At 35.6% G+C, this 72,089-nt stretch overlaps 5 protein-coding genes across 8 annotated transcripts in view; 3 read left to right on the top strand and 2 right to left on the bottom strand.

The window, feature by feature from the left end:
• LOC114277897 (heat shock 70 kDa protein 15) overlaps positions 1-7,600 on the bottom strand; it is a 9,419-nt gene extending 1,819 nt beyond the window's left edge. Inside the window, exons 1-9 of the mRNA XM_028219852.2 lie at positions 7,231-7,600; positions 5,488-6,721; positions 3,589-3,819; positions 3,394-3,489; positions 3,086-3,298; positions 590-784; positions 362-508; positions 127-276; positions 1-14 (exon numbers count right to left, since the gene is read on the bottom strand). The exon at positions 1-14 is cut by the window's left edge and continues 117 nt beyond it. Coding sequence (XP_028075653.2) covers positions 1-14; positions 127-276; positions 362-508; positions 590-784; positions 3,086-3,298; positions 3,394-3,489; positions 3,589-3,819; positions 5,488-6,657 — 2,216 coding nt within the window. The 5' untranslated portion in view covers positions 6,658-6,721; positions 7,231-7,600. The remainder of the gene's footprint in view (positions 15-126; positions 277-361; positions 509-589; positions 785-3,085; positions 3,299-3,393; positions 3,490-3,588; positions 3,820-5,487; positions 6,722-7,230) is intronic.
• Positions 7,601-24,761: 17,161 nt separating this feature from the next.
• Positions 24,762-46,840, top strand: LOC114277896 (regulator of telomere elongation helicase 1 homolog). Of its 4 annotated transcripts, none has more exons than XM_082910211.1 (24): positions 24,762-25,046; positions 26,359-26,618; positions 27,612-27,760; positions 28,102-28,183; positions 28,279-28,426; positions 29,357-29,513; positions 29,827-30,003; positions 30,280-30,407; positions 30,553-30,598; positions 31,137-31,278; positions 31,384-31,538; positions 31,870-31,961; positions 32,042-32,149; positions 32,249-32,317; positions 34,165-34,251; positions 39,800-39,859; positions 39,997-40,112; positions 40,534-40,591; positions 40,664-40,769; positions 41,981-42,051; positions 42,166-42,765; positions 43,968-44,113; positions 45,482-45,581; positions 46,344-46,840. In XM_082910211.1, the coding sequence occupies exons 1-23, from the start codon at positions 24,945-24,947 to the stop codon at positions 45,561-45,563; spliced, it is 3,141 nt and encodes a 1,046-aa protein (XP_082766337.1). In that variant the 5' UTR covers positions 24,762-24,944; the 3' UTR covers positions 45,564-45,581; positions 46,344-46,840. The 4 variants fall into 4 exon arrangements, with proteins under 4 accessions (XP_082766337.1, XP_082766340.1, XP_082766338.1 ...); XM_082910214.1 differs by having other exon boundaries at positions 27,601-27,760; XM_082910212.1 differs by having other exon boundaries at positions 45,482-45,564; positions 46,344-46,462.
• On the top strand, positions 34,880-36,518 carry LOC145813907 (uncharacterized). The gene is made up of 2 exons (XM_082910215.1): positions 34,880-36,029; positions 36,344-36,518. The coding sequence occupies exons 1-2, from the start codon at positions 35,012-35,014 to the stop codon at positions 36,376-36,378; spliced, it is 1,053 nt and encodes a 350-aa protein (XP_082766341.1). The 5' UTR covers positions 34,880-35,011; the 3' UTR covers positions 36,379-36,518.
• A 3,986-nt stretch (positions 46,841-50,826) lies between the features above and the next one.
• Positions 50,827-51,648, bottom strand: LOC114277884 (transcription repressor OFP14). The gene has a single exon (XM_028219836.2). It carries the CDS (start codon positions 51,646-51,648, stop codon positions 50,827-50,829), a length of 822 nt encoding a protein of 273 aa, XP_028075637.2.
• Positions 51,649-62,252: 10,604 nt separating this feature from the next.
• On the top strand, positions 62,253-63,155 carry LOC145812851 (uncharacterized). Its single transcript, XM_082908079.1, has 2 exons — positions 62,253-63,011; positions 63,090-63,155. The coding sequence occupies exons 1-2, from the start codon at positions 62,253-62,255 to the stop codon at positions 63,153-63,155; spliced, it is 825 nt and encodes a 274-aa protein (XP_082764205.1).
• Positions 63,156-72,089: the final 8,934 nt, after the last annotated feature.

Raw genomic sequence — 72,089 nt, 5'->3', positions numbered from 1 at the left:
CATTCATTCAAAACCTAACCAAAAATGAAATTAAAATTAGTAGCAATCAATTTGTGAATGCATCCACACGCGCGCGCGCGCGCGTGAGAGTGAGTGAGAGAGAGAGAGAGAGAGCCTGTCTCACACCTTCTGCTTATCTGCTAGGTCGATGTGATCAAATTTAGGATCACTTGACACTGCAGCTTCTCTGTAACTGTTGATACAATAGATAAGATGATCAATCACCGGTGCCCTCTCAGAGTACTCCTTGTACCGCTCCTCAATTGGATCACCTTGCTGCAGATTTTAAATTTCAAGTCAGGTATAAAAATCTAGTAATTGAAGCGAACCACCTGTGCAAATACAACAACAAAAGGCCAACCTTCTTGAGCTCCTCGAGCTTAGCAATGTAAACACCTTTGGTCTCGTCCTCACCATCTTCATACAACCAATCTTCCACCTCCTGGAGTCTGCCAATTATCTCTTCCCTCTCTGAATCGGTAACAAATTCTTCATATTTGTCATTAAGCTGGATTACACAAAGAAACTGCTTAGTTCAAAATATTAAAACTCTTCACAGAATATGATTTATTATGGACCATTATGGTACCTTGTTTCTCATGTCATACACATAGGCCTCAACGGCATTCTTCTTGTCTTTGGTTTCTTCCATAACTCGATCCTGCAAAGCCATTTCGAACTCCTTCTCCACAGCTTTTTGCACATCTGCAGGAGCCATTCCTCCATAAACAAACTCAGATACAGGAATGTTTGTTTTCTTCACCTTTTTCTTTGGAGCCTCAACCTACACAACAAAAAAAACAATGATTTCAAATAAAAGACTAATTATAGTTTACTAACACATCTTGTATCTTGTTCCAACAAGAACTACATCCTCAAAACACAATATAATCAGTCAAGTTTGCATTAAGCCAGTTTAGAGGAGACCATAGACATACTAGCATATTTTGCCAAATAAATGTATCAAGGCGTGCATCATATCAATTTTCTACTTGCATAACACTGATGATTACAAGAACAGCACTCACACAAGTCAACAAAAAAAATAAAAATCATTATTTTCATGCAGAGGGGAGTATATGATTCACTTTCATCCTCCATCCTAGTGTTATCATGGCACCAGCTCGACAAATTTAGCCTAGAAAGGATGGAGATCTTTACATCCAACCTAGGAAGCAAGGATATGGATACGGAAACGGATACGACACGATACGGATACGGCAATACGAAAAAACTTATAAAAGTAGGATACAAGTATGTGTAGGATACGTTTGTAAAAAAAATAATTTAAAATTATTAGTAGTGAAAACATAAGCTCAAAATGGTAGAGAAACTAAACTGTAATTTTATAATGCAAAATACTAATATTCAAGAATTAGGAATTAATTTAAGCCATCCATCTAATTCAAGCCATTACTAGTTTATTTCTTAAATTTCAATAGGTTTTACAAATATTTTGTTTCAATATCAAGTTCAATATGTTTATATCACAACAGTAGTACAATCCACATGAATTTGTCCATGTGCTTTTTCCTTTTATACTAGTAAAAAATGTTGTAAGTTTACTTTACTTATTTATTTATTGATATTTAATTCTACTATTGTCATATTCACTTGTTAATCTTTACTTTCTATTTAGTTATACGGGACATGCATGATACAATAAGAATACACCAATTTGACAAATTCTATTCAAATGTATTGGAAAAATATTATTGCATTTATCCTCATAATTAAGGTATATTATAATACTATGCAGGAAATGCTACAATTCTAATTTTGTAAAACAAGTAATTCGTGACTTGGAGTATCCGATACTTCAAAAATAAGTATTCGATACATCAAAATTAAAGAAAAATTAATTAATAAGTATCCAATACTTTTAATAAGTATCCGATACGATACGAATACATCCCCCTTTTAGAAGTATCCGTGCTTCATAGCATTCGACTAGGGATAAAATCTCTAAATATCATCTTCAGAACAAATTTTATATATAATTAGGCCTCGTTTGGAAACAAGCTATTCTAGTAACTTTTTTTGGCTTTTTTACGAAAAGATGTACAGAAAAGTAAAGAGAGTGATAGTGACAATTTATAGTGACTTTTTAGTTAAAACAGTTACTTCCCAAACGAGGCCTTATAAACCTCACTAATTTATATCTAATCATGTTACTTTTAAGTATTTTATTTCTTTATTCATAAGATAAAGAGTAATTAGCCAACATCTATTTAGAATGCTACAGTAGTATAGAATCACAGCTTCAAGTGCCTTGCAAAAAATTATCTGCAACTTTTTCCAATGACTTGCTAATGAATCACCGATCTGATTCCAAAGCTAATAGTATAACCACAGTTTTGCAATCAAATGTCACTGCATAGATGGACACTGACAGTTATAACAACTTAAAACAATAAATCAGAGCTAACAGTAGGTGACATGTCTAGGTTGTGAATCAAGATATGTATGTGAAGAATAGTTAAGTCTACTTCTAGGAGTGTAGTGATGGATAGGCCAGGTGACACCATACCCCATCCCTCAAGAAGAGGATTTGCAATCAAGGAGTCTTTTAGCAGCTCCAGCATCTATACAAATTTTCTGAGCCCAAATTTGAAAGCAAAGCAACCCAACCCAACCCCAAGTTGGTTACAGAAGGTCAAACTTAAGGCCGGGCAAGTTCAAGATTCTGGCAATAAAAGTATTAATACACAGCTTCCCACTCGATCTCACTACTTACTACCTTTATCCCCAAGTAAAAAGAACCTCATCCAGAGTTATTTTCTCCCATAAGCCAAACTATTTCTCAGTTAATACATAGCATTGCTATGTTCCAACAAAAAACGGGCGGGAACTGGGGGGGAGGTGGTCGAGAAAGAAAGAAAGAAAGAAAAAAGAAAAGAATAGGGAAATAAAAAACTCAAACTGCTACTGGACACCGAAGAACTATGTATGGCCACAAAAAAAAGGTTGGGGAAAATTGGCCATAAGGTGTCACAATAATTTCCAATCAACACAATCAAACTATTAAATGAATAAAAGCTTAAGCAAGAAACAACAAAAACATGCACATCTGCTTACTACTGACCTTGGCATCTGTTTCCATTTGAACAGGATTGTCTCCAGACTCTGGGACACCATTTTCAGCCCCAGGAGCATCAGCTTTAGCATCTTGCATATTCACATCGGTTTCAGAAGCTGAGGGAGCAGCATCACTTGGAGCTTCATCTGTATCCATCTTAGTAGCTTCTTTTGTTGGCTCTTTAACAAGTGGAACGTCGACTTCCTCCTCTTCCAAAAGCTTATGCAAACAAACATCAAAGAAAATCATGAATAGTATAACAATGCTCCATTAAACCGCATAAGCAAATAAATGAAACCATTTGCAGGACTTACTGTCGCTGACTCGACTGATACAATGCCATGCAGATTTAGTCGAGCTTTTAGCTTCAGTTTTGCCCTATCACTCTTCGTGGATTGAAAAGGACCAATCTGTCCACAAACATGCATATCCATGTCAAGAATAATGTCTGAATAGAGCATAAAGTCCTAAACTTAGCCCACTCAAAGAACACTAGTCTAATCAATTACCGTATACGTGCTAATCTTAGCTGGTGCCTGCAGTTCACTGACATCAGCATATTGAACGTCTGTTGTGAAGGTTCCCGATCTATAGAATGTCAATGTCAAAGCCTTGACGCTAGGTATTGGATTCCCTTTTGGGAAAACAGTGCTTTGTTGATTATCTGCGCCTCCATTCTGAGTATCTGGAGCAGCACCTTTCCATGACAAAGCAATTGGAAATGGAAAACTTTCGTTGACCTTAAACAAAGAGACAAATAGTTGTTCATCAAACAATGCCATAGAACATACAGTTCAATTCAATCTAAATAGATAATCAATGTAAAATGAAAAGAAAGCCAATTATAAGTAAAACTTTCTGTACCATCCTCTTTAAAAGAACCAAAATGCCAAAATGTAATGCAAGAACAATAAGGAACAAATTATACACGACAAAAACCAGATATACATAATAGGTAAGAGCTCCTCTTATAGCTAGATATGTATGCATAGTATGAATGAGTTCCATCCATAAGCTTAAAAATAGATAATATTTTTCTGTTATGAAAAAGGTATAAAAGAAAAGAAATCAAAACTTTCATTAGATAAACAATTAAGCACCATGGGCCTCATGCTTGTTGACAAAACAGTGCAGCATAACGTGTTCTGAAACCAAATGTCATGTAACCATGTCCTCCTTTCGGCTCAATCCAAATCCAAACATACTATATGATTTCATCATGATTCTAAACCACATAAAAAGGTACATATAAACGAATTATAAAATGTGGTTTAATTGATCATGCACGTCCACTACAGATTTTCAGGTTCTACAGAGAAACTAAGATAAAAGGGCAGAAGCTTAGTTGCACGAAACGGGAACGGGAGCGGGAGCGGGAGTGGGGCCACTTAGAAGAGTGGTAGGTTGGAAGCGCTTATATATTATTTTTATTTTTAATATTTTTAATTTATTTATATGAACTTTTTTTTATAAAAAAATAAAAAAAATAAAAATAAAAAATAAAAAATTAATTGACATATATATGTCATAAATGAGTTTTAAATTTTTTTACATAATATTTAATTAATTAAATACAACATTAAAAAAAATATTTTTTTAAAAATGAATAGCAAATAAACATTCATTTTAAACATAAAAAATAAATAAACAAATAATTAGTCAGGTGGAATTTAAAAGTAATGGAAATATAATATAATATGTAAGTATATATGTTTTTTTGAGCTAGTCAACACAAGATAATAAATTAATTAGGTGGAATTTATATGTATCTGCGCAATACACAACCAGCAAAACAGATTTCATTATTCAGTATAAATATGGTATTAAAGCACAACTTAAATGAAAAGCTATTAATTTATAATATATATTATATAAAGGAAAATTAATAAATTAAAGTAGACTTTTCAGTCTCTTATTATGAATGAAGAAAAAGATAAGAGAGAGAGAGAGAGAGGAGAGAGAGAGAGAGAGAGAGAGAGAGAGGTCTGGCAGCGATTGAGAAAGAGAGAGAAGGAGGCGAGTTTGCTTTCAACAATCAAAGAAGATGAAGATAAAAGCGCCTGCGAAGCAAATACGTGGAAGAAGCTCCACTTTCGTAGCCCTAATCGCAAGACCAGATCAGGTTTTTCTTTTCCTCATTTCTCTCTCAACAAAAACGCAATTCTTACATGTTTCTCTCTAAGAAGCACAGAATCACATTTCTTAGAAAGAAACGTCACTTGTTTGGGCAATTCATGCTACTGAGGGTAGAAGCGAACTAAACTATTAATTAATTCGCAAGAGACATCTTTTAGAACAATACAAATTTCAGTGCACTAACATGAAAGCATGCCCTCCTTCAGCAAACACGCAGATACCAATATAAATAACTGAATAATGAAAGCCAATATAATATTTGTATCTTTTACCTGGAATTCCCTCACTTTAAATGTGGGGCTGAGGATTGCACACTGCAGGGCGCATCCCTTGGCAACACACTCACTCGCATTCATCGTACGCCTAGGATCCTTGCCAAAGAACTCTGTCAATATCCTGATCAAGGCAGGAACACGAGAGCCAGAACCAACAATCTCAACTGCATGAATGCTCTCAACTGTCAGACCAGATTCTGTAAGAGCTTTCTCCAATGGCTTCTTCACGCGTTCCAAGATTGGAATGCTAATTTGTTCGAACTCTTCTCTCTTGATGAGACCCCTAACATCCTTCTCGTCCATCAAGCACTCTATATTCAAATGTGCCAATGGGTTTGCACTAAGAATTTTTTTCTGCTTTTCACAAGCAGCACGCAGCCGGAGGGAGGCCTTAGCATTTTGGTAAACATCAATCTTATACTCTTCCTTGAACTTAGCAGCAAAATGCTGGAATAGAACTTCATCAAAATCTCTGCCACCTAAAGATCGATCAAATGAATGAGCCAATATCTTGAGTTGGCCTTTCTTGAAGCCAGCAATGCAAACTTGCATACTAGCGTGGCCAATGTCAACAAATGCAACATTTAGTTGATCATTCTCCGGTAGATCTGTCTTATAAATTCCAAATGCCAAAGCAGTTGCAGTGGTTTCATGAAACAATCGGAGAGGATGCAAACCCGCAATTGCAGCTGCATCCAAAACAGCTCTTCTTTGAAGGTCAGTGAAATAAACAGGTATCCCAATACAGCAATCCACAACTGCCGCGTTCAAATTCTTCTCTGCTATGCTCTTCAAATTCGAGAGCACCATTCCCAATACTTGGGTCGGCGTAAATGTCCTCATTTCCCCCAAATACCGAGCGTGAATCAATGGGTATCCATCAGGACCTTCGGTGACTGCAAAAGGCAACATCTTTATATCCCGTTGCAGCTCAGGATCTGAAAACTGACGGCCAATCAGCCGCTTTACCTGAGAAATTGTATTTTTCGGATTCATCATACTTGATGCAGCCCCAGCTGTTCCGAGGAACCGCTGTTTGTCACCAAAGCATACAATAGCCGGAGTCTCACGCTTTGACTCATCGTTGAGTACAACGTCAATTCCCCTTTGCCTTGCAACGGCAACAACACCACTCTCGTTCCCAAAATCAAAACCAACCACACTCATTTTCGAATAAAAGTTCTGTTTTTACGCACACAATTACTCTATCCTCAACAGAATAGGTAACAACCTGAACATAAACAAATTAAAACCCATTAATCATCATATCAGCCCGGTTACAAAAAGATCTCAGTTACCAAATTTAACAGAGTTACATAACTACGTTATTTTTTAAGAATAATGACTAATCAGGCTTGATTCCCATAAAATAAATCACATCTAAACCTTAATTAATCGAAATCACGCTCAATGTACTAATAAATTGTCTAGGAAAAAAGTTAAAAGTTGCGTTTCAATCACGTAGCTTTTTCATTGCTATCAACACAATGTTAACAAATCCAACGAACCAAAATGGCTTCAACATCAACAATCAAACCAACAAAACACAGATAAACATCAAAAACTCATACATTACAACCCTAAATTGTTGAATCTAAATGAATAAAACTAAGATTGTCGAACCAATTGAACAGTGAACCTCGCGGCAATCATCGATGAGAGCATGCGAATCTAGAGAGATAAATCTACAGATCTGGAAGTTGAAGAGAGAGAATGAGTTTAGGGTTTGAGAGATCGTACCTGTGGAGATTGCGGCGGTGGATCGGGTACGCCGCGGCGTAGGAGATGATGTGGTGGAATGCCGAAGCAGGTATTCTCCTCTCGCTGGGAACGGAACAGGTGATATGAAGAGAGAGACAGAGAGAGAGGTGTTTAAAATTGGTGAGATGTGAGAAATGGGGTTTGTGCGGAAATTTTGATAATTTATAGTATTTATTATTTATTTTAATTGGGAAGTGGTGGTCTGGTCGGTCAAGGTGAGTCTGGAGATATTGCTGCTTCTAGAAAGATCTAAAGGCGGAATCGTGTAGTTGTGTAATGTGGACCGTTGAATATATTTTGGGCCGGGCCTTTTAGTTTAATTCATAGTGTGGACTTATGGCCTCTATTTGGCCCATCACCTGATAGAGAGCATCTTTATGTTTGTTATTTTTAGGAGAAATGACTGGAAAATTCTATTAGAATTAGAAAGAGGGATATATCGATGAGTCTTCTTGGTTTTTTGATGCACTAAATATTTTTATTTGTTTTCATAATGGAAGAAATTATAAATATATTTCTTGAAATTTGTTTAAAGTATTATTGATTTTTTTGACTTTTGAAGGTTAGTTACGTAATTTAAAGCATGTCAGCAAGGATCAATAAATCTTTACAGAATTTTAATAGTTAACCAATTATCAAGCAATTGTGTTGTAGTTCTCTTCAACCTCAATGAAGAGGACTTTTACTGGTGGCTTTTTAGGAGAAACTTATAAATAATCACATATACAAAATAGTTCAAGAAATTAAACAAGAACTTAAACAAGAACTTACAATGTAGTGACCCAACCTTGAAAAAGGTCTACAGCAACGACTATTGGAAACTACTCCCAGGAAATAAAGTACAGTACAGGAATTGAAATGCTGGAAAGGAAAAACAAAGTAAATAAACTGATTTTTGGATTTTAGTCCAGATCATTTACAATGTAGCCATGAATGGCTATTTATAAGCAAATATTTGTAAGAAAAAAACTTCCAGCAATAACCACTTAGAACTACCCACTCTTCTATCTTTATTCCTACTATGCCACATATCCCTCCATGTCTTCATAACTTCCTTTAACCTCCAATTCATGCTTCATGTTTTTCACTTTGTCCTCCATGTGTTTTCCACATTATGCTCTATAATCCTCCACATTCTTCATTATCTTTTTACATATGTTTAATGATTCATAACTTCTCGTAACTTCCAAATGAGTATGAGAGTGCCATATGTCCTGCAATTTATCAATAATAATAATAATAATTATAGATTTATGGTGTCAACATTACCCCTCGCAACTCTTTCAGAATAAGGAACCTCGAATTTATGAAGAGTTATACATCAATCTAGACCATACTTGGCAATTAATTAATGTATTCGAAGAGAGACACACATTGGAAGGTTTTTTTATCATACAACATGATTCAATTTTGTTAAAAAAAGAACCAAAACATTGCTCTGAAGGTGCTCACGGCATATTTTAAGAGTATTAAAAGCGTCGAACGCATAATAACTAACTGCTTAGAGAGTTTATAAGGCTTCAAAACATAATTAAAATAAGTTCAAATGCTTCAAATTTTAATGTGTGTGTTTGAAATTGGATAACTTTGCATGTGTTTGAAATGGTAAATTCTAAAATGCCACTAATTTGATTTAGTCACAATGCATGCTACTGTTATTTTCTTCGAACCATTAGTAACAGTTGGCCATTCTATGCTTTACTTCGAGACTATGCATCATGGGACTATGGAAATTTCAAGACCTTCAAAGTATGATTCTTCAGACCTTAACCATATATTTTCACTTCCGATTGTACTACTTCGAATTGCTTCAAAGTGACAAATTTAAAATGTTTTGCAGAGTTTTGAATTAACTTCTAACTAAATATATGGACCTTCGAAGTGTTTTTGATGAAGCTTCAAGCCACCTTCGAACTACATATATGGAACTTTGATATGTTTTCGAGTTTTGAATTACATTCGAACCAAATATATGAACCTTCGAAGTGCTTTTGAGGAAGTTTTGACATACCCTCGAACTAAATATATGGCACTTTGAAGTGTTTTTGAGTTTCGAATTACCTTTGAACCAAATATATGGACCTTCAAAGTGCTATTGAAGGAGCTTCGACCTACCTTCGAACTAAATATATGGCACTTTGAAGTGTTTTCGAGTTTCGAATTACCTTCAAACCAAATATATAGACCTTCGAAGTGCTTTGACATACCTTCGAAGTGCTTTGGCCACTCTTAACTTAGTTTTACCTTTCAAAAGGTTAATTTGTTCTTTAGTGCATCAAACTCATTAGAACAATGCTTAAAGATGATTGTTTTATTAGCCATTTCATAAAAATTAAATTTTGATGCGGCCCACAAATCCAAAATAGATTTTGAACACCGAAAGTCATGGCATAATATAGCCTTGAAAGTTCAAATATTTTGACATTTTCAACAATGTCAAATATTTAAAATCCGTCAATAGTGGGTTGATCATCATCTTTAATCACTTTTGGTCTAAGAACATGTTCTTTGGCCAAACAACTTTCATCATTCATTGACAAATGGGGCTTCTTTTTTATTTTATTTTAGCCATTAATGGCTTATGAAAGTTCTCTATATGAGTTTCATCATTTCTTGGCCTAATTGGTTGTGCCATTTTAGCCATTAATGTCTTGAGAAATTCCTTCATAGGCAAATTATTTTCATGATTTGACTTTATAAGAATGGGTTTTTCAACCCCCCAAGTCTTATATGGAACATTGTTTTTAACCATGTTTGACTCAACAACATACTTTTTAGCCATGTTATTTTCATAACTTGGCTCTTTAAAAATGGGTTTTTGAACCCCCCCCAAGCCATTGATGAAATTATTTCTTCCCTAGTTTTAGTCATAAAAGACTTAAAAAACATTTTGTAAAACCTCACAAAATTTAGTCATTAAAGACTTGACATTGAGCGTTGATATCTCATATCTCTATTGGTAAATTTCCACGCCAAGTTGATGAATTACTCCAATTAAATGGTGTATATTTTTTTTTCTACCAAATAATATGGTAATGAAAAAACAACTTGGAAATTTTATTCATCAAGAAAACATATCTCTTCTTGAAGATCCAAAATTTTTCTTTCACACCAATATATTTAATTTTGACAAGTTTGAATAACAAAATTCAATTCATTTGTCATTTCTTCTTTTATGCCTTCTTTAAGGCGCTCATTTTCTCCTTGTCATCTATGTCTAGCCATTATAATAGTCCCACCGGGCATGCCAAAAAATATATGTTGTTTTTTTTTGCTTTCGAAGGTTAATTGCGTAATTTAAAGCATGTCATCAAATATCAATAAGTCCTTACAAAATTTTAATTGTCAACCAATTATCAGACGATTATGTTGTAGTTATTTCAACCTCAATGAATAGCACTTTTACTGGTGGCTTTTTAGGAGAAACTTATAAATTATCACAAATACAAAATAGTTCAAAAAACTGAATCTAATTGAGTAAATAATAACTTACAATGAAGTGACCTAGCCTTGAAAAAGGTTTACAGCAGCAACTATTGGAAACTACTCCTAGGAAATAAAGTGCAGTACAAGAATTGAAGTGCTGGAAATGTAAAGAACTGGAAAGGAAAAACGAAGTAAATAAACTGGTTTCTGAACCTAAGTCTGGGTCCTTTACAATATAGCATGAATGGCTATTTATAAGCAAATATTTATAGGAAAAAAATTCCAATAATAACTACCCAATAATCACCTAAAACTACCCACTCTTCTATCTTTATTCCCACAATGTCACATATCCCTCCATGTCTTTATAACTTCCTTTAACCTCAAATTCATGCTTCATATTCTTCACTTTGTCTTCCATATTCTTCCACATTATGCTTCATGATCCTCCACATTCTCCGTAATCTTTTCACATATGTTTAATGATTCGTAACTTCTCATAACTTCCAAATGAATAGGAAAGTGCCATGTGTCTTGCAATTTATCAATAATAATAATAATTACAGATTTATGATGCCAACAACTATAGATTATCTTATGTGATTTGAAAAATTATAAATACTCTTTTGTTCGAATTTTTTATCTAACAAAATTAATTAAAAAAATAAAATTCATAATTATTCTCTTATACAATAATAAAAGAAAAAATATTGAGAGCTCTAATATCTCTAATTAGTGTGCGGGTCCCTTATAATGTGATATTTTGGCCTTGATTTTTTTTTATTTTTTATTTTCCACATCATTAGTATTTTTTTAGGGCTTCCAAATTAGAGGGATGTATCATTTCTAATAATAAAATTACTTAAATTATTAATTGAAACATATTTCTAATATCCTTAAAAACTGTTTATTAACTTGACGATTTATTAATAAAATGGGTAATTTGTTATGAAATAGGTGAAATATAATTTTCAGAATCATAGGGAGCGATTTGTATTTTAATCAAATCTCATAAGGTGTATTTATAGTATACCCTTCATAATATTTTTATTTTATTTTTTTAATAGTATTTTTATTAAAAAAAAACTGTCATTAATTTTTATTTTTTAGTAACAGTTAAAAAATTCATAACTGAAAAATTTCATCACTTTTTAGAGACAAATTTTAAAAAAATTATATTAATATTTTTTGCTAACAATTTACAATTTTAAAAAATCATTAAAAAAAAAGTTATTAATTATCAATTTTTAACGATAAATTCATAAAATCATCAATATATTTTTTTTAGTGACACTTTTGACAAAATCAAATTTCAACAACGAATTAATAAAACTATTTAATTTATTTAAACACTTGTGAGACCTAATGATACACATATCTTATACTAGTACATAGGCCTATTTTGAAAAATAGGTTAAAAGTTTTTTTTTTTTTTTTTACTTTTTTTTGAAAAATATGCAAAAAAATGAGAGAAATATCAGGATTCACATTTTAGAAAATTGAAAATTTTTGTTTTTTTTTTATTTTTACTGAATTTTTTAATATTTAATCAATTTTTAAAATTTTTAGATATACTTAGGCTTCGTTTGAGAATATGATATTTTAATAACTTTTTGACTTTTTGACTAAAATATGAGGAAAAAATTAGTATGTTTTGAATAATTTTTTAATTTTTTACCAAAAGATGTGCAAAAAGTAGGGAGAAAATGGAATCTTTGATTTTTTGGTATAGCTTACAGACTTTTTGATCTTTTTAATAATTTTTTTACTTTTAAGTTAAAACTATAACATGCCAAACGAGGCCTTAATATAAATATACTTAAAAAGTAGGGGTTTTTTTTAAGGTCACTGGTATTAAGATTTTATAACATAAAGGACACTCAATATTTTCATAATATCTAAGATCCCTTAACATCGATCCAAAGAAAATTCGATTCAGAGAATTTCTCTGAACAAATCATAGAGAAAATTCCAAATTTCTCTGGACAACAATGAGGGCTAGTGCTCTACTTTAGAGAAATTTGGGTTGGTTCAGAGAAATTCTCTGAGTTGAACTCAATTTTCTCTGGGTTGGTCTAGAGAAATTATCTGGTTTTGACTGAATTTTCTCTGGGTTGGTTCAGAGAAATTCTTTGGTTTGGACTGAATTTTCTCTAGGTTGGTCCAGAGAAATTCTCTGGTTTGGTCCAAAGAAATTCTCTAGTTTGGATTGAAATTTCTTTGGATTGATTTGAGGGACCTTAGACATTCTTTCATTGACATTTCATCAAACACCTTATTTGCTAAATTCATGTCTCCAGCTCTGTGCATATTTTGCATATTTTAAAAACAAGCTTGTGCAGAATCAGAATCAACTATTTTCTTTGATGAAATATGATCATTTGTTCAAATTTGGAAAAGAATAGAGCAAAATCATTTTGAGGGTAAGAAATCCATGAATTGAAAGCAACATTCACAATCTGGAAAGATGTGAATTGTGTGTAACTCATTCATAGCATATTTATTACATTGAAGACATATGGAATTTAATTGAAGACACTTGATCATTTTTCCTTCTGAAACTCTAAAGACTATAATTGTCCTTAATGTAGTTAGGGAAGCTTACAAAACTACTACGTGTGTGACACCCTAATTGTTTAATTAAATACCCCACACACACACACACACACATATATATATATATATATATATATATATGATTATGGTTATATGTAAAGAAATAACTAAATAAATAAATAGGTTAAATAAACAAATATAATAAACGTAGTAAGAAATAAATATAAAAGTAATATCAGACTAATAATAATAATGATAAGATATAGCAAATCTGTGAGTTAATAATAATATCAGATTGTATCTGATTTCCTAATCCAAATAATAATGAACGTGTACTGCTGGACAAATAAACCTTAGTCACTTGGGCTCTTGGGGGAGTGAGTCACCCAATTAGGATCATTATGTCATTACTAGGTTTTGTGTATATATAAAAGGGGTGGGTCTGTGAAGCCATTAGGACAGAGGGAAAAGAAAACGAAAAATAGAAAAGCAAGGGAGCAGCCGTGAGAAATTAGCAAAAATAAAAAGAAAAGGCTAAGGGTCAATATTAATGTGACTTACATTATACCTTAAGTAGCCATAATATATTTTATGTATGTTTTGAATTACCATAATTTATTTTATACAAGTTATATTTTATAACTTATATTTATATTTTCTGAATTCCATTACTTATAAAGAAATTCATGGATATGTTTGTTTAAATTTTAGAAATTATTTAATAATGATTTTGTAAATAATTATTTTTGTAAGTACCACCACGGGAGTCCCATGCATTGGGGGATTTAAATAACCATTGGCTTTTATTTGACCACTTTGTGGTCCTCTATTTGGCCACCTTGTGGTTCTCTGTTTGTCATGGATCCACTGACCTCTGTTCTAACTGTCATTCCAGTGACCTCTGTTCTGATCTATTCTGTACTATGGTTATGGTTATTTATTTACATAATTTATGTATTTCAGTTTCTGTCACTTTAAATCATTCGTTTATTCAAATTAAATTATGTTACTATTTTAGCTTAAATAACTATCCATGGTTATTTTGCATTCCCTATACTATTGGCATTACATTTCTTATTCTGCTGTGTGCTTATAGTTGTTACCCTTTCAGGTGACGAGATGTAAGGAAGACCCATAACCTCACGTAGTGGAACCCGCACAAGAATTTGATACTGAACCATTATAATGCAAGCTGTTTTTTTTTTTTGGCTCCATTTTGTTTTTACTCAGGGTCAGTTATTGAATAATAAAATAATAAAAGCCTTGCAGATGTTTTTTTTTTCTCTTATTAAAATAGTAGAATGAAGTAAATTTCCTGTTTAATTACTTTTTATTTCCATTTGCCTCCGTCTGCACCATTTAATTTGTTAAGCTTATAATTATTTAGTAAGTTACGATTCCAGTCCTAAGCCCTGGGTTTGGGTCGTGACAAAAGTGGTATCAAAGTAATGATTTTAAAAAGATAAATATTTACCTGCGACATTAGTCATTTCTGTAAAATCTCATGTTTATTCTGGTGATGTAGGAATTCTCAAGATTAACCTTGATGAGGCATTTTGGGAGGAGCTTAGGGCTATTAATTTGGAAGATATTTTAGCAGAGCACCCAGCCCCCGCCTCACCGGAAGGATGGGAAAGATTCGGATGATATCGTTAGGAGACTACACCCAGGCATTGCCCAATTGATGGGTCGACCAATATATATACAGACCGATCCTACTGATGTCTCATACTTACTATGGAGGCAGAGCCGTGCCTATACGCGCGGACGCTTTCTCGGATCTACTCGTGTCCTTAGCATTGCTCTAGGATATGATCGTCCGCACTAAATCGTTGGTCCTTTGCCCCTATATTTTGTGGCAAAAAAGGGAAATGCGTACCCCGAGAACTATATTTTTACCACTGTCCCAAACCCGCTGGAGATTATTAATGTTCAAAATGTTGACTTTAGTAATGACTTGTCATGTATCGAGACACCCGGCTAGATTGTTGATCGAGCGTTTTTGGGATACATACAGTTCGTCTCCATTTTTACAGTCCAGGTAGTGTGGATGTGTTTTGGTGTGGTCCAGTTAGGATAGAAATTTGAGCTTTTCATGCAACACTACTTTCCGTGGTTGTTTGACCCATTTGATCCACCATTCTAGATTTGGTAGAAGATTTTTTTTTTGTAAGCTAACCATGATCAGTTCTGATCATTTTTTTTGTTTTTTGTTTTTTTGTTATACCATAGGAATGAGACACTAACATATTTTGACTTTTGAACAAGGATATAATATTAATTATAAAAATAGTAAAGTCGGTATTTTATATATATTGCGCTATATATGTTTATATATATGCTGCGTTATGAATGTAATGCATCGTTTATTACTTTGTAGAGTGGCCAATAATGGTAACGGAAGCGAGTCATTAGTCAGTGACACTGAATAGATGGAAAGAATCATGGAAAGAACGATTACTAGCTTTTTGTAAGCCTTGCAGACTAACATCAACAATGGGATACTGGAACGGCGAGAAGAGCCGGTTATTATAAAATAGTTATAGGATCTGAAACCCATTACATTTACCGACGGTCCAGACTTGATGGTAGCGGATGCTTGGGTTAAAGACATGGAAAAGATTTTTCGCGCCTTACCCTGCACCAAAAGATAAAAGGTAACTTTAGCCACTTTCACTTTCAAGGATAATGCACAGGAATGGTGGCTTCTCGCCCTAGAGAAAGAAGAAATCGTGACTTGGACAAGATTTTTGGAATTATTTTATGAAAAATACTTCCCAAATTCACTGCGGGAACAAAAGGTATCGAAATTCATACATCTAAAGCAAGGAACCATGACGGTGGCCGAATACGAGAGCAAGTTCACACAACTTGCTAGGTTTGCGACATATGTCATCCCCGCCGAAGCTCAAAAAACAAGAAGGTTCGAAGCAGGATTGGATGTTGAAATCAAAGATAGGCTTAAGGTTTTGAAATTGCCAACTTATGCAGGAGTGGTAGGCTGAGTGTACATTGCAGAAAATGGGATTAAAGCCTCGCGTTCCAGGGAACCAAGCCAAAAGAAGCGATTCTGGGAAAGAAACAACAGCAGATCCGGTGTTGCGCTTCCAAAGAGGGTGAATACGGGCACAACCAGTTCAGGTAATCAAGGTCCTACTAACCTTCAATGTGGCACTATTCCAACTTGTCCTACGTGTGGAATGGCTCATTGGGGACAACGTCATCGAGACACGGGAGCATGCTTTAAATACGGTCAAGTTGGCCACTTGTTGAGGGATTGTCTAAAGCTTACTAATCCTACAACCAGCCCTTCTGGCCCAGTCAGAAAACCCATAGGACCTGGAGGAGAGAGGAAGGACCAAAACGCTGAAGAAGGGTTTTTGCCTTGGTACCTGGAAAACTAGAAGTCACCGAAAATGTTGTGTCAGGTACATTTTCTGTCGATGGTCATTTAGCTCATGTTCTCATTAACTCTGGTTCAACTCATTCTTTTGTTGCACCACACTTTGCTGCCAAGTTAGCATCAACACCTGAACCCTTAGGATATATATTGTCTGTGTCTTTTCCTTCTGGTAATTCTGCTTGTAGTACTGATGTGTACAAATCTTGTGATGCATCCCTAAAAAGCAAAACCTTATACGTAGACCTGATTCCCCTTTGCATTGGGAACTTTGATGTAATTTAAAAGATGGATTGGCTGACTACCAACCACACCTTTATTGATTGTAAAACCAAAAAGGTCTCCCTTAGGTTACCGAACCAATCCAAGTTTGTCTTTGATGGGACTGGAGTTTCCAACCCTCCCTATATTGTATCCTCCATGACAGCCTAACGACTTCTAAGAAAGGGTTGTTGTAGTTATATTTTTTATGTGATTGATACACAAAAGGAGGCCCCCACCATTGACGCAATCCCCGTAGTTAGAGAATTCTCCGATGTCTTTCCCAAAGACCTATCTGGTACCCTGGTTGACCGGGAAATTAAATTCACCATTGAAACTTAACCTGGTACCCAACCAGTGTCAAAATCCCCTTACCGCGTGTCAATGACAAAATTGAAAGACCTGAAGACTCAACTCCAAGAACTACTGGACAAAAGGCTTCATTCGACCTAGTACCTCACCCTGAGGAGCTCCAGTGTTGTTCGTGAAGAAAAAGGATGGCACGATGAGGTTATGCATCGATTACCGGGAGCTGAACAAGGTCACCATCAAGAATCGGTACCCTCTACCACGAATAGATGACTTGTTCGATCAACTTCAAGGCGCTCTAGTATTCTCCAAAATTGACTTGCGTTCTGGCTATCATCAACTAAAAGTCAAAACAGAAAGCATCAGAAAGACTGTTTTCAGAACCCGTTACAGGCACTACGAGTTTCTCGTCATACCATTTGGCGTCACAAATGCCCCAACGACCTTTATGGACCTCATGAACTGAATGTTCAAACCATATCTTGATGAGTTCGTCATCGTCTTCATTGACGACATTCTCATATACTCCAAGTCATTGGAAAACCATGAGCAGCACTTGCGAACGGTTCTATAAACACTACGTGATCACAAACTTTATGCCAAGTTGAAGAAATGCGAATTCTGGATCACTAGTGTACACTTCCTCGGTCACATCATTTGCAAAGATGACATCTCGGTTGACCCCTAAAAAGTTGCAGCAATCGTGGATTGGTCGCGGCCTACTTATGTGTAAGAAATTCGAAGTTTCTTGGGTCTAGTTGGCCATTATCGACGTTTCGTGCAAGATTTCTCAAAGTTAGCATCACCCTTGACATAGCTAACTTAAAAAAACACACCCTTTGAATGGACAGGCAAACAATAACGTTGCTTTCAAGAGTTAAAAAGCAGACTTGTGTCAGCTCTTATACTAGCACTCCCCGCGAGAACGGATGGGTTCATAATTTATAGTGATACCTCATATAATGGTTTGAGTTGCGTTCTTATGCAAAACGGAAAGGTCATTGCTTATGCCTCGCGACAACTAAAGACTCACGAGAAGAACTACCCAACTCATGATCTGGAATTGGCTGCGGTGATCTTTGCCCTCGAGATCTGGCGTCATTATCTCTACGGTGCAACTTGCGAAATTTACACTAATCACAAGAGTCTTAAATATCTGTTCACACAGAAGGAACTGAATATGAGGCAACGACGGTGGCCAGAATTTATAAAGGACAACGATGTAGAGATTCATCACCATCCAGGCAAAGCTAACGTTGTGGCAGACGCTATAACAACCCCAACCTCTGATTAACGTTAATCCATGATTAGTTATGCCTAATTAGCAATTGAAGTGAATTCTGCATTGAACTACATGTGTGTGATGCATTGTTTGTGTCTATATCTGTTAAGCGTAGAAATATCTGTTCACATTTTAGTTTCGGTTTGCGAATTGAAAGTCTTATCGGCGTCCGAATCATAAATTGACTTGATTTATGTGCTAGTTAGGATTTATAGAATTTTATGATAGGTTTAATTTAAATTTGATTTTGAATGATTAAATTAGAATAAATGAGGTTAAATTACATTAGTTTGAGTTTATTTCATTATTGTCATTAGTGGGCCACTTTCAAAAATATTGTTTGAGGCTTAATTCATATACTTTGATTCACCACTATTCTCCATCCACAAGACAAAACTGAGAGAGAGGGAGAGGGAGAGTAGGAGAAAAGTTTTGATTCAACAAAAGTTGACTTTGGAAGTTAGAAGAATTTAAGGGAACTTGCAAAATTGAGTTAGCATACTTGGAATTCAAGACTTAAGGTAGGAAATTCATTCTTTTAATTGTGGATTTAAGTTGTTTATGCATGGATTCATGTAAATTGAGCTATAAGATGTGAGAATCAAGCTTAAGGAGTAGGGAAGTAGGTTAATCCATGCATGCATACATGTTTCATAGCATTTTGAAGATTGATTTTCAAGAATTCCTTCATGCATGTGTTGAGTTCACTCTAATTTTGGAAACACAATGAGTTTCATGTTATTTAATAACATTTGATCATGATTTTGAGGCTTGAAGTTTAAATCATTTCATGCATGTCATGTTTTGGGCCACCTACAAAATTTAAGTTGAGTTTTGTGCATAATTGGTTTGTTCTTGGGCCATGATTTCTTGAAATGATTCTTTAAACATGTTGTGTTATGAGTTTTCATGTATTTCCTCAAATTATAGGCCCAAAAAATTAAGTTTGATGCTCTAAAGGTCGAATTTGAGCTTGGTGATCAAATCTGGAAATTTCAGAAATTTGATCCACACTCGAGCGTGGAACTTTACACTCGTGCGTACACTTTGAGTACATGCACTTCCACTCGAGCGTAGAATGCATATACCCAGAAGTTCTTGTGTTTTGCAGTCCGCTCGAGAGGGGAAATCTACGCTCGAGCGATGGTCTGAGTCTCACGCTCGAGTGGGGGTCGAGCGTCCATCGAGCGTGAAAATCATGCATCTAGTACTTTTTCAAAAGTTTACAGTCTACTCGAGCGGGGAAAGTCATGCTCGAGCGGAACTTCATTGTCTGCATGTCCGCTCGAGCGGGGAAAGCCACGCTCGAGCGTAGACCTTATTTTCAGCAAGTTTCAAGAAATGTTTTCCAATGCATTCTTGCATCCTTATTCCATCTTAGGCATTCTTAGGCCACATTTAAGGCTCCATAATGAGGATTAAAGGTTAGAAACACACTAAGAGCCAACGACATAAGTTATATACAATTCGAACGTGTGTTTCAAGTATGTATCTATTATGTGTTATGTAGGTCATGCACAGCGTACCGTTTGACCAATCTACACCGTCTGTCTGTCTCAAGGTCAACTGTGAGTAATAACTTAGTAAAGTTATGTTCAACTATATTTATTTTCTGTGTGATAAGATAAGATCTGTTTTCTGATGTGCTATATTCTGTACAATGACTGATTGTCCAATTTCTGGTATGTAATCGTGACATCCTTAGCATCATGTGATATCTATTGGCTGTTACCCGGTATCGGAGGTTCCATCATGGAACTTAATTTGTCTACACTCTATTACTCGTACCGGAGGCTCCATTATCGGGCTCAGCGTATTTGTTCTCTATTACCCAGATCCGGAGGTTCCTTTATGGAACTGGTTATTCGTAACCTTCACGTGTCTGCATCTGTTCTGTATCTGCTCTGTTAATGCTAATGGATGTATCACGTATACTTAAGCATACCTCATGATTTCTGTATATGATCTGGACAAATTATGAATTTGATACGAAACTGAATTATGATTTTTGAATCTGTACGGACTCATTCATTGAAACCCCTTTACTCTGTTATTGTTTACTGAGCTTTTGCTCACAGTTTATGTTATGTATGTAGGTGAGTCGGCGTGTGATCAGGGCCAGAGTTGACGCCCTTCATTTCTGCTTTTGTCAGCCAACTGTTGTGTCTCCGGGGGAGGTTCCGATCAAAGTCTAGTTACATGGCTGTTTTTGTACTTATGCTAGTCTCTGGCTGTTTTGTGAAGTCGGGTTCTAGGAATTACACTTTTGTAAATGTTTTGTAAATATTGATGTCCTTCGACCGACACGCTTATGTATATATATAAGTTTTGAAATCTTCTGTCCCATGTACGTTATCACAGCTCATTGGACCTTGTCTATTTTGTATAATTGCTTCGACAACCCCTTATTATGTGCTAATTTGTTAAGAGGCCTTTGGTAATCCACGAATTACTGGTCGGTTACGATGATAAACCTACAGAGACGAGTTTGGGTCGTGACAGACGCACTGAGCCAAAAGACAACCAGGAATTTGACATGTACTCTCGTTTCTCGTAAGATCAATGAACTGCTCGCCAATATAACTGTGGAACCTACATTAATTGAAGAAATTAAAGAGCGCCAATTTGAAGATAAACTTTTGAAGAAAAAGTACGAGGAGCAAAGGAGTACGTCTAATCCTGATTTCACTATAAGCAATGGGATACTAGAATTTTGGAATCGAATTTGCTACCCGACATTCCGGAACACAAGAAAAAAATATTGGTAGAAGCTCATAGCTCGAGGTTTGCAGTCTACCCTGGCAACACAAAGATATACCATGATCTGAATGAACATTACTGGTGGACAGGAATGAAAAGAGACATAGCAAACCATGTCTCAAAATGTCTGCATTGTCAATGTGTTAAAGCAGAACATCCGAGACCTGTAGAAATGCTGCAACCACTCCCTATTCCTGAATGGAAATGAGAGCACATTACTATGGACTTCGTGGTTGGGCTACCACAGTCATTTTCAAAGAATGATGCAATATGAGTTATAGTAGACCGATTGATGAAGTCAGCGCATTTTCTTCTAATCAAAATCATGTACTCCCTTAATAAGTTTGCCACCTTATACATCAAGGACATTATTCATTTGTATGGCACCCAATTTCAATCGTGTCTGACCGAGACCCTCACTTCGTGTTTCACTTCTGGAACAAATTGCAAAAGGCTTTGGCGACTACACTAAAGTTTAGCACTGCTTATCACCCGCAAACTGATGGACAATCTGAGAGAACAATCCAGACTTTGGAAGATATGTTACATGTCTGAGTGCTAGATCTCAAAGGTAACTGAGATGAACACCTACCTACATTTGGTGGAATTTACCTACAACAACAGCTACCAAGCAAGTGTTGGAATGGCCCTGTACGAAGCATTGTATGGAATGAGATGTCGATTACCTTTGTGTTGGGCGGAAGTCAGAGACAGGAAATTATTAGGCCCCGAGATCCTGCAAATCACAAGCGATAAAATCCAACTCATCAAACAGCAAATTTGCACTGCTTAGAGTCGCCAGAAAAACTATGCAGATACACGAATACGGGAATTGGAATTTCAAGTAAGAGATCGTGTTTTTCTAAAGATCTCACAAACAAGAGGGGTTATCCAATTCGAAAAGCGAGGAAAGTTAAACCCACGATACATTAAGCCATTCAAGATACTAGAAAAGATTGGTCCTATAGTATATCGCCTTGCACTATCACTTGAAATGTCCAATGTCCACAATGTGTTCCACGTTTCGAGTTTCGACAGTACATCTAAGATCCAGAACATGTCGTCGACTATGAGAACTTGGATGTCCAAGAAGACCTCTTTTATGAAGAACAACCAGTACAGATTCTTGATCCTCGTGATCAAGTTCTCCGAAACAAGACCATACCGTTAGTAAAAGTCTTATGGCGAAGAAGCTACGTGGGAAACGAAAAGTTAAATGCGAGCCAAATACCCACACCTCTTCGCAAATTAAGGTACGTCAAGTTTGGGGACAAACTCTATTTAAGATGAGAGAAATGTGACACCCTAATTGTTTAATTAAATACCACATATACATATATATATATATAATTATGGTTATATGTAAAAAAATAACTAAATAAATAAATTGGTTAAATAAACAAATATAATAAACATAATAAGAAATAAATATAAAAGTAATATCAGACTTATAATATTAATGATAAGATATAGCAAATCTGTGAGTCAATAATAATATCTGATTGTATCTGATTTCCTAATCCAAATAATAATGAACGTGTACTGCTGGACAAATGAACCTCAGCCATTTGGGCTCTCAAGGCTTGGGGGGTGAGTTATCCAATTAGGATCATTATGTCATCACCAGGTTCTGTGTGTATATAATATATAAAGGGGATGGGTCTGTGAAGCCATTAGGACGAAGGGAAAAGAAAACGAAAAAAAGAGAAGCAATGGAGTAGCTGTGAGAAGTTAGAAAAAATAAAAATAAAAGGCTAAGGGTCAATATTAATGTGAGTTATATTATACCTTAAGTTACCATAATATATTTTACGTATGTTTTGAATTATTATAATTTATTTTATATAAGTTATGTTTTATAATTTATATTTATATTTTATGAACTACATTACTTAAAATGAAATTCATGGATATGTTTGTTTAAATTTTAGAAATTGTTTGATAATGATTTTGTAAATAATTATTTTCTGTAAGTATCACCATGGGAGTCCCATACCTTGGGGGATTTAAATAACCATTGACTTTTGTTTAACTACTTTGTGGTTATCTATTTGGCCACCTTGTAGTTCTCTGTTTGTCATGGATCCATTGACCTCTGTTCTAATTGTCATTCTAGTGACCTCTGTTCTAATCTGTTCTGTACCGTGGTTATGGTTATTTATTTACATAATTTATGTATTTCATTTTCTGTCACTTTAAATCATTCGTTTATTCAAATTATGTTACTATTTTAACTTAAATAACTATCCATGGTTATTTTGCATTCCCTATATTCTTGGCATAATATTTCTTATTCTGCTGTGTGCTTATAGCTATTACCCTTTTGATGTTGAATCATTAAGGAAAACCCATAACCTCACGTAGTGGAACCCCCACAAGAATTTGATGTTGAACCACTATAATGCAATCTTTTTTTTTTTGCTCCATTTTGTTTTTACTTAGAGTCGGTCACTGAATAATAAAATAATAAAAACCTTATAGATGTATTTTTTTTTCTCTTATTAAAATAGTATAATGAAGTAAATTTTCTCTTTAATTATTTTTTATTTCCATTTGCCTTCGCCTGTGACATTTTATTTGTTAAGCTTAGAATTATTTAGTAAGTTGCGATTGCAGTCCTAAGCCCTGGGGTTGGGTCGTGACAGCATGGAAGCCACACACCATATAACAATGGTGTATGTTTTGATGATGTCATTTCGTGTTTGCATCTTTGGCCACCATGGCTCGTCTTTCTTGTCACCATGGCCCTCGTGCCAGAGCTTTGTTCACCACGATTGGAGTTCGGAGTCACCTCAAACTGATCCATCGGTGGAGTAGTAAAAAGTGCAATATTCACGAACCCTCGCAGCTCAGATCGCAGTGGTTCAGCTTATATCGCAGCATTCCGGTGACTGCATGGTAAAGAGAGAAGCGAAGGTGAAGATCAGAATGCATGGTAAAGAGAGAAGCGAAGGTGAAGATCAGAACGTGCACAAAGAGAGAGGGTTTGGTTTGGATAGAATGAAGATTAGAGAGAGAGAGAGTCAAATTTCTCTGATCTGATATATGAGTGTGAGTTTAGGGACCTTATACATCAAAAAATAATATTGTGAATTTCTTCCATTACTAAAAATAAGAGAAGGACTTTAGACTAATTTTTCCTAAAAAGTATAATATTTGTGAAAAAAATATTTAGAAAATTCACTAAACACAAAAAATACAAAAAAATACGAGAATTTAGTATATTTTTCATATTTTTGTGTATTTATTGATTTTTAAAAATATTTTACTTTTCAGATACATTTAAATAGCTGTATCTAAAAAAAAGTAAAAAAAAAAAACTTAATTTTTTAAAAATATTTACTAAAAAATAAAAAATAAATAAAACTAAACACACGGAATGTAACCCAAAAAAATTTAAAAGCCAAAAAAACTGATCCCTACCCTACCCATGGACTCTGGTCCAGGCTTGACCCGACTTCATGATGGGCAACCCGACAAAAACAGGCTTATATTTGTTCGACCCTCGGTTGAACCGGATCAAAATGGCGGGAAACAACTCACTCTCTGCAAGACGACTTCCATTTTTCTAGGGTTTGCGAAGAACCAACGTTCATGTCGATCCCTCTTCAATCAAATCCTCTCACTCACACCGCCTGAGTACTTTTAGAGAGAGAGAGAGAGAGAGAGAGAGAGAGAGAGAGAACTCTACTGAGACAGATGCCGATCTACAAGATCAGGGGAGTCGATGTCGATTTCCCATTCGAGGCTTACGATTGCCAGATAGTGTACATGGAAAAAGTGATCCAATCTCTTCAAGATGTATGTAATTTTGCCAAGAGCAGCTTTTTCATTTCTAGTATCTCGCATTTTAACACTACTGATCTCATTTCGTTTGCAATGAATATATGGAACAATTATATGTACATTTACAAGGTTTTATTTGTGTTTACCAATCAATTAATTACGCTGGTATGTAATAGAGAACCTATGTAGTATGTTTTTAGGGTAATTCTATTTTCACGCTCAGTGCATACACTTAATGAACACTTCCTCAATACATACATAAAAAAAAATTAAAAAAAACTCAGTACACATCTCTTGATTTCAACAATAATACTCTCATCTTTGATTTCAAAACCCTAACCCACCCCTTCTTCGCCGCCACTCTCAACCCTGCATTGCCACTCTCAGCTCCCTTCCATCCTAGACCTCCAAAGTGGGTGGTTCGGGGCAGGAAGCTTGTGGGAGTTTATGGTTCATAATGGAAGGTGGTTGTAGGTGGAGGGGGAAACAGGCGATGGGAGGGGATGATGGAGGAGAGAGGTGGCAATGGTGATGGGGGATGGTTGCGGTGTTTTAGAATTAGGGTTTTGGTGTAAGAAGATAAGGCTATTATGGTATTTCTATATAAAATTGTATTAAGGAAAATTTCATTCAAGTGTGTGAAACGAGGTGAATTGGTGTGTGGAAATAAAATTACTTGTTTTTAATCATCAATCAGAGAGCCTATTGTTTATACCATTACACGGATCAATATCGAGCTGCATTTCATGTTGGGGACATGATTGTGAAACTTGTCGGTGCTTTGGATTATATTGTTCTCAACCAAATGGATTTGGTTTCTGGGTAATTTAAGTCTGAGCATCTCTACACACACAGAAAGGTACAATTATCAATGGTTCAACCAGCTTGGGTAAGCTTGTTCTAAGTATGAGTAGTAGTTGGCTGTAAAACCCAACTGGGTGTTACTGGGCAACTTCAGGTTACTGTTTTTCATATTGGTTTGGATGGGATTCGAACAAACTTTATTTTTTTTAACATGATAACATCATCCCCAATGAAATTGCTCTGAAGATACTTTGCTGTGCTGTAATTGGGAGTCTCATCTCCATTTTGGTATATACCAATAAATATACCAATCTTTTAACCCTATTGTTATATTCGGAACATTTAAAAAACATTTATCTGTTTGTGATCTTATGGGTACAGCATTATTATTTTTGTAAAGGTTATGGATGTCTGAGATTTATACCAGGAACTATTTTTGGTGATAAATTTCATATATAATCATAATTATCACCGATATTATTCTCTGATTACTTCATGTATGCATGTGATACAACATTTTCAGAGATGTAATGCGTTGTTGGAGAGCCCTACTGGAACTGGGAAAACCTTGTGTCTTCTTTGTGCTACATTGGCTTGGAGGAAGAGTTTGGGAGAATTCTCAACCTGTAGGAGTGAGAAAATAAGTCATAATGTGGGAAAAGAACTTTCTGATGAACCATTGTCGCAGTCTGAATCATTGAATCTACCCACAATACTATACACTTCGCGCACTCACAGCCAACTTCGACAAGTTATTCAAGAGTTGAAGAGAACCAATTACAGGTCAAAGTTGATCATGATATATAGCAAATCATAATTGTATTCTGGATTGACGTATGTTTATATATAAACGTTAGTACTGAGGTTGTTGTATCTTATTTATTAACGTATTAGTTACTCTGTTAATCAATCATAACTGTACTTTGGTTACCCATTATGTTATCAAATTTGAAGCTGGACAGTTGGAGGAGTCTGTGTTTAAGTTCTACTATTTTTTTCTCTGTTATAATTCTTCCTATTGTGCTTTTTATGGGTTGCCTTTTTTTATTCTTTGTGTGTTTCCCCCAAATTTGGAACAATTACAAGAGTTTCCAGGATACCTAGATTTCAAATCTACCTTTCCTGGTGCATTTGCCATCAGATTGCATCCCTGCAAATGGACATGAAGTTAAAATATATTTTTTTAAACATTATTTACACATAAAAATGTATGTTTTTCTTTTGAACTTCAACAATGTGGTACATGATTACCTGATTCCATTGCTGGTTTGTGAAGATATTGTGTGCATGATGATATAGAATCTGTATGATCTTGTAAAACAGTGTTTCAACATTTCGTCAGCTTGAACTTTGAACAAATCTTCCTTAACAGTCGATTTTTCCATCAGGTATCATCCAGTACCAATAAGGCACCTTGGACATTTTTAGCAGAAAATTTAGTGTGCTTGATACAAACATTGACAAATGTTTGTTCAAGAATTAACTGCATGCATATCAATATTGCTGCACATGAATGCATTATATACTTGGCCTAGTTGTTAATTGAATTGGAAGGTGATTGCAGAAACTTCAGATGCCATACCTTTTTGTGATGAACTTGTAATTATTCTGACCAAGAGTTATGGTATTTCTTTAACTGAGTACATAGAGAATTTTCCATGCAAGTAATACCTTTTCTCTTGAAGTTGTTGGTTTGTCACTAACAGTGCTTTGGATAATTATATATAAAAATAAAAAACTGAAATTTGAAATTGCTCAATGTTAGATAACATGCAGGCCCAAAATGGTAGTATTAGGATCTCGTGAGCAATTATGCATTCATGAAGAAGTGAGTTTGCTCCGTGGAAGAACCCAGACAAATGCCTGCCATTCCCTTTGCAAAAAGCGCAAAAAGCGATACTGCCGCCATTTTCCTCGTGTTGCAGGTAATTTTATATGAGTAACACATGGTTGTTTTTTATGATGTATATTCTGTTTGGTTTCTCTCTTTAGCTTCAATGCACAACTTATGAGCTTTTAAAGTAAATATATGTAAGAGGATAGATTGGAGCAGGTAATGAGTTTGTTTAGCTGAATCAAATAACATGATTTCCTGACGCTCACAATAGTGATGGCTTAATATTCTTGAATGCTCTTATGGACTCTTTCTTGTCAATCAGAAGGCTCTTTATGATATGTACTAATCCAATGAAACTTCTGCTTCCTTTTGATATTCAGTGGATCAATTTTTCTGAAAACAGCAAACCTTTCCATTTTTCTTTTGTAGAATTTATGAAGGAAAATCCCGGTCTTGGAGATGAACCTATTGACATAGAGGAGTTGGTCAATATTGGAAAAAGCTGTGGACCGTAAGTTTTTTACATATTGTTCTCTTTTAATATCAAAAAGTTAAATAATAAGTTCATGTTTACTCGTGATTGTCAATGTTCACACTTTTTTGTAGGTGTCCTTATTATGTGTCACGAGAGCTCCACAAGGTTGCTGATATAGTGTTTGCGCCATATAACTACCTTATTGATACTGGGAATAGAAAATCTCTTTCGATTAAGTGGAATAATAGCATATTGATATTTGATGAAGCTCACAACTTGGTAAGTAGAGACGCTAACTTTTGATGTCTCCTGGCCTTGTGAGCTACTTTTTTCCAATAAACACAAATATGATACTATTCGAATATGGAGATACAACAAAATCTAAAAAAGACATGTATGGCCAAGATCATTTGAAAAATTAAATATTTTAAAATGTTTACAAATTCTATATTAAGCTAAGATCCTCAAATCCAATCATTGAACCTAAACTTCCTGAACTCATTTTCCTAAAATTATGGATTTTGTAAACGAAGGCAATGATGCAATGTTAATTTTCTAGAAACCAGCATTAACAGAGCCTCAGTTCCTCTGCCTCGGTTCCTGAAGCAGAGGAGGAAGGCAAGTGTTTTTTACATTCAATTGTTAAGGATTCAAGTGCTTGCTTTGGTATGGAGGAATTCGCTAGGGGCTCAACCAACAAAGAAATGTATCAGAGGAGAAGAGAAGCCCTAAAATTGATGTTGTTTTCTTCTTTGGTTAAGCTTAAATTGGGCTTCAATTTTCAATTTTGCCAATAAGGCCCTTCTGATTTGTAATTTAAATAGAAACCATTACTTTATTTGTTCTGAACCATATCCTCTATATTTGAGCCATATCCTACTTATTTTAAGCCGTATCATCTTGTGTCTGAGCCGTATCTAAAAGTGAAAAAAAAAAGAAAAAAAAGTTGTGTTGGGTTCTTCTTGGACGTATCTGACATGTATTGGGCACATATCCTTATCTCTCACGCATATCCAATACATACGTTGTCTTTTTGGAGTATCTATGCTTATAGTTTTTTTTTTCCCCTGCTCATCTCCTCTCATAATTTCTATGATGTATGTGACAAAAAATTAATTATTCAGTGTAAATCATGCAGGTTTTTAACTTGTATTTAATATATTTTGACTTTAGCTATTGGCAAAAACTAAAATTTCCTTTAAAATCCAGGAAAGCTTATGTGCAGATGCTGCGTCTTTTGACTTGCCTTCATGGATTCTTACAGCGTGCATTTCCGAAGCAAAAAACTGTGTAGACCTTTCTATTGCAAGGAGGGATAATTCAAATGACAAATCATGTAATCCAGATAATTTTGCAATTCTCAGAGGTAAATTAAATTGGTTGACCGAATCAATTATATAGATGTTTCCATTCCTTATCACTACTTTCATAATGTATGTTTTACTGTTCTAATAGTATTACTTTCATGATGTATATTTTACTGTTCTAATAGCATTTATACTAGTTCCTTGGCTGATTCAGAAACCAGCTTGTTTATTTTAGAGCAATAAATCTTGTTTTACTGGAAACTTTATCATATATTTAGTTATATTTTGAGTCATATTTGCTTTATCTATTTCTTTTTTTCATTATATTCATGGGTGATCAATTTTCTGAGTTAAATCATGCATTTCTGGCAGCACTTCTTTTAAAACTTGAGAAGCGGATTGCTGAAGTCCCTATTGAATCCAAAGAATTTGGTTTTACCAAGCCTGGGCCTTACATTTATGAACTACTTGCTGATCTGAACATCACATATAAAACTGCCACAATGCTGATTGGTACAATTGAAGAAGCTGTTATGCTTCTTGAGGAAGGTAAGCTATAAACAGTCACATAGCCTTGACAGTTGTGGTTTCAGCATTCTCCAAGTCAATTGTTATTAATGGTTTTATGTGTGGGACATATAGTTTTGTTACACCAATATAATCAAAATAATGAGTCACTCTTTTTCATATATGTCTTTCTTGTTTATCAATATTTGGATGGACAAATTCATAATTTAGAACATGGATGGTGGTTAATTTTTTTGTTATCTATCCTCTGATCTATTTTGGTTTATTTTGACCTGAATTCCTTTTTCTTTTCTTTAGATGCAAATGTCACTGATAGTGGAGGGCCACACAAGATGAAGAGAACTGTATGCAGGCTGGATAGTATGGGTGACATTCTTAAAATAATTTTCAGAGATGGTGGTAGAGCTCATGCTCAATATTATCGTGTAAGTTTGGATATAATGATGTTTTTAACTAATCGTATAGTTAGGTAGGGCAACTATATTATATGCGTTGTAACTTTATAGCTGGAGTTTTTTCCATGAGATAATTGTCTGACTTGATTTTATTTTTATTTTTTTGTTTCCTAAGCTTCATGTTCAGGAAGTTGAAGCTAGTGCTGCAGCTGCTTTTAAAGGTGATAGGGAGACATATTTCTTCTAAAGTTTGAGTCTTAACTTAATTTGATATACTTGATGTGTATTAAATATTATATTTCTGTGATGTACATATGTATTTATTTATTTTTCTCTTTCTTTTGAATTATCAGTTTGTCACTGATGTTTACAATATGTATGTGACCGTATGCACAGAAAATCATTTATATGGAATAAATTCTCTGGATCTAATAAAAAATTAGGACTATGTTGAAGAATAATAACAAGCAAACTGTCTTCAAACTGAAGGTTCGCTTAATTCACTCTGGCTGCAAGGCATCTGGAATCCTTGGCTCAAGCCTATATGAAATTATGTCATGAAAAGTTGAATTATGTCATTGTGAAGTTTTTCCTTCTTTTTTTTTTTTGAACAATATTGTGAAGTTTTTCCTTTGCGTTGTATTAAAGCAACAAATTCTGGAATGGCCTAGTCTTGTAGACTTGCTCCTCTATGCAATTGAAGACATGCATTCTTGCCCTATACCTCCTTATATATTTTCATTGATTTTCATGCTGCAGGTAAGGCTTCTAGAACACTCAGCTGGTGGTGTTTTAATCCAGGAATTGCCATGGAAGAATTCTCCCAGTTGGGTGTTGGATCCATCATTTTGACATCTGGCACATTATCTCCAATGGATTCATTTGCTCAGGAATTTAAGTTGTAAGTCACTTTAGACAGATTGGTCTTAGTGTTTATTTGGTTGTGTCATGAGCTCCGAAATTGATAAAAAAAAAAAATTCCTTTTTTCTTTGATTGTCATGTCAGAGAATTTCCTGTTCGTTTGGAGAATCCTCATGTTATATCTGCAAATCAGATATGGGCTGGAGTTGTATCAGCTGGTCCATCTAGTTACTCTTTCAACTCCTCATATCGAAGCCGTGATTCTGTAGAGTACAAGCTAGAGCTTGGCAATGCTATTGGTATGTAATTAGGTATTAAGAATGCGGGTTCTATGTAATGATATACATGTATGACAAACTATCTCTTGGTAAATGATTTGAATACCTTGTACATGGATAGTTTTGGGGTTTGATGGTTTAGGAAGAATATTGCTTTTTTAAAACCTGACTTGTTTTCCTGATGGAGGAAAATTTTGGCTTTTCATTGCACTTAACTGAAGATGTTTACATTTTTTACAAGGAAAATTGCAAATGAAGCTTTGTTTAAATCAATCTTCCTTCTGAAGTCAGTAGCCTCATTAGTATGATAATTATTTCATGAAGTTTTTGTTCCGTGGTTTTGATGCTTCAGTCAATTTTGCTCGAATTGTACCGGATGGCTTGCTAGTATTTTTTCCATCTTACTACCTTCTGGATCAATGTATTGGGTGTTGGAAGAATACGGTAAGGGTTCTAGCACAAGTAGTGAAGATTTGTGATCTGTTTGCATTTTATCTTGATGAACTATCCTTCTTACTCTCTAGATTCATACAAACTCAACAATTTCCAGCACAATCTGGGAGAGAATCTGCAAACATAAGCAAGCTGTTGTAGAACCAAGACAATCATCACTTTTCCTTTTGTCAATTGACGTAAGGAAATTAATCTACGTACTTGGTCAACATTTCTTCAAATTTCCCTTATATACTGCCTTCACCTCAGATATTTCTTATGAATTCATTTTTGGGCAGGACTACATGATTAAGTTGAAGGACTCCACAGCTTCTGGTGCAGTATTTTTTGCGGTTTGTCGTGGCAAGGTGTGGCTTCATTTTGAAATTTAAGCAACATCTTGTGTTGTGGTAAACTTGTTTGTTCTTCTGTTGCACTATAAAATTGTGTAATTGCTTTGGAAGCATTTGAAGAGCTCTTATAAGGCCTTTGGAAGCTTCCAATAAATGTGCACATGATGTGTTAAACAACAGCTATGAATGAACTCAGACAACACTTTTGTCAATTTGTCATCCTTGATGCTATGCTATTACATCATCTTAACAGATGGTTAGTGTTATGATGGTAACTAGAGATGCATGAAATAATCAGGACTCTTTACTTCATTCTACAAGTGGCTTATAATTGAAAAGCCCAACCAATACTTCTCTTTAAAACCCAGGTATTAAGGAGAGGGAAACTGGAGCCTTATAACCAACACAGATGGGGCAACTCGAGGCGATGTGGGCCACATTCCAACACACGCTCCTGGACCACAATATACAGTAGCTAGACAAAAGGCACACAATCACAGGCCTAACCAAGCTCTGATACCAAATTGAAAAGCCCAGTCCACACTTCTCCTTAAAATCCAGGTATTAATGAGAGGGAATCTGGAGCCTTATAACCAACACAGGTGGGGCAACTCGAGGCGATGTGAGACACATTCCAACACACTCCCCTGGACCACAACATACAGTAGCTGGACAAAAGGCACACTAATCACAGGCCCAACAAAGCTTTGATACCAAATTGAAAAGTCCAGTCTACACTTCTCCTTAAAACCCAGGTATTAAGGAGAGGGAATCTGGAGCCTTATAATCAGCATAGATGGAGCAACTCTAGGCGATATAGGACACATTCCAATACTTATCAACTTGAATAGATCAAATTATTGGATTTAAAACTGCAATTTTTCCATAGTTTCCGTATATTTTTGTTGTATTGATTTCTGGATTTTAATATGAATTCAAATTCTTACCATCATGAATCAATTTGTGATTCAAATCTTAGGAAACTGAACAGTTGCAGGGAAGGTGCTCGATATGTTCATAGTACAACGTGGAATTTTGAATTTGTTTCGTGGATCCCATTGTTGGGCATAATTTTGTGTGCTGTCCTTGAAGCTGTGTAAATGACTCTCATCTCATTTATCATGTCTCGAATTATAAATTGGCTAGTCTGCTTCCTATACATGTCTCTTGCAATGAGGACTCATGTTGATGACAGCTCCCCGGCTAAGTAGATAACCTCAAACATTGTAGATGCTGATTGCACAATGTGACTCTTTTCATGCATGTCTCTCACATAATGTTTCCCTAAGGTCAAGTGAACATGCTTGGAACAGTTTCAAAATAGATAGTGCTAGTAGTTATGTCTTGTATTGTTGTACATAGGCACCATAACTTGGGTTTCTTTCTGTTAAATTGATCTTCTTGTATTCCTCAACTTCCACTACACCCAAATATATGCCATTGATGCTGCATTAATTACCTACTTACCAGTAGTAAGTTTCAGCAGTAAGAAATGATGGCATGTGTAAATCTTAGATACCATTGTTCTTGTATTTTGTGGTGCCAAAATGAATTTAAGTAGTCATTGAAGAAATGTTTCCTCAGTGTCAAAGGTTGCATTTCCATTGATGTCGCACATGGTGGGGGTGTTTATATTGGTAATTGATGACATGTTTGGGATCTTACAAAACAAAAAAATTAACATTTCTGAAATTCTAGTTAAATGGTACTGGAATCTAGTAACCATTTTTTTTGGGGGGTGCTACCCTTTTAATGATGATACTTGTGAAGACCGAAGTTTGTTGCTACTTCTCATGTCTGCAGTAGACAATCTTTCCAAAGTCCCATTTTTGTACCATGCTTAATAGCCTTTGTTTTATTAGGTAAGTGAAGGTTTAGATTTTGCAGACCATGCTGGGAGAGCTGTGGTGATAACTGGTATGCCGTTTGCCATGAGGACTGATCCAAAGGTTTGATAATCTTCTTGTCTGTTTTCTCTTGGTTATTGTTGTCCATGATGTGAGTTTTAATTGTATCAACTTTCCGAGATATATTTGGCAATTGGCATTAGTAAAACAAACTTTGGAATCTAGTGTTATCTTTCAAGGCATCTGGTTTCTTTATCCCTGACATGCCATAGTGGAACTATACCCAACTTTTTGAGTTGCAGTTCCTTTAAGCTGAATTGACAATGTTCAAGAATAGAAGTATATGATGCTTTCTCTGTGCCAGGGCCTTGGTTATCTCTGTGCCAGGGCTTGGTTTGAGAGTTTCTCTATTCAGTCCACATCACCTGCTATAATTTTGTCATGTCATAACTGTTATCATTATATCCATATATTTTCTTCAGGTTAACTTTGCTATGGAACAGAACACAAACATGCAAATATGGCTGTCTAGATTGTTCTTCTTTTGGTATGCTTTCTGCTGGAAATTTGTGTTAATGTATATAATATGATAGTGGTGTTGGTGGTAGATAATGACATGTATATAATATGATAGTGGTAGATAGTGGTAATATATAATATGTAAGTGGCATATAATGGGTTATAATGATGTTTGTAATATCTCCTATATAAGGAGTGTCATTTGGTCTTGTAAGATAAGAAGTTTTGAATATAACAGAAATATATTCCTTCTTCCTCATATTTTCGGAGTTTTTCTTCCTCATATTTTCTAAGTTGGTATCAGAGCAACAAAAAACACAGCAGCCCTAAAACCGTCATAGCCATGTCGGAAGTCACGTCCGAAACCACTTCAACCCCTGCCGCTGCCATTCCGGTGAAAACGTCCAACTCTCACTCTATCCAAATCACCACCATCCGCCTAAATGGTGATAATTTTCTCCGCTGGTCACAATCTGTCCGGATGTATATCCGTGGGCAAGGAAAGATCGGTTACATCACTGGTGACAAGAAGGCTCCTGCTGTTAATGATCCGCTGTCCGACAGTTGGGACGCTGAAAATTCTATGGTTATGACATGGTTGTTGGTCAATTCCATGGAGGAGGATATAAGCTCTAATTACATGTGCTATACTACTGCACAAGAATTGTGGGATAATGTTAGTCAGATGTATTCTGACCTAGGAAATCAATCTCAAGTCTTCGAATTAACTTTGAAGTTGGGAGAGATTCGTCAAGGAGATGATTCTGTCACCAAATATTTCAATTCGTTGAAAAGGTTGTGGCAGGATCTTGACATCTTCAACACATACGAATGGAAATCGGTTGACGACTGCAACCACCACAAGAAAACTGTGGAAGACAGCCGTATTTACAAGTTTCTTGCCGGCCTCAACATCGAGTTCGATGAAGTGCGAGGAAGAATTATTGGCAGACCTCCTCTCCCATCCATTGGCGAAGTATTTGCCGAAGTCAGAAGGGAAGAGAGCCGAAGGAGCGTCATGCTTAAGAAAAAAGGTACTGGTGAATCAATTGAAATTTCTGCTTTAATTAGCGATGTTGCGGCCAACAAGGCTGCAAATTACCAGCGCAGGTTTGATGATAAGCCACGGGTCTGGTGTGATTTTTGCAACAAGCCTCGCCATACACGCGAAACGTGTTGGAAGATCCATGGCAAACCTGTCAACTGGAAAAGCAGCAAACAAGGAGAGAAGAATCGTGGCTTTCCTACCGCTAATGAAGCCGATTCAGGTCCCTTCAACAAAGAGCAGATTGATCAACTCTTAAAGCTGATAAAATCCAACTCCTCAGCCGGTACTCCTAGTGTTTTGTTGGCACAAACAGGTAGAAATCCTAAAGCTTTCTCTTGCCTAAACTTCTCTCCGTGGATCATAGATTCCGGTGCCTCCGATCACATGACTAGTTTTTCCCATTTATTTAGTACCTATTTCCCTTGTTCTGGTCGTGACAAAATCAGAATAGCCGATGGTAGTTTTTCACCTATTGCAGGAAAAGGATTTATTAAACTAACTGAGAAAATTAATCTCAATGCTGTTCTTCACGTCCCCAACTTAGTCTGTAACCTTTTGTCTGTCAGTAAACTATCTAAGGATTCTAATTGTCGTGTTACATTTTTTGAATCCCATTGTGAATTTCAGGACCAGAACTCGGGGATGATGATTGGGCGTGCTAGGATGCTTGAAGGTCTTTACTACTTTGATGAAGTACCTGTTAATAATAAAAAAGCTCAGAGCTTTAATAGTACTAGTTCAATATCTGTTCGAGAAAAAATAATGCTATGGCATTATAGGCTAGGACATCCTAGTTTTCTTTATCTGAAACATTTATTTCCAGAATTATTTAAAGGGATTGATTGTTGTTCTTTTCATTGTGAAAGTTGCATTTTTGCAAAATTTCATCGCTCTACTTATTTGCCAAAACCTTACCAGGCTTCCAAACCTTTTTATTTGATTCATAGTGATATTTGGGGCCCTTCTAAAATCACTACTCTTTCTGGTAAAAGATGGTTTGTTACATTTATTGATGACCATACCCGCTTATGTTGGATTTATTTGATGAATAAAAAATCTGACGTGAAAAATTTATTCACATATTTTTACAATATGATTGAAAACCAATTTCAAACCAAAATTGGTATTTTACATTCTGATAATGGAACAGAATATTTCAATGAACAGTTGGGTGAGTTTTTGGAAAAAAAGGGGATTTTTCATCAATCTACATGTCGGGATACCCCTCAACAAAATGACATTGCAGAACGAAAAAATAAACATCTACTTGAAGTAGCACGTGCTATAATGTTTTACATGCATGTTCCTAAATATCTATGGGGTGAAGCAATTTTAACAGCCTCTTATTTGATAAACAGGATGCCTACAAAGGTGTTAACATACAAAACACCTTTTGATTGTCTCAAAACTTTTTTTCCTGACACGGGGTTGTTTTCTGATTTACCCGCCAAAGTTTTTGGATGTACTGCCTATGTTCATGTTCCCAGTCAATTTCGTTCAAAACTTGACTCCCGTGCTATAAAATGTGTTTTTTTGGGTTATTCCTCAAACAAAAAAGGGTATAAGTGTTTCGATCCTCAAACCAAGAAATTTCATGTGAGTATGGATGTGTCATTTGTGGAAACAAAATCCTATTTCCCCAACACTTCTCTTCAGGGGGAGACAAGTGGAGTAGAAGATCGTTTTTGGGATATTTCTATCCTGCTCCCCAATGTCATTTATCCTACACAAAAACCACATCTGTCTGATAATTATCACTTAGGAGAACCAAGTTCTATGGTGCCTAGTCAAGAAGATTCTTGTTTAGGGGGAGAAGTACTACAAAATGATCTAAATCCTGAGCTTCAGGTTTATACTAGGAAGCGATTTCATCTGAGGAATAATGACCCGAATGTCCATCCTAATGACCCGAATGTCCACCCGAGTTCTGGCATCGAAATTTTAGGTAATCCTATTCCTTCTATTTTCGACCTTGATGTTCCTATAGCAATTAGGAAAGGTGTCCGAAATTGCATTAAACATCCTATTGCAAATTACTCTCCTATCAAAGACTGTCTAAAAACCATAGAGCTTTCACATCTAGGATTTCACACTTGTTTGTTCCAAGGAATATACAGGAAGCATTGGATGATCCGAATTGGAAATTAGCAGTCATGGAGGAGATGAATGCTTTAAGGAGAAGTGGTACTTGGGAGATAGTTGATCTACCCAAAGACAAGAAAACAGTTGGGTGTAAATGGGTGTTTACGATAAAATGTAACGCAGATGGAAGCGTTGAGAGATACAAGGCGAGACTGGTGGCTAAAGGCTTCACTCAAACTTATGGGATCGACTATCAGGAGACGTTTGCTCCTGTTGCTAAAATAAATTCCATCAGAGTACTGTTATCTCTTGCAATAAATTCAGATTGGCCTCTACATCAACTTGACATTAAAAATGCATTTCTCAATGGTGATCTTGAAGAGGAGGTGTTCATGAGCCTACCGCCGGGATTTGAGCAGAGACTTGGAAGCGACAGAGTATGCAGATTGAACAAGTCATTATACGGACTCAAACAATCACCAAGAGCGTGGTTTGAACGCTTTGGGAAGGCAGTTATCAGTTGTGGCTTCTCGCAGAGTCAAGTAGATCACACAATATTTTATAAACATTCAAAAAACAGTAAAATTGCAATTTTGATTGTTTATGTTGATGACATCATTTTAACTGGTAATGATGAAGCAGAGTTAGCAGCCCTCAAAGAGAAACTCGCAAAAGAATTTCACATTAAGGATCTGGGAGCCCTCAAGTATTTCCTCGGAATGGAATTTGCAAGATCCAAGGAAGGTATATTCGTTAATCAGAGAAAATATGTTCTTGATCTCCTTGGAGAAACAGGTATGCTTGGTTGTAAGATGGTGGAGACTCCGATCGAGCCTAACTTGAAGTTACAAGCTACTAAGGCTGAAGAAGTCAAAGAGAGGGAATAATATCAGCGACTTGTAGGGAAATTGATTTACTTGTCTCATACGCGGCCTGATATTGCCTTTGCAGTCAGCATGGTAAGTCAGTTCATGCACTCACCAGGGGCAGAGCACTTTGAAGCCGTTTATAAGATCTTAAGATATTTGAAAGGAACTCCAGGGAGAGGCTTACTGTTCAAGAAACATGGACATCTTCAAGTTGAAGTATACACAGATGCAGACTGGGCAGGAAGTGTTATAGACAGGAGATCAACATCCGGATACTGCTCCTTTGTAGGTGGGAACCTAGTTACATGGCGGAGTAAAAAACAGAATGTGGTAGCTAGAAGTAGTGCAGAAGCAGAGTTCAGAGCTGTTGCCCATGGAATCTGTAAAGTAATGTGGATTAAAAGAATTCTTGAAGAATTAAAGCTTTCTCACCCGACACCTATGAAGGTCTATTGTGACAACAAAGCAGCTATATCTATAGCTCATAATCCAGTTCTACATGATCGCACAAAACATATAGAAGTGGATAAACATTTCATCAAGGAGAAAATCAATGCTGTCATAATCTGTATGACCTACCTTCCAACAGGTGAACAATTAGCTGATGTGCTAACGAAGGGACTACACAAGAAGCAATTTGATAAGCTGACTAGCAAGCTGGCTATGGAAGATATCTTCAAACCAGCTTGAGGGGGAGTGCTGGAAATTTGTGTTAATGTATATAATATGATAGTGGTGTTGGTGGTAGATAGTGGCATGTATAGAATATGATAGTGGTGTTGGTGGTAGATAGTGGCATATATATAATATGATAGTGGTAGATAGTGGTAATATATAATATGTAAGTGGCATATAATGGGTTATAATGATGTTTGTAATATCTCCTATATAAGGAGTGTCATTTGGTCTTGTAAGATAAGAAGTTTTGAATATAACAGAAATATATTCCTTCTTCCTCATATTTTCGGAGTTCTTCTTCCTCATATTTTCTAAGTCTTTCCTAGAAAACCGCTTCTGTTCTGTTGTTCACTCTAACCATACTACATTTTAATTCATGTGCTTAGATTTTTTTTTTTTCGTCATGTCACCTTTTTATTAAATAAATCTTGTATTTTTATGTGATGTGTGACAGGTTCGTTTAAAGCGAGAGTACTTGGATCAACACACACGGTCACAACAAATGGGATGTAAGGTGGTCTTGATACCACCAAACATGACTTAGAACTTTACTCTTTAGTAATCTTTCTCCTTTATAGATAAGCTACCTTTTTTTTTTTTAATCACATTTTTTTTTTTTTTTTTTCAAGTGTACTTACATCGAAATTGCAGGTTCTGACTGGAGAAGAGTGGTACAGTCAAGAAGCATTGCGGGCTGTGAATCAGGCTGTTGGGCGTGTCATTCGTCACCGCCATGATTATGGTGCAATTATATTTTGTGATGAAAGGTTGTAGTTATTTTTTTTGCAAAAACTAGAAATTGCATTGAAATGTAGCCATTTGTTGTCACAATTGTATATTACACCCTGCATGTTCTCAGTGGTTCCTATTAAAAGGTGAAACCAGGTGCAATAGATCTGCAAAGTCATCAATTCTTTTACATTTTAATTCAATTTTTTGTTATATTTTCTTTATGTGAGGAAGATGTCTGATCATTTGTATGCTTTGCTTTTGTATGAGAATAATTTTTTTTGGTGCTAGTCCTATGATTTTTATCATTGCTCTTATTGAATTGCCAGTAATGTTTTCAGTTTGGTGAACATGAAAATTTTGTCCTTTCTTTTTACCTGTCAATTAATCCTGTTAGATTCCAGAGTTCTTCATTAAACTAATCTAGTTTTTTTCTGTCACCTCCTGTGTTGTAAACAGGTTTGTACATTCAAGTCGCCAGTCCCAGATATCACTTTGGATACAGCCTCATATCAAGGTGCATTTTGTGGGGTTTGTATTGAGATTTATGGTTTGAAAAACTCACACTGGCACACTGTTACCCATGCAGTGTTACTCCAAATTCGGGGATGTAGTTTTCACATTGACACGTTTTTTCCGAGATGGAGCAATTCGCGGTCCTACAAAGCTGGAACTAACACGGAGTGAGGACCATGGTTAGTATCTTTTAGCTAAAGGATACTTACTAGTTTCACATTTTTTACAATACATTTCTATGTTCTACCTTCATGACATTTACGTGCAAGTGTTGAAGTAGACCCTAGGAATTTATTAAAATCATCGATCTTTGTGGATCATATGCATCGGTTTGTTCCAAGAAATGTGTTGGTTCCCTAGCTTTTGTTAAAGGAAAATTTACTGTCTCATCTTTTTGTCCATGAAAGTAATTATGAAATTTACTCCAAGCTAGTTGCAATAGAAGTATTGGCAAGTAGAGGGTCAATTGCAATTGGTGGCCTTTTCCTGATTGCAGTGCAGTGGCTTAAAATCAGTAAAGCTGTTTGGATTTTCTCTTCTAGTATTTTGAACTTTCTGAGCCCAAGATTTTAATTGCCTGGTTATGGTTATTGATTATCAAGCTTATCATCAAAAGCCAAAGGGTATGGGGTGATAAAGAAGTTTGGTTTGCAGAAGATAATCTCATTAAGAGCTATATTACTAATGATATATGAATGGAGATGTAAACACAACTTTATTAAAAAGCATCAAGACGATGCAAAGAATACAAAAATGTAGCCCACAAAAGGACTAAACAAAACTAACAAATCAAATCCTCCACAAAATCTACAAAAACCAAAAGGAGAAGTGTACAAAAACCAACATACACATCTTGTAGTTTTCCAAATATCAAATTTAGATTACCTCTTTTTATATGAAGAAAATACGCATTTAAAAGGTGCTTCAGCTCCTTGAGTTAGAGTTCTATAGCAGATTCTTACACCGGTTTGTACTTTCCAAATCCTAATTGAAATAATTTAGAGAAGAGCAGCAAATTGATCACCTCCTTGAATCTGGTTCTGATAAGAATTTTACTTTACCTAATAAAGGAATAAACGCCCTGGAAAATGACTCCAATACTATTTATACCACTTGGGTAATGGGGAAACCAAATTGCTTCATTATTTTCTGTTTGTTGATATCTTGAAAGAACTTATTTTGGTATCTTAAAGTTTGTAATGTCTGTATGCTTGTCTTTTGACCTAAAGGCTATTTTTGCTAAAATTATCTGAATCATTTTGGAGACCGAACCCAACTGTCCTCCCATTTCTATTTCAAGGGTGAGTTTTGCACATATTTCTTGGTTTGTGCAATTTAAAAAGTTGGTTGAATATGCTATGGCTAATGGTTTGCTTATGTCCTGTTGCAGGAAATGTGAATAGATTGGAAACTGCACGGCCCTTTGACAAACTTCACTTGGAAAACTTAGTTGCTCCCCTGGTATTTCTTTGATTATTTCTGAGTGATAACTCATACTCCACTGTAGAAAAAGTTATCTGTGGCATTTGTCTATTTTCACTGTTTCCTCTTTCTTGCTGGTGGATTTGTATGCAGACCATGCCAATGGATTCAAATTGCTGTAATAAGTTTTCATCTTCTACATCTGAGGTTGAAGACATATCTAGCCAATGGGGAGGAATTCTTCCTGCTAATCGTTCATCTCTGACTCCGTACAAGCAAAAGCCGAGTTTTATGTTGAAACATTCAGGTGATCTGTTCAGCAATCAGAAAAAGTTGTTGATTCCTGGGAGGAAAAGTATACATCAAATAAACTGTGAACAAGATTTGACCAGTAATTCCTCAGTGGATGAAGAAACAAGGGGAGGACTGATTGCATCATGTTCTTTGAAGAAGCCTAAATTGGAGCCTTTTCTAACACAACATATTGAGAATTCTCATGAACCTTCATCGATCGTCAGGGAAGCACAGCTGAACACCACTTCTACCATAAACAATTTGGTGAAACACGAGAAATTGCAGGTCAGCGATTATGGAAGCTTCCAAAATGCTGAAGTTGGTTCAGCAGTGCTGCTTGGAGATGAGATGATTGCACAAAGAAAAACAGAAATGCTTAGTCAGAAAAACAAGGTGGTTCTGTCAAGTCCTTCACCTTGTGGTGATGAAGAAAGAAAAGGATATGCTTTTCTGATCCAGGTTAAATTCAAACTAGATTCATTTGGTCAACATTGAGATTTGAGCCTTATATCAACTCCACCCATTTAATCTCTTGGTTACTTTTTATCATGCTGGGACAACCATGATTTATCACATTGTGGTCTAGTAAAAACTATCTGACAATAATATTTTGATAGCTGATATGCAAATCAGGCTATGTTTTCTCTCTCTTTGTCAATGTTGTTTGACTCCCCGTATTACAGATTAATTTTTTTTATGTTGTCTCTGATCTGGAAAATTGTGGACTAAAAAAATAAATATACTTGTTGGTGTTTCCTTTCTGTATAGATTTATATTCTATTACGACTCGATCACCAATTGTTTGAGAATTTTCAAGACTGAGACGGAGGACAGGCCAAGCATATAAATTGTTCCTGTGTATTCTTATAATAGGATATTTGTCATTATCAACATATCAAATGAGAGAAAAATAATTATGGTTTTTTTAGTCACCAAATGATTTTAGCTAGAATTCAAGTAAGAAGCATCCCTTGAGATTTCGTATCTACTATCACCTCCATTTTGACTATTAAACATAACAATTCTTCCTTGAAATTTAATGTCGGCACCATCTTGTCCCTACCATGCACCATCCTCCTTTCACATATGTTTCTTTGTTCTTACATATATTTATGCTCTTTATTGAATTATGCAATTGAAAAAGAAAGGTCATTACTCCCGTAGATAACTTGAATTAATGTATTAATCAGATCAAAGCAAGCCCAAGTGTCTAAAATAACTGAATTTAGAGATGAGTTGATTGACTTTGTGACAAAACCTCAGCGAGGCCAGCTAGGAAATAAGGATTTTTTAGTCTCTTATCCTTGAGAGTCTTTCCATAACTAGGTATTATGAAGTTTCAGCGTGTTTTAAAAATGACCTTAAAGGAATTTCCCTGGCAGTTCATTCCTAAAAAAAATTGAAGTATTCCATGACGTACCCCTACAAAGTATCTTGAAAAGTTCCTCATGGAATGCATATTTTGCAGAAGAACATTGTAGCCTCGAGTAGGTTTAGCAGTAATGTTACATTCGACTTTTTGGAACTCTTATTTCTGAATACTGCTATATTGTTCTCTCTCTAATTAAGAAAGGTAAAGTGACCATCTTATGCTTTCCTTATCTTGGATGTCAATGAACAGTTTTTGACTAAGCATATGTTTGGAACTGTGAGCCTTACAGGTTAAAGAGAAGCTTACTGATGCAGAGTATAAAGAATTTTTGGGTTTTATGAAAGCACTCAAGTCTAAAACCATGAAGATAGATCAAGTTTTACAATGCATTGTGAGATTATTCTCTTTTCCAGATAGGTTCCCACTTCGTGAAAGGTAAGAGCGCGATATACACTACCAGTTCTATAAGGTTCAAAATCATTCTTTATAACGGAACCTATTCACTGCCTGAGTGTGGTTACTGATTAATTAGTGAAACAAAAAAAGAGCTGCTGCACCTCCTGCAGTCTTTGATTGTGATATCCCAGCAGTTTTGTCCTGTGTTCTAATATCTTGCTATTTGGAGTATATCATATGCACAAGTTTGATTTTGTCATTTTATTTTTATTGGATCATATGTTGTGCAGTATATGACTGAGCGCATCCAAGAACAAAATTGATAATGTGATATAATTGCTAGATACTTAAGCCTAAACACACCGCATCCTGTATGTGTTATTTGTTGCACGGGATACACTTTTCTATTGCTGGTAATTTTTCTTTCATTAGATCTTTTTGAGTACAGATACTCCTAGAAGCATGTTGGCATTTCTGATTTAGTAACTTGAGATGGAATGTATCAAACTTTAGCTTGCTTTTTTCTGGATATACTCCTGTATTTTAAAAAAAAAAATGGAATTGCATCTTGCATGTGTGTGTAGATGTGCTTGCACTCTTTGCTCACTTCTTTGTAATTTCAGTCAGCAGTTGGCATTTGATGAACCAGATACATCCATTGTTCCCAATGGCTTCCCTCTTTCTATTAAATTAAAACTGATTTAACTCTCTATTCAAGTCAATCCAACAAGACTTTATCTTCATTATTTTGGATTGAGCACACAAATCTACACCATTAGCGCCTTTTGAACCTGCTTGAGAGAGAGAGAGGTTATTATGTAATTTGATTTAACTCTCTATTCAGGTCAATTGCTTTAGCCTTGCCTTAAGACAACCCTTTCCTTACTTAATTTTTCATACTACGAGAATGCAACAACAAATAGTTGTTTTAGTGGGATGTGTCTCTTTCTCTTTCTTTATATATGCATCAACCAAAAAACTAACCAACAGACGTCAAAGGATTTCTGGATGGGAACCATCTTCTGAATGATGCATTTGCAAATCTTTGGTTTGAATATGCCAAACCAGTAGCTTTGGTTGTTGAATCTCCTGCAAGTTAGGTTTTAATTGTATTGGCTGCAAGCAGAACGCAAATGCTTTAGGTGTGTGTTGACCATGCACTTTCACATCATCGAATATCGTATGATCATGAATCTACATGAATTAGCTCCTCTTGGACTTGTTTTTGAGAGAGATAATTTGTTTCCTGTTACAAATTATTCTGCAGTTTTTCAGTTTTTCCTATAATCCCATCAACTTCTTTCAAGGAATTTTCTTTTGCACTCAATAACTATATTTGTGGAAAGTCTTTTATCTGCTTGCCTTAGCATTCCTGGATCTCAATCTTTTTGTTGTCATTGTTGACAGATTCAAGGATTATATCCCTGCAAAGTATCATTCCTTATATGAGCAGTACCTTAAAAGAAGTGACAACACAGTCGACTTATGAAGAAAGAAATTCTTCCATGTAAAGTATTTATATATTGGATTTAATTCTAGGTGTTGCATTTTTAGTATTCTATTGACAGAAATATGGTGAGTATTATTGTCGAATGATTTAGTGTCAAAGATATTTGATAGAGCCATTACTATCATGAGATGAACTGAATAAATGCTGTTGAATATTTGATAATAATATGCGTGTATAAGGAGTTGAAATCATATCTTTTTTGTGCTTAGCAGTATCTTGTTGAAATAGAAACAAATGTTAGCTATATACTTATATATATATATATATATAGAGAGAGAGAGAGAGAGAGAGAGAGAGAGAGAGAGAGAGAAAGGGAGCACCCAATTTGGTGTTCATGAAGTTGTGGACTTTCATTTTCCAAAAGTAAAACCTGACTTTCCACTTGCAAAGTAGTTACAACTACTTTATATATATATTTTGTTAATTTGGCACACAGTGTGTGCCTTCCCTTCTAGTACGATGAAATGTAGTACTGTACTTGAGATTTTAAGTTGAACACAAGGGATACTGGCATATTGAATGCAATTTGAGTAAACTAGTTTCAGAATTGAGGAAAAAATTAAATTATTATTTTTTGCTTAATATGCTTTGCAAGATAAACTCTTTGAGAGCAGAATTTTATTGTTGATTTTCAGAAAGGCTTGACAACTAAATGATGAAGTTACTTGATGGGCCAAAAAGAATCTGTATATGTGCTCTATTTGTGTTCATACTTTAGAACATTTGGTAATTTCTTACTTTGTATGTTTTAATATGCAGAGTATTTGAGGTTAATGGAAAAATAAACATCATTTTGCGATTTTGAGAGACAAAAAGTACTTACACAATATGAAAGCTATAGTTTTGGTGTAGTTACTGTCAAGGAAGTCCAAGAAACATTTCCTCTATTATGTTGTGGGGCTGCCACCTCCAGATTACGAAAGGTACAATTTGGTGCTCCATCTATACTAATTTTGAAGCTTAATGAATCAGAAGTTTTGTTTGAAATCAAAGCTGCATCAGCAAATAAGTGGGGGATACAAAAAAAGCCTGGAAATTTAGTTTGAAATGTAGACATGAAGATAGTCCTTAGTATTATGGTTTTCTCAGCCCACCAGAACTCACAAAAAGGAAGATGAAATGTACTGTAATATATGCTTTTAGTATTTTTGCATAGGGAAATCAGACAGTTCCTTCTTGTTTTTGTGCATCTAAGGTTGTCACAAATCTTGTATCCTTTGTACTGTAAATTACATAAATGTATTTACTTTTGCTAACTTTGTCTTCTATGTATTACCCAGAAAGATAATTATTTGATGAGCTACCCAATTAGAAACCTCTTTCGAGATTTTAGGGAGAAGCAATGAATTTATACATCCCCCACAAACCCTCTGGTTGGGCGCTCTCCCCCACAAATGTAGTTGGATTCTCAACATTATCTAGTGTAGTTGGATTCTCAACATTATCTAGGTCTGGGGCTTAATTTCACTAGTTGACAAGAGATACAAGAAGGGTGAAGGCAATGATGATATTCCTCTAGGCCTATCATTTGGTAACATTCTCTTTTTTTATTTTTTTATTTTTATCTTCTAAATTTGTTTGTTTTAACAAAATTAAAATCGATTTCAAAATTTTAGGAAAAAAGTGTTTTCAAAAGGTTCTCTCTTTCCCTCACCTACCTATGACTAGCCATGTTCTTGTGGGCTCTAGTGATCAAATGATCACCGTAAATGATATCTGACCATGTTTTGACAAACAGTCCCGTTACAGAGCTCGAAAGTTTTGGCTTGAATTTGGCTTGAATTTGAGAAGGAAGGAGGAAGAAGAAGAAGAAGAGAAGGAGAAAGGAACTGGAGGGGCCATCAAAATAGGGCTGGAGGCGAAGGCGGGGCTGTGATGCGACGATCGGCCGACGAGCTGCGACGAGCTTCGACGATCGGCCGACGAGCTGCGACGACTCTCTCTCGCCTCTGTTTCTCTTCTGTGTTCAAAAACGAAGAAGAAGAAGAAAAGAAAGAAAAGGAAGAAAAAGAAAAAGAAAAAAAAACGAATTCGAGCCACTGATTTCGGGCTCTCAAACATTTTTCTTTGACAAACCTCCACAACCTTGTGAACTCCGGCTACATTTCAACCACTAATTTCAGCTAAGTTTAACCAATCCAACTGCAGGCCATCAGATTTGTCCATCCTTCATCGCTAATCACTCATCTTTGATAATTCACCAACCATGTTTTCTTCTTTAGGTAATGGTGTAGGGTGTTTTCTTCCCTAAGATACTGGCTGGAATAAAGCAACAGGGTTTGAAAGCAACACTACTGAAACAACAGAAAAAGACACATTTCACATTGCAAGGGGGTTGTTTATGTAATTTCAATTTTGACTGTCTTAGACATTATTTTATTCATACCTTCCAAATTGCACCCAACCACCCTCTTTTTCGGTGGAAGTACTTAGCCTTTCAAAGCCACAGCACGCTACACATTATTTTTGGGTAGTGCTAGGTCCCACTGACAATTGCACAAAAATAAAGCTATCTCTCAATTTTAACAAAATTTTAATTGAACAAGTTTAAATATCTTGATTTTTTTATAATGTATAAAAATTTAATGTGTCTTGATTTTTTAGGTGTCTGTTTTAGTAGTTTTTTGTTTTTTAGTTAAAATATGAGATAAAACAATTAAAGTATTTGAAAATATATATATATATATATATATTATGAAAAAATATGTAAAAAGTAGAAAGAATTAAGAAAATTTTGACTTTTATATATATACATATATATATATATATATATATATTTTTTTTAATTTTTTTAATAGCTTTTTGACTATTTTATCATCTTTCCAAACGACCTCGTTATTCAAGTTTGGTTTTAAAAATTTAATAATTTTTAAATTATGTTAAATTTAATTTGTTTATATAATAAGTTGACATCAAATGAAATCAAACTTGAATAGCTAGCTCGATTCATTTTAGGGTCATCTCTCTCTACAGAGCAACAAGTGGCACGAGATACACAAGCCAGTAAGTGGTGGAAAATTTACAAGTTAATCTCCTATAACAATAACAACACATTCCAACTGTTTAAAAAAGAAAAAAACTATTTAAAAAATATGTAACCCAACTACTCTTAATGGATGGGAGCATATCTTTCCAACTGTTTAAAAAAGAAAAAAACTATTTAAAAAATATGTAATCCAACTACTCTTAATGGATGGGAGCATATCTAACTTTGAGAAACGTGGTTGTTAGAATTTGGTTATGAATAGGGAGGGATTACAAACATCTAATAGGCAATCTAAATTTTTAAAAGATTACATATTACAAGAAATGTGGTTTTACATTGTCACAATTTTCAATATATACACAATCGATGGTTTGAGATTTGCTATAAAATCGTACTTGAGTAAATTTGGAATTTGAGACTATAAAATTTGAAACAAGAGCTTTTTGAAAATTTGTTTTGTATACTATGGAACTCGTAACTCTATGTAATTGGCAGAATTTCAAGTTTCACACTCTGAGATGAAAATTCACAATGTAAAACTTTACATTGGTTGAATTGAGAGTTAAAACCTCACATGAATAATATAATTTTTTTTTATAATTTTATATATGTTTAATTTCGATTCTTAATTTATTATTCTTGTTGTAGTTCATGTCTCACCAACCAATCAGTGTATTCAATACCTAATGATAAAGAATGTTACGGCCACCAATAAAATCATAATTCAGGGCACAATTTTAGAATTTTGAAACTTCAATGACCAATGCATCATATGCACCCATGATGCCCTCCATTACAAATGTTAAGGAAAATAATTTTCAAATAAAATTTTGTTTAAAAAATCTGAATAAAATGATGTAATAATAATATTTTTAAAATAATTAATTGTTTTTAATAGTTTTTTAGTTTGAAATAAATAATAAATACATTTTTATTATATTATTATGTATAAATTTAGGGCTTGTTTGATTGACAGAATTATAGTATACGATAAAAATTATTAATCCATAGGACTTGTTCCAATTTTTGTTATTCATATTAGATTCAGTTAAATATACAAATTTAGCAAAATAAAAATGGATAAGAGGGAATTATTTATTACCACTTAATTCAGCTGAATAGCCATTCTTACACTAATTTTATTCATTATTAATTCATTTACTATTAATCTAGTTAATCAAACAAAACCTCAATGTAAAATTTTTCATTTTGTATAAACATGTAAAGAAGATTATATATATTCTACCTAGAAAATGCAGTTTCGTACGTACTAATACACCGGGAAACATGCAACAGACAACACAATACTATTTGAATATCTATTGAAATCTCTTTCCCCACGAAACCCACAAACAAACAAAACTTCATTCTTCATATTCAAACTTTTCTCCTTCAACACTACTCTTATATATTACACATTTCATATTATATGTATATATTGCATGTGACATCAGGTCTAAGTTGTGGGGAAAAAAAATAAAAATTTTATTCATATTCAAAGTTTTCTTCTTCAACATTACTACTATACAACTATATATATTATATGCATATATTGCATGTGATATCAAGGCTAAAAATAAAAAATAAAAAATAGTACTCTAGACACCAACAATTGTTTGCATCCCAATTTTTAAAATTACTGAAAGTTTGCTTGATCGTTGTAAATAAAAACAAACAATTATGCAGCGGATAAAATAATCATATCATACCTTTCGATGATAGAACCTCGTGGATAAATCACGTGCTTCCAGAGTCTGATAAATCAATCCCAGCAATGGGGTGATATTACAATGGTGAATATCACCCACACAAACCACAGTGCAATTGACTTGATCGTTGTTTCTTGGGACAGAGTCAGTTTATGGGTAGAAAACAAAACCTACGTTGTTTTCTCTCTTGGTTACCCATAACCATATATCAGATATATATTATATTTATCTCATTTATCCATTGGTTAAATGAGATAATATCTGATATCTATATCATCTATCCATATCATGATATGATAGATATATATCCTGAGTGGCTCATCCAAATAGGTTTGAATTCAAATTCAAAACCCATTTGGATGAGGTTCAAAAGGTTCTAAGGGTCATGCCACATGGGCGCCTAATTTCTAACAATCGTTAATTTTAGATACTTAAAATTAGTCGAAATGCACGTAAATTAACCATACATCCAATTATCAAAAAAATATTTTTAAAATCCAACTAAGACCTTACGTTACTTTACATCTCCTCTTCACTCTCTCCTCCTCTACCATGATCCTGCCGGAATCTTGCCGGAATTCTCCCGTAAAACAACGACAAGATCGACGAAAGCGCTCAATATATACTTATAAGACTTCTTATCATTCAAATCCAAGTAACAAAACAAGAGCTCTTCCATGAATTCCCAATCCACCTTCCCACAATACTCCACTCTCGCCTCGATCATTTCCTGCATCGAATCCTTAAAATCATTGTATGGGCTTGGCGAGTACATGAACAAGGCGATAAAATCATCGGGACCCATTACTCGTTTACAATTATCATCACCAACTCTTCTAGTCGTTGACTCATTAGTAGTGCCCGTAGTGGTGGTGGTGGAGGAGCTTGTCCTCGCTTCCTCCATTAATGAACTCGACGAGCTAGGGTTTCCCACGAAAAACTGGTGAGAGCTATAAAGGTCTGGTTGTGGGTTGAGAACCCTAGGCAATTCGAGCGACAACCCATTTGTTTTTTCTTCATGATCATCTTTAAGACCTGTTTTCTTGTTGTTGTTGTTGTTGTTATTGTCTTGTTCATCATTGTCGTCGTCGTTTAGATACAGTGACTTGAAATTCTCAAACATGAAGCGATCGATGTCTTCTAGGGTTGCTGCATCATCATCACGATCTTCATCACCATTGATGTTGTGGGTTTGTTTTGGGTTGCGATCGTTGGCAGCAAATGAGAGTGTTTTAGGGTGTTTGCAGCCTCTGAGGATCCAACTGGCTGGAGATGAGAGGGTTTTGGATGGTAAATGGATGTGTTTTGTAGGTGATTTTTTGATCTTGGAGAGGTAGTGGTGAAGAGATTTTTGAAGGCGTTTGGGCATTTTTTTTTCTGGTTTGCTGTTTGGTTACTGGGAAAATGTGGTGGGTCTGAGTGAATTGTGAAAAGTTTGGGGATGGATTTGGTGTTATATATATGAAGAAGCAAAGTGCTGATAAAATAAATAAAGGAAAGGAGTTACATCAAATATGAATTATGTGGGAGAAACGGTTTTTTTAAAAGCATTAAAGCAGATGGGTATTAATGTGGGGGTATTTACTGCTTTGTCTTCCAACATTTTGACTTTTCTTCCCAAATTTGAGCATGGGAAAATAAATTAAAATGTCAGAAAAAATAGTTAGGAAAGTTATATGAAAAAGTAATGTTGTATATAATTACATTTTTTATTCTATTTTCCCCCTCTTGATATAATATAATGATATTTATATTAATAAATATATCTGGAATCCATCGAACTTGCATTTAGAAATAAAAAAATACGATATGAAATATAATTATAAATAACATTTTTCTATCTGAAAATGAAATGTGTAGTGTAAATGTAAATTTAAACTTAGGGTATGTTTGGATAATTATAGATTTTAAATTAAAGAACTTAAACTTAATCATTCAAAAATAATAACTCAAATTTAAATAGGATGGTTTATTTAAATATTTTAAGATTGGGTTAAATAGTTATTTCATGATCGATTTGAAATAACCATATAAAAGTAGTTATTTAAAATCATACTAAGAATTCATTTATGAAGGATCTTACCAAAAATACATTTATTTGGCTCAACTTATCTTTTTCTATTATTATTCTATCAATTTAACTTTAAATTTCTTGATTTGAAATCCATAATTATCCAAACAGACCCTTAGTGTAATTATTAGGATCAAATCTAAAATAAATCTAATTCACACAATTTCTTTTCTGATAATCTCTTAACTAATTTTGTTGGATTATGAAATCACATAATTTCTTTTCTGATAATCTTTTAAATAATTTTGTTGGATTATGTAATATTATTGTTTAATGAGTATAATGACATGAAGTTTTTGGATTTTGTTAAGATAGAATGGTGGATGTTGGTTGCAAGGAGTTACTAGGAGGCCATTTAATGAGTTGTTTATTTAGTACTGTTTTGGTAAGATATTAATTTTCATACTAGAGTTTTGGATTGAATGGTTGGGAATTTATTGTTTAGTTTCCAATAAAACAACTTAAATTTCATTCCCCACTCATTAATTTGAAAGTTTTATCACCAACTATTTCCTCTCTTAAACCAGACAATTTAAATGTCCCAAAAAAAAAAAAAACAAAAAAACACACCTAGACAATTTAAGATAATTTTGGCACTGCTAACGTGGTCCTAAATTTTGGATTGAATAATGCATTAATTAAATTAAAAAACATTCATCTTGTTTAGTTTCCTAACTCATGATTTATTTTTCAAAAAATCGAATTTTTTTATTTTTCATATATATATATATTTTTTACTATTTTTTAAAATATTTTAAGCAGTTTTTTTTTTTTTAATTTTTAGATACACCTACCATAAATACACTTAAAAAGTATAATATTTATCAATTCACTAAACACCAAAAATATTTAAAAAAATATGAAAATTCATTAAAATTTTCGTATTCTTGTGTATTTATTATTTTTTAAAAATATTATTTTATAAACATTTTACTTTTTAGATACATCTAAGTAAGGTGCATCTAAAAAAATAAAAAAATTACTTAAAATTTTAAAAATATTCACTAAAAAAAAAAAAAACACACACACACACACACACAAAAAATTAAAAAAAAACTCAATTTTAAAAAAATTGAAACCAAGCACGGTAATTGTTTCCAACAAAACCATCTTAATTTGGAGTAATTTTTTCACGCTGATAGGAATATGATGATATGGTGCCTTCCTCTCTTTTGATTGATTTAGATAATAAGATACATCATATTCATGTTAGTATTTGGAAGGGAAAACAATACGAAGTGGTTCAACTATTAAGCTACTTAATCCGTCGCTTAAGACTCACCAATAAAGTCTCAAAAAATTCATATTGCCAAATGTCCCAAATTTTCTATAGATTTGGGGATTAAACAATTTAGTCAAAAAAGTCAAAAAAGTAATTATAAATAGTTTAATTTTCTCTCTCTATTTTTTTACATATTTTTTTCGTAAAAAATCAAATCCTAGACTGCCCATTGCTTTCTTCATTACCTTCACCAAACCATTTGCAGACTTGGCTGCCGTTGCTATGCCAAGGTTGGCAACACCGGCGCAACGCCTTATCTAGCGATGAAATTGTGTAACATCGTCAGAAATTAGTATAAGAAAATGTTCAAATTTTTTATATTTGATGTTGTAAAAGTTTGTAAGTTGGTTACAATATTTTTTTTAATGCAAATTTGTAAAAAAATTACGTCTTTTGTGGTTGAAATGAGTGCAAATTTTATAATAAAGTCACACATTTAATGATAGAATATGTACCCATAAATGGATACATACCAAATTATGTTTTCATACATATATAATATGTACATATATATATATATATATATAACTAACATGAGTATTTTTTGATGTGGCAGTTTTTTTTTAAAAATTGTCTCTCTCCTTAAATTGGAGAGAAATTTGAATTTGTAATAATGCATTTTTTTGAAAACCAAACAAAACTCATTTTTCAAAATAGAGTTTTCAAATTACTTTTTGAAAAAATAATTCAAAAAAATGGAATCAAACATGATGATTCGTTTTTTCAAACAATAATAATTTGACCAAGTAGCTACCGATATATAATCAATTAGATTTTTTTATATAGATGTTTTACTCAATAAACTCTATAAAATGAACGGTTCGAATAATTGAAATAAGTTTGAAATGGGGCCCATAGTGAGCTAGATTGGACAACGCAATTAGCGAAACCAAACCAAGTCAAACCATGCCAAGCCAATCAACGACGATCCAATCCCTTCTTAAAAATCGTGGTATCAACTATCAACATCACCCTTCTTCAACTAGGGCACGTATTTTTCCTTTCTTAATTTCCAATTAGCAATGGTAAGAACTAATCTCTTTGATTTTATTTTTCTGGTTTGTTTATTAGTGACAATTACGTCTATTTTTATGATATGAAGTTGAACTTGGGCTTGGCTTATGCTTAAAGCTGTCTTTGTAATAAATTGACAGTTATATATTTGACCAAGCTCTACTTTATTCACTATTAGCCTCTGCCTGATAGTTGTTGCCATGTGAGAATTTTGAGAATCACACTTAAAAAGTAAATAACATTTTGCAATCCCTCATTTTTATACTACATTTAAAATGTTTTAATCAATAAATAGTTTTTATATCTTCAACTATTTCATAAGTCTAATTAAAATTAAAGCTATTAGCATCTTTACTGTTTGACTCGTGACAAGCTTGATCTCAACACTTAAGCTTGTTTTGGTTAGTTAATAATATAATTTAAGCTGTTTATGAATAGTTCAGATTTATAGTTATAATTTTTCGTATAAGGAAAGTCATATTTTTCTTTGTATTGCAGAAAGTCAGATAGTCATAACTTGATTATTTGTGCAACAAAACAATGATGATTGTGGACTTAAGCAACTTGTTTTTATATGCTACTGTATATGATATATATTGATTTATATATATAAATTGGTTGTTAATATGGTGATTAGTCAAACCTACAGATATTAATTTGAAATTGAAAATACTTGGGCTAAATTTGGGCTAAGTTAGGCCCAGCTCGTAGACCTATTTTTTCCATTTAGGAATATTGTCAGAACGTTACAATTGACTTTAACAACAAATAATCATTACAATTTAAGCCAATCCGTAAAAAAAATCATCACAGTTTAATTAATATGGTGGCCATTTAGTTATAGATCAAAAATCGAGGATGGTCATTTCATTTGAAGTTTTTTTTAAATTTTTTTTATCATTATATATATATATATATGTATTTTATTAACATGATAAGCAAAAGTTAATAATAATAATAATAATAATAATAATAATAATCTAGAAATATACAAGAAAATGAGAAAAATAATTATAAATTAATAGAGTGTAAAGTGATGAAAGTGAGAACTGTCATGCACAATTCACACTTGCATGAGATCACATTTCATTTGCATATTATTGATTTACAATTGCTTTTAATTTATTTATCAAATATTACCCCAAGAATTAAAAAGATAATGATATATGGTGTGGGTGTGCATGTACTGTTCGTTTGAAGAAATTAATGCTGCTATGGCTGATATACATGCCACCTTATAGACGAAGTATGAAATTAAGGTCTAATATAAAGGGATGGTTTTGTCGAGTATTCCCAATCCAAACTTGGGGTAAAGGGAACCACTCTATATGTTGAGTTTGAGAGCTTATATGATGAAAATTAATTTGTGCTCCATCGATGCAATGTGTATATGTCTGTTTAGTGTCATTGGCTATACTGACTAAGGCTGGAGTTGTTAAAGTTGTATTCCATCTTGGTGGAACTATGTGTTGTTCAATATATGATTTACTGGCTCCTGTATCTATCATGGCATCTATGCTAAGAGTTTTTTCTGCATATTTGATTACACAAGAGATCTTAACTAAATTTGGCATAGGTATGACAGGGTAATTAAATGGTAAATATGTGTTGTCGGATTGTGCTTGGGAATATTGACTAAAGGGTTGAGAATCAACTAGGTTGACTAATTCTAAAGAGTTCATATGTTCTTCAACAAGTTTATCTTTTAAGGAATATTTAGTATGAAATTGTTCTATCTACTGTTTAAGCTATTTATTTTCTGCTTCTAAACATTTTATGTCAAAATTAGTCTTAGTTTCTGTCTCACGCATTTGTAGTTTAAGTTCTCTTACTTGTATCTCTAATTCTCTAATAGTTAAGTGTAATTCTTTGTTTTCTATATTGTGATCTTCTCATATCTCATCGTTACTTTCTAATGTTATCTTGTGTGTCATATTTAATTTTTCTAGACAAACTATACAATAGATTATACTGCATAATAAACATTGAGCTCTCTTACATTTAGTAGAAAATCAATTACAATAACTGCAGCTAGTGATATCAAATCCTAGTCCTATCTTGAAATTATGCTGACATTTAGCATCTGCATTGCATTCCATCATAAAGAAATTATTACGGGAAAGGGGGTATTCCTATTTCTTGGTTAAGTTGTCCTAAAAGATTGTCCATATCTGTTTCACTTTCTGAATCACTATTTGAACTTATGGTTTCTATTTGGTATCCATAATCATTGACTATTCTATAGACTTTTGAGTCATTACTGTTTATACTGACTATATCTTCTTCTAAATCTTTTATAATATGTAGTCTTTCTATCTGTTTATTAGTATTAGGCCTCTGTCTTTTTGGGCAGTTTTTTGCAAAATGATTGGGTTATCCACATATAAAGCAATTGCATTTTTTACTACTAGGTTTCCTAACATATCTTTGTTTTCTTCTATCTTTTTCTTCCTTAGGTAGTCGTTTATAATTTATTCTATTAAAAGTTCTACTTTTTTTGATGAATTTTTGTTTTTTCCACGATTTCTTATAATGTTTCTTCCAATACTTTTCATTTTTATATTTTCCATAATTTTTGTATTTTTTCCTATTATATTTACCTTCATATTGCTGAGGAGTGTATATTATGTTGCTACAGAAACCATAGTTTTGTTTTTTCAAATCTTTCTGTATTTTGACTTCTATACATTTTTTTCTAAGCCTGTGGAATGTACAAACTATTCTAGGTCCCCTATTCCTAAAGCTTCTCTTATGTTTACTTCACCTGATGCTATTATTGCTAGTAAGTTTGCATAATAAATTGACCATTTATTTTCTATCTCTCTTTCTAATTCTCCGGATAATTTCCTAAAATATTTATTTCCTATTTCTTCATCAAAACTTTTTCCAATTCTGGCTGCTATGGCTAAATATTATTTGCTAAAGGGTACAAACCTATTTCCAACTTCCTAATGTTATCTGATCTAACTCGATTAATGCTATGCTTTGAGTATAATCATTTCTTCTAGAAAGGTCGTATCCTATAAGCATTTCTTTTATAAAACTAGTAAAATTTCATAGGTTATCTCCTAGTCCTTTAAGATGTCTAATTGTTTTCTCATATTTTCCTTTAAAAGTATGGGGACATATTTTGTGAATGACAACACGTGGCCAAGGTGGCACCGGAGTGTCAACCGAGATGCCAGGTGTCTTGGTCATGTTGCTGAGGTGATTTCGGCTAAGCCGAAGTTATCTGCGGAGATACCGAAATCTGAGATGAGCGGATAAGGGACAAGAGTCCTAGAATGGGGGAGGACCTCAGTCTGGATAAAGATAAGGCTCTTAGGGAGTTTATCTCTATCTGGTTGGGAGTCTAGGATGAGCATTGAGCCAGAGTCCATTGAAGCTAGGTTTCTACAGGGATCAGATTAGTGCTGTCTATAAAAGTAAGGCATCCTCGTGGGTCTAAGGTACTATTTTTGTATTCAGGCTTGTGAGTTAAGCACTATTTGCTATCTGTGAGAGATAACTAAGTACTGACTTGATCGTCGGAGTGCCCCCAGGTGGACGAACTACCGCTGGAGTCTTATCTTTCTGTGACAGTTTGTTCGGGCGTGATCTATTTTGCCTGTGCTCTCCTGCTGAGTTCCTATTTGATAGTGTGGTCAGAAATCAGCACCCACAATTTGGCGCTGTTTGTGGGAATCGTAAGGAGAATAGATGGCCAACGACGGACAGAAAGAAAAGATTAGGGGCGACATCCCTAGTGGGAGTGGTAAAAACGCTGATCTTAATGTTGAGGAGAACAACTGTAATGAAGAACCTCGGGATAAGAATCCCGAAGAAAAAGATGTTGGCCAAGAAGGAGAAGCACCGAAGAAAGCATGTCAAGGCGGGTACTACGACGAAAGCGACCTCAAAGTATGGAAAGATAGATGCCTAAGGAGGGACGGTGAGATAAAGGGAATGACAAACAAGTTGGTAGACCTGTAATCGGTCGTCAACTTCATGATGCAGAATAACGTCATGTAACCACCGTTTCCATTGGAGGACACATCGATTCCAGCGGCTAAGAACGATGTCCAGAAAGGGGGACATAAAGTAACTCTTGTAGTCCTTCAGCATGACAGGGCAAAAGAATATTCGCATCGGCCTTCACGGGAGGTCGGACGAGGAGAATCGATGAGGAGAGAGTCTCAGAAGACATATTGTGCCAAAGAAGCCTACGTCAAGGAACATCGGCATGTTCAAGGGAATGAGCTTTGTTTTGACACGATGAATGAAGGGAGGTCCAAGAGGACTCATAATGACACCGGGAGTAGCGCACTAAAAAGGCTGAAATCCGTCGACAGCCGAGCTCCTGGACGGACTAAGGAGGATTTGAGGGATTACCTCCAGAGGAAGCGACAAGATGCCAAGGTAACATCTCCGGTCAAGTCGAGAACGCCGTTCTCAATAAAATTGGATAAGTTTAAAGCCTTGAAAAGGTTCTACATGCCGAGATTCCAAATATACGACGATAATTCCGATCCTAATTTCACGTCGGCTTATATTTGAACTCAATGGCATTGTATACGGGGAGTGAGCCGTTGCTCTGCAAGGTGTTCCCCTCATCTTTTGGGAAAATCGCATCAGATTGGTTTCACAAGTTGGCGAAAGGAACTGTGAAAAGTTGGGAAGGCTTGGCCGAGATGTTTGTGGCCAAGTTTGTTACAAACAAATTACAGCCGTTAAGGGTAGACTCCCTGATGGTTCTGAGAATTGGTGAGGATAAAAGCCTCAGGGCTTATGCCAAAAGGTACTATGAGGTGTTCACTCGAATACCAGGGTGCAACCAAGAGTTAGCAGTTGTATCTTTTAAGAACGGTCTGAACGATGACTACCTGCTTCGAAAGTCACTGGTAAAGACGCTGTCAAAACGTATGGAGGAACTTATGGCCAGAATCGAAAATATGCGAGAGAAGAAGAAGACATGTTAGGGACAAAGGCGTCAAAGCAAGAGAAGAGGAACAGGTCGCCGAAGCGAGGCCGAGGTAATACAAATTTTAATAGACAAGAAACAGGACTAAGGGCTGCACAGGCAGTCACCATTGTGTTCCGAATCCTGGTTTACAAAGTCTTGGAAAGGATCAGGAATCAGCTTTACTATAGAGCACCAGAGAAGATCCTTGGTGAATTTATGGGAAGAAGCCTAGGGAAGCACTGTGTCTACTACAATGAGGATGGACACCTGACTTAGGGGTGCAGAGCCCTAAAGACACATCTAGAAGATTTGGTAAGACAAGGTCACTTAAGGGACTTGTAGATAAGGCTAGAACAAGGGAAGAGCAAGCAAGGCTGCCTCAGGCATTGGCAGTACCGCCTCCACTTACACCGCAACCGCAAGCAGACGGACCTCAAGTGATCAATGTGATTTACTTGAAGGTCAATGAGAACGAGGTACGTGGAGAAACTCAGAGGGTAAAGCATTTACAACATGTGTATCAGGTCCAACAAAAGAGGTCTAGAGCAGATGAGTACCAGGGACCAATGGTGTCCTTTACTGAAACTGGCCTAGACATGGTGCAGTATCCACACAACGATACTCTGGTGATATCCCTCAAGATTGGAGAATGCCAGGTAATGCGCATTCTAATTGACCAATGCAGCTCTTGTGACATCATGTATGTCAGATGTTACAAGGAGCTCGGCCTTCACTGAGATGATATGGAGCAGTCCAACAGTCCAATGGTCGGGTTCAATGGAACGCCGACATGGCCCTTGGGAGCAATAAGTTTGAACGTGTAGGCAGACACCAACAAGGTAAGCACAGAGTTCACAGTAATTGACACCCCCTCCACTTACAATGTTATCTTGGGAAGGCCATGGTTGCACGCAATGAGGGTTGTTCCCTCAACACTATACCAGCTGTTGCGGTTCCCAACAGAGTATGGAATTGAGAAGGTCAGAGGGGATTAGGTGCAGCCAAAGAATTGCTCCATGGCAACAATGAAATCCATCTACAACGTGCAAGAGGCAGATACAGTAAAGATTGAGGACGAGGATATGGAGGTCTTGGATGATGTCGGCAAAGAGTTAGCCGACAAAAGCGAGGAAGCCTTAAAGAAAATTTTGGTCCAGCAAGGGGATGAAAAGTGCTTCTTCCTCCTTGGCTTAGGCTTGGTAGAGAAAGAAGAAAAGGAGTTAGAAGCTTTCTTAAGCGAACATAGAGGTATTTGCCTGGACGCCATACGAGATATTTGGCATTGACCCTGAGGTTACATGCCACAGATTGAACATAGACAGGTTGGTAAAACCCATCATTCAGCGAGTGAGGAGGCCGGCGTTGGTTCATGTGGAGGCAGTAGAGGAGGAAGTGGACAAATTATTAGAGGCTAGAGCCGTCTGAGAGGTAAACTACCCTAATTGGTTGTCCAACACTGTGGTTGTGAAAAAGAAGAATGGGAAGTGGAGGGTTTGTGTGGACTTTACTAGCCTGAAAAATGCTTGTTCCAAAGACAATTTTCCACTCCCCAAGATTGATCAATTAGTGGATGCCACTTCAGGATATGGAAGGATGAGCTTCTTAAAGGCTTATAGGGGGTACCATCAGATAACAATGTATTCCCTGATGAAGAGAAGACTGCATTTATCACCCTAAAAGGGCTGTATTGCTACAGAGTGATGCTTTTCAAGTTAAAAAATGCAGAAGCAACGTACTAGAGGTTAGTGACCAAGATGTTCAGACATTAGATTGGCAAAAACGGTAGAAGTATACATCGACGACATGGTCGTGAAGACCAAGGAACTTGGGGATTATCTGGCTGACTTGAAGGTAATCTTTGATATCCTAAAAACATATCGGCTTCGACTCAATGCTTCAAAATGTGCATTTGGTGTCGGGTTTGGTAAGTTCTTGGGGTACTTGGTTATCAGAAGGGGCATTAAGGCAAGCCTAGATCAAATCAAGGCCATCCTAGATCTGAAAAGCCCAGAGTCAGCAAAACAAGGGCAGATATTGATTAGGAGGGCCACAACCCTGAATAGATTCATAAGCAAAAGTTCGGATAAGTGTAAACCATTTTTCAGTTTGTTGAAAAAAGCCACAGACTTCTTGTGGACAGAGGAATGTGAAGTCGCCTTGGCTGACTTGAAAAGATACCTGACCACGGCTCCAGTTCTCTCAAATCCAGTATCTAGAGAGGAACTGTTCTTATACTTGGCGGTTTCAGAACATGTAGTGAGCGTAGTGGTAATCAGAGAAGAGAAGGGAGAACAAAGGGCAGTATACTGTGTAAGTAAAACCCTAACGGGCGCAGAGACCAGGCATTTACCTCTGGAGAAATTAACATTGGCCTTAATGATGGCCTCCAATAAGTTGAACCATTATTTCCAATCCCACAAGATTGTGGTATTGACTGAGCAGCCCTTGACGTCCCTGCTATAGTAAGGAAATCTAACAGGCAGGGTGGCCAGATGGGTAGTGGTATTGGGCTAATACGATTTAGAGTTCAGACCCAAAACAACAATCAAAGGCCAGGTTCTGGCCGACTTTGTGGCCGAGTTCACACCAGGTGCCATCCCACGTCGGGTTCTAGTGAGCCACGACCTAGAATGTCCAAGGAAACCATAAGAGACCTAGTTGGGAATGAAAACCCCCATAGCAAATCAAAGGAAAGAAGAAAAACTCAAGCCTTACGATATCTACATCGGCGACTCCTTCCACTTGTTTGTGGATGAGAGTTCAAACCCTCAAGAAGCAGGGGCAGGAGTAGTGTTAGTATCGCCAAATGGGCAGATGTTAGAACAATCTATCCGACTGGGGTTTAAGGCCTTAAACAATGAAGCAAAATATGAAGCATTGATCGCAGGATTGACGTTGGCTGCAGCAATGGAAGCCGATGAAATGGTGGTCTTCTATGACTCCCAACTTATTATGAACCAGATAACAGGTGAGTATGCAGCCCGAGATAAAAGAATGATAGCCTATGTCAAAGAGGTTGTTAGACTGCTATCCTTGTTTCAGGATTACCGACTACAGCAGGTTAGCAGTGATGACAACAGCCATGCCGATGCCTTAGCTAACCTGGCAAGTGCAATGAAATCAGGGGAGACAAGGACAATAATTGTTGATTATTTGTTAGGCCCAAGTGTGGAACCACTGATCATAGAGTACGAAGCAATGTGTGTGGAGATGGGCCCAAGTTGGATGAATGCAATAGTAATGTTCCTTAGAGATGAGAAGTTGGCAGATGACCGCAAAGAGGCGCACAAGACCAGATTGAAGTCAGCAAGGTTTAGCCTAACAGCAGAAGGACATCTCTATAGAAGGTCCTTTATTGGCCCCCTTTTGAGGTGTGTGCACCCTTCCCAGATTGAAGACTTCTTGTATGAAATACATGAAGAAGTATGTGGCAGCTACACTGGGGGCAGATCACTTGCTCATAGGGCTATTACTCAGGGGTACTGGTGGCCTTATATGCAGAAGGATGCTGAAGCCTATGTCAGAAATGGTGAGAAGCGTCAAAGGTTTGCGCCTTTGATACATTAACCAGCAGCAGATTTGAACCCAGTGTCCAGCCCTTGGCCATTTGCCTAGTGGGGCATGGATCTTGTTAGACAACTACCCCAAGCAACTAGACAAAGGAAGTTCCTGCTGGTAGCAACTGATTATTTCACAAAGTGGGTAGAAGCTGAACCTCTTGCGAAGATTCAGGACACTGATGTGAAGAACTTTATATGGAAGAACATCATCACCAGGTTTGGGATCCCAAGGGCAATAATAGCAAACAATGGTACACAATTTGACAGTAAGCTAATCAAAAATTTTTGTGCAAAGTACAAAATCAAGAACTATTACTCTATTCCAAGTTTCCCTCAGAGTAATGGTCAGGTAGAAGCATTCAACAAAACTATCTTGGATGGGATCAAAAGAAGGTTGGAAGCAGCAAAGGGAAAATAGGTAGAAGAGTTTCCCAATGTACTCTGGACATACTGAACTACGTTGAGAAGATTAATTGGGGAATCCCTATTTTCCATGGCTTATGGCACAGAAGCAGTTATCTCACTGGAAATCGGCATCCCAAGGATCAGAACCTAAGGAGTAGAGAATAGAACTAACGAGGCATTCCTGACCCGAGATCTAGACCTACTTGAAGAGAAAAGGGAGAGAGCAACAATTTGACTGGGGGCATACTAGCAACAACTTACTAGGGCTTATAATAAAAAGGTCAACCCAAGAGAGTTTAAAGTTGGGGACTTGGTACTAAGGAAAGTGGTCGGCTACAAGAAGGACCTTAGGGAGGCCAAGCTAGGCCTAAGCTGGGAGGGGCCTTATAGAACCATCTCGGTCGCCGGCAATGGGGCATATTGGCTTAAGGACAGTGAAGGCAAAGAATTACCAAGACCCTGGAACATTTGCAACTTAAAGTTTTTCTATTATTAAACTTTTTTTGTTTTTCAAAATTTATGTCATAATTTTCTTAGCCGAAGTAGTAATAAAATTTTTTAGCCTGATTTTTTAAGAATTTGAAATTTGTGTGATAGGACTGACCAATCCTTTAGCGATGTTTCTAATTGAAACATGACGAATAACTTAGGCTTATTATATGGTAGAGTTGAATTATACTTGCATATAATAGAGTTGAACTAAGTTAGAGATGTTTCTAATTAAAACATAATGAATAACTTAGACTTATTATATGGCAGAGTTGAATTATACTTGCATATAATAGAGTTGAAATAAGTTGAATTGAAACTAGACTTGCCATGTCGGCAGGATTAAATTTGGAATGGAACTAAGTGCATTAACAGAGAAACTAAGGTTGAGAACCTCGGTTAGTCTTTGTTTGAATCCGACTTCGGTGAAAGACTATAAGTGTTTAATGTGAATATAAGTGAAACTTAGGTTCACATAGGGGGGCAGAGAGCTGGAGAATGATAAATGAGCTTAAAGCTTTGAAGTGTTTTGGACTTGTTGAAATTTTTTGGAAATATTTACACGTTAAGAATTGGCTTAACACTTGTTGAAATTTCAAAAAAATTTATAAGTTGAAGTTAAGCCGATGTAATATTGAAAGAAGTACCCGACATACATACCCGCCGATATGACCAAGTTACCAAACTTGGGAAGGATAGAAGACAGAAGTCTTGATAGAAGAAAGTAAGTGAGAGTGAAGTGGCAAGTGTAAAGAAACAACACTTGTAAAAATATTTCACAATATTTTTAAGTGTCAAGCCAAGGCCAAGAGAGACAATCAGAAGATATATCCGAGGTACTTTACTCTGAGGAGATTATACAGTTAAAGGTATACTTTAAAGACATGCAAAACTATTCTAAGTATGAAAATGGTAAACATACATAAAAGAAAAGATGGCATTCAAACACTTAGAAGAAATGAGGAAACTTGCATTCAAAAAAAGATTACTTGTTCAAATTACAAAAGGGGCACATTGGCCAAATATGAAGCTAAACATTGTTTTGACAAAACTAAATACAACTGAAAGAAGAAATAGTACAAGGAAAAGATGACATATCCTAAGTACTAGGATTGATCTGTGATTTGTCAACCTCGGATGACGATATTGCATTTTTTTCGGCCACTATCTCGGTGTCTATTTCTTGCAAAGTCTGATCCAGACTCCTTTCGGCGCACTGAACCTCAGCCTCATAGGTGGTTGGATCAGGAGAGACGCCCTTGGAGACCAAGTCATCCTTCTGATCTTGAGTTAAGTCTAGTTGCTCGTTGAGGGTGAGAGACTTGGGATTAGTGGCAGCCTTTTCCTCCATTTCATTGGCTTCACCATTCTTGGCACCATCTTCGTCGACTTCATCACCAGAGTCCTTAGACTCTGGAGGGAAAGACACTTGAAGTTGATTGATGTCTCGGAGGTCGGAGTCCATCGGCACAACGTTGTTGAGAGCGGCCGTCCAACCGAGGTAATAACCTCGGTTGCAAGCCAAGTTGACTTACTGTTTGTATTGATCACGGACGGCGGCCTGTCCCTCTTCAAATGCTTTTTCATCAGCCGCAGTTACCTCGGCCTCCTTAGAGGCAAGGGCCTTTTGAAGCTTGGCCTCTATGTTAGTTGCCTTGGCTTTGGCTGCTTTGAGGTCAGCTCTTGCGGCCTTGACTTTGTCATTGGCCATTTTGGCTTTTTCCTCGGCTAAACTCTGAGCAGCTTTGGCATCCTTAGCCAAGTCCATTAGAGCTCGATTGTTGGCCTCAGCTTTATTGAGTGAGGATAGGAGTTTGGCTTCTTCCTTGGTCTTTCTTGCCAACTCCTTCCTCATAATCTCGGTTTTGACAGTATATGAGTGAGCATGCTGAATAGCCTGCAAGAAGTAAAACAGATTAGTGAGATTTTACTAAGTATAGAAAGAACTGTAAAGGAATAAGTATAAGAGGACTACCAAAACCGAGTGTTGCATCATGAAAGCAAAGTTCTCATACTCATGTAACTCGGCCATGCGGTTCATGTCTTCTGGCAGAAGAACAGCTGTTGACAGGGCAGCGCCGACATCAAGATTTGTCGTGCTGTTACCGGCAGTAAGGGGTCTGTCGTCGACCATAACCTCGGGCACCCAGGTCATTGTGTGGGAATAGCTGGTGCCCTTTGGGTGGTCGGATCTCGACTTTTTGGCCAGTGGGGCATCGGATGATGGGACCTCGGCTGGACGTTTATCGGCAAAAGGGGCGCTCGTTTCAGCCTCGACAAGTTTGGAAATTGGCATAGTGTCCTCAAAATCGATCTGAGTCACTGTGGCCTTTGCTTTAGCCTTCTTTATCCTTTTTGGCTTTGGATTTGGTTGGAATGGGGAGGACGAGGATTGCACCATCACAACCTCGGGGATATTGGCGAATAGGTCTTTAACAACTGCTGGTTTGCCCATCTCTTTAGCAGTGACGGCAACAGTTACTTTGGTGCCAAGGTGGATAGTTGGAAGTGTAGTAGGTTAGTATTTTGGGTCGAAGGCCGATGACTTAGAAAGTTAGCGTTTGCGACTACGGGTTCTGCTGGCAGAGGTAGAAATTGGAACTTGACATCGGCGTTGGCGTTGGCGCTGGGATGGAGGAATAGCTGAGGGGCTGAGGTAGATGGTTGATCAGTTAGGTCCAAAGTGAAGGCCTGATCTGGCCTTGGAGATGAAGTTACTGGTGGAGTTGTGGTAAAAGGAGGAGTCTTGCTTCGGCGAGGTACGTCAAGCAAGGCCGGCTTGTAGGTTGGTATGTAGTTCAGTAGAAGAGGCATCTTGCGCTTCTGCAGAGGGAGATCTAACAGCCTTTTCAGATCTCGACTGGGAACAAAGGATTGCCGAAATTCCTTTGCCGGTTGGAGGAGAGCTGCAAAAAAGAAAGTAAGAAGGCAAAAGTATTTAAGATGAAGATATATCAATTTGACGAGTACTAAACAGAAGTGTGGCTAGAAGAATGACTCAGTTCTTACCATCACCCTATTTAAACATTGTTCGGCTCAAAGAATAGAGGTGTCTTCATCAGATGAGAACTCCTAGTTGCCTGAGACGATAAAGTAATCATCTCCAGCACCCTTGTTGGAGTCTGAGAGGTCGGAAATCAGTTTGAAGGCGGTTGATCTGGGCTTTAGGTAGTATATGCAGCCTTTTTCGGACTTGAGGCCACACATGATATAGCAAAATTGAATGTTAGCTAAAGTGATCCTAGCTTTTTCTCGGTGTGCTAGTTCAATTATGCCATTGATAACCCGATATGAGTTGATGGCTAACTGCATAGGGTTGAGCTTATAATAGTGAAGGACTCACTAAAGAGAATGTCTATAGGGAACCAGAGTCCACACTCTATAAAGGCCACTACTGGGAAGGGCATGGAATCCCCATCAGGCATGATGGAGTCCTCCTCCCCAGCCAACCTAAGATGGACGTCGTCTGGGATGGAGAACTCTCTCCTAAAGTACTTAAGTTTTTCTGAGGTATCTACCCTCCACCTAAACATACCCATGATGTCGGCTAAAAGAGGAAGGTGCAAGATTTCAGAGGAGAGTGGTTGATGTGGGTTTGAAGGACCTCGGCTAAAACCCTAAACAGGAATTGGGGCAAGGGTTTTTCAAGATCTAGGGGAGTTTGTTTCAATTTTCCTAAGTATGTGATTTCTCTATCAAAACCCAAGCCCAAATCTATATGAAAGCACAAATCAATGGCAAGAATCTGAAAATAAACAAGAAAAACAGAATAGAGCGATGATTCAGACTCAAGAAAACAAACAGAAATTCAAAACCACTATGCAAATGCCAAAGAACAGTGACAAATTGCTAAAACATCATGCATGTGAGCAGTTCGTATGTATATATATAGATCGGAGACAGATTGAACAGCACAGAATCGCAAGCAAGCATGTTTTACACCAAGTGATTCAATAGCAAAAAATAGACAGATGATAAAGGATGAAACGTATTCAAAATCATAGAAGATTGTAACTGAAAATTGAAAAAGAACAAAGAACTCACCAGTTGGGTCTGAGGTTGAGGTTCGCTAGAGTCAGACGGTGGAAATAAGTGGAGCAGAACGGTTAAAGCTTCACCGGAGGAGATGAACGGAGTACAGTTACAGAGAGCTCGATGAAAACAGCAATGAAGGTAGAGAATTTGTTAAGAGAGAGAGAAAATCTTGAAACGTAGAAAGAATGCGAGAATGTAAAGTGAAGAGACAGAGAGAGAGGGAGATGTTTTGTTAAAACGCGAAAAGGTGGCAAACCATAATGATATGCCTTGGACGACGTGTTTGTTAGGCGGCATGCGCAGAAGTGACGTGACCTGATAGCGCGTGTCAGGTACAAATAAATGAGAAAAGGACACGTGGATAAAACGGTTGAGAAAACCGTGCGTGACAGCTTATGCGCAGATAGAAATTTTGGAGTTCTTGATTTAATGAAGTAAAAACCTTGGCTAGAGGAGCGATCTCGATTAAGGAACTCGAAAAACTTGCTTTTTGATTCTTGATCATTGATAAAGTAGACTGCAGAGTCTTGGTCATATATAGCCGATGAGTAATGATCTCGGTCGTAAAGGATAGAGTAAGTCTTAGCTGATGTACTATGTGAACAAACGATATAGGTTCCATCACCTCAGGTTGCCAAGGTAATAGAACCTAGGGGCAGTTGTGGGGACATATTTTGTGAATGACAACACGTGGCCAAGGTGGCACCGGAATGTCAGCCGAGATACCACGTGTCTTGGTCATGTTACCAAGGTGATCTCGGCTAAGCCGAGGTTATTTGCGGAGATACCAGAATCCGAGATGAGTGGATAAGGGACAAGAGTCCTAGAATAGGGGAGGACCTCAGTCTGGATAAAGTTTATCTGGCTGGGAGTCTAGGATGAGCATTGAGCCAGAATCTATTGAAGCTAGTCTTCCACAGGATCAGGTTAGTGCTGGCTATAAAAGTAAGGCACCCTCGTGGGTCTAAGGTACGTTTTTTGTATTCTGGCTTGTTAGTTAAGCACTATTTGCTATCTTTGAGAGATAACTGAGTACTGACTTAATCGTCGGAGTGCCCCCGGGTGGACGAACCACCGCTGGAGTCTTATCTTTCTGTGACAGGTTGTTCGGGTATGATATATTCTGCCTGTACTCTCTTGTTGAGTTCTTGTTTGACAGTGTGGTCAAGAATCAGCACCCACAAAAAGTTAAACATATATTAAAAATTGAATCTCCTAAAAGTGTTTCCATATATTCCCATATATCAGTTGATTCAAAGGGATTATTCATCCATACCTTTACCACGTCTTTTTCCCATTTCTCTATTACTTCTTGCCATATCTGTGGGTCAAATTTAGCTAAGTATAAAAGGGTTCCTTGGTTGGTTGCTGGCTGTAATTGTATACTCATGTTTGGTTGTCTACGCTTTCCTATACTTTTTATTCGGATCTGCTTTACTACGTCCTGTATTGGTTAATGGTCTTTTTCCTCCTACTTCATAATGCATTGGTTCTACTAGATCTTCTACCGTATGTTGTGGGTTGCTAGTTCATGTGCTTTCCGTTGTTTGAGTGCTCATATAAAAAAGTGTCTTCTAAGTTAGATTGTTTTGGTATTTTAAATATTTTGTTAGGATGTATTTTGTCTTCTAAAATATCATCTACATATTCGGTATGAAATTCTTGATCTAAAAATGACACTGCTTCATCATTGGTATCTCCTCTAGTTATATATTCATAGTATGTGGTATATAATATTTTATTTATATCACTCAGGGTGAAATTTTCCAAATCTATCTCATCAATATTATATATCTTATTTTGTGATATTGTTTTTTCTTCTGTCATTACATAAAGCTGATTTATGTCACTATGATTATCTTGATTTTCTTCCCTATCTATACTACTAAATTCATCATCTTCAGATTTTTCTGGTGCTACATATGTGTATTGAGTAAATCTTACTGCATAACTTCCATCTGCTTTTTGATATAATAAGTTATCTTGAGGGGCTAACCTATTTTGTCCTAGAAAATCTCCCAAATTCTAATCTAATGCTGCATTATCTTTAGAATTATATTTTCTAGCTGGCAGTGTCTATATTCCTTTTGCGCCTAATATCTTAACTACTTGATCATTTGTAAGTTTATAATGAGTATTGCTTTCTGAAACCGCTAAGCCTAAAAACCCTATGCAAACTAATAAAATCTTTTCTCCCTTTTTCATTTTATATCCTCTACTTTTTATCCCTATTTTAATCTTTTTATGAAAGGTCGAGGTTGGTAAAAGGAAATCTGGTGTAAAATAAACTATTCATTCCTTTGAATTCATATCTAATTCATAGCTGCCTAAGATATTTTGTCCTACATCATTAAACCTATCATTATAAAGACATACAAAAACTTTAGCTCCTAAGTTTTCTCAAGTTAAAGCCTTAACTCCTATCACAACTAATCCTAAGTGAGTCATTTTGAGGTGTTCATTTACAACATATTTATAACTTTTTCTATTTATTAAATTTAGCTGTATTTTTTCATCTTCCTGAGTCACACTAATCATTTGTTCACCATAGTGTTTAAATAAATATTGTTTTTTATGAATTTTTCCTAACTTATATACATATTTGGCTGGAATTAACTCTAATTTTTCCTTTTTAAATTTTTCTATTTGTTGCTCCACATCTATAAATTCTTCTACTTTAACATCTTCATCCTCATTACGCTTTTTACTGCTACTTCTTTTTACTAGCTGTTTAAACATTTTTATTTTCTATAAATTCTACAAGCAGATTTCTTTGGTAATTTAAGTTTTTCAAAATATTTAGCTATATCTGCTTCGTTTATTTGAGATTGGGCTTTACGTGCTTGTCCTTCTATTCCTTTTCCTTTTTGAAGTACTAATCTTTTCAACGAAACTAAACGATTTTCTAAACTGTGTAGTTGTTTTGATAATTCTTCGATTTTTTCACACAATCGGATAAGAAATAAAATTTCTATATTATTTTGTCTTACTGATATTTTATCTGACTGACTTATTCCTTGATAGCTACTAATTCCCTCTGGGTTATTATGAAAGTCTTCTGCTTGTTTTAAAATAATCTGGTAGTCTCTATTAGCTTTTCTTATCACAACTCATAAATTAAGATCTTATTAGTTGTTCTAAAATTTCTAATTTCTGTTTTAAATTATCTTGAATTTGGTTGATCTGTTCTATTTGTTTAGCTATTTGATTTATCTGATTATGAATTTTTTCAATTAGTTGCTTGCATTCTAACTCTATTTGCTTCGAGCTACTGATATTTATGGCTGAAATTAGAGTTTCTATTTCTAACTTGGTGGGGAATTTTTCTAAATTTAAATATATTCGTTTTTGAAGGATTGAACTACACTGATTTTGGATATAATCTAATTTTTTTTTTTATATCTTGATCTTTAATTATACTGCGAGTATTACGAAGATGGTCTATAGATGAAGTAAAAAAAATACTGATTTTATCTATGTCATTTTCAATATTTTCTGCAAAGTTAATCTGATGATCTAAAATACTATTTAGCTGAGAATTATGTTCGCTATGGAGCTGATGTGTAAAAATACCTTCAAAATTACAACGAAATTTATTTTTATCAATATTAAGACGATGGTTATGGTTGCTGAGTTCTAAATCTAAATATTCTACTTTTTTCATACACAGAATTAAATCATACTTTAAAATTATTAAAAGCTATTATAATATAAAATTTATAACTAAATTGTCCAAAAATAAAAACTACTCTATTTCCGTAAGCAAAATGCATAAACTAACTTAAACTGTCCTAAAATCGAACACTGCTCTGATACCAATTTTTGGGGTGATGAGTTAGTGGTTTACCACTATTTTGAAGTTGGGCTAAGAATTATCTAATTAATTCTACAGTTATGCTAATAAATTTTCAAGTTGTTGTATGGCTGTAGACACCCCATTTTTGACCGTCCTCAAGACTTGGACGTCACCATTGGAACACTTGGTGATTACCCTTGTTGGTGTTCGTTTGGA

Source organism: Camellia sinensis, chromosome 15 (assembly GCF_055761805.1).
Source record: "Camellia sinensis isolate YWXY chromosome 15, ASM5576180v1, whole genome shotgun sequence".
NCBI lineage: Eukaryota > Viridiplantae > Streptophyta > Magnoliopsida > Ericales > Theaceae > Camellia > Camellia sinensis.
Note: the sequence above shows the minus strand (reverse complement) of the source record. Positions and strands in the feature narration are given on the sequence as shown.

What these genes read in the sequence shown, in the direction of transcription:
- LOC114277896 (XM_082910211.1), top strand. Translation starts at nt 24,945, where the DNA reads ATGCCGATCTACAAGATCAGGGGAGTCGATGTCGATTTCCCATTCGAG. An exon ending in CTCATGCTCAATATTATCGT is followed by an intron (nt 30,408 to 30,552) that starts GTAAGTTTGGAT and finishes TTGTTTCCTAAG; the next exon opens with CTTCATGTTCAGGAAGTTGA. An exon ending in TTTTCCTTTTGTCAATTGAC is followed by an intron (nt 32,150 to 32,248) that starts GTAAGGAAATTA and finishes ATTTTTGGGCAG; the next exon opens with GACTACATGATTAAGTTGAA.
- LOC145813907 (XM_082910215.1), top strand. Translation starts at nt 35,012, where the DNA reads ATGTCGGAAGTCACGTCCGAAACCACTTCAACCCCTGCCGCTGCCATT. An exon ending in TGTTTTGTTGGCACAAACAG is followed by an intron (nt 36,030 to 36,343) that starts GTAGAAATCCTA and finishes TGTGAATTTCAG; the next exon opens with GACCAGAACTCGGGGATGAT.
- LOC114277884 (XM_028219836.2), bottom strand. Translation starts at nt 51,648, where the DNA reads ATGCCCAAACGCCTTCAAAAATCTCTTCACCACTACCTCTCCAAGATC.
- LOC145812851 (XM_082908079.1), top strand. Translation starts at nt 62,253, where the DNA reads ATGAAAACCCCCATAGCAAATCAAAGGAAAGAAGAAAAACTCAAGCCT. An exon ending in TGTATGAAATACATGAAGAA is followed by an intron (nt 63,012 to 63,089) that starts GTATGTGGCAGC and finishes CCTTATATGCAG; the next exon opens with AAGGATGCTGAAGCCTATGT.